The 61158-nt window shown below is 36.5% G+C and overlaps 2 protein-coding genes across 3 annotated transcripts in view; one reads left to right on the top strand and one right to left on the bottom strand.

The window, feature by feature from the left end:
* Nucleotides 1-5138: 5138 nt before the first annotated feature.
* On the bottom strand, nucleotides 5139-54586 carry LOC114479797 (sodium channel protein type 4 subunit alpha-like). The gene is made up of 27 exons (XM_028473658.1): nucleotides 54461-54586; nucleotides 46183-46489; nucleotides 43236-43354; nucleotides 42178-42267; nucleotides 41713-41841; nucleotides 40686-40777; nucleotides 40327-40569; nucleotides 39770-39833; nucleotides 35092-35233; nucleotides 33175-33372; nucleotides 32470-32655; nucleotides 32012-32387; nucleotides 31376-31480; nucleotides 30927-31165; nucleotides 27809-27982; nucleotides 27297-27653; nucleotides 21772-22182; nucleotides 17198-17315; nucleotides 16948-17102; nucleotides 15554-15727; nucleotides 10484-10606; nucleotides 9093-9365; nucleotides 8587-8640; nucleotides 8367-8504; nucleotides 8069-8173; nucleotides 7670-7940; nucleotides 5139-6634 (listed from the first exon to the last, which is right to left on the bottom strand). The coding sequence occupies exons 2-27, from the start codon at nucleotides 46447-46449 to the stop codon at nucleotides 5421-5423; spliced, it is 5817 nt and encodes a 1938-aa protein (XP_028329459.1). The 5' UTR covers nucleotides 46450-46489; nucleotides 54461-54586; the 3' UTR covers nucleotides 5139-5420.
* A 1517-nt stretch (nucleotides 54587-56103) lies between these two features.
* LOC114479090 (WD repeat-containing protein 48) overlaps nucleotides 56104-61158 on the top strand; it is a 12188-nt gene continuing 7133 nt past the window's right edge. The window contains exons 1-5 of one of the 2 annotated variants that reach the window (XM_028472550.1): nucleotides 56104-56218; nucleotides 59040-59180; nucleotides 60071-60146; nucleotides 60227-60439; nucleotides 60762-60850. In XM_028472550.1, coding sequence (XP_028328351.1) covers nucleotides 56171-56218; nucleotides 59040-59180; nucleotides 60071-60146; nucleotides 60227-60439; nucleotides 60762-60850 — 567 coding nt within the window. In that variant the 5' untranslated portion in view covers nucleotides 56104-56170. Of the gene's footprint in view, nucleotides 56219-59039; nucleotides 59181-60067; nucleotides 60147-60226; nucleotides 60440-60761; nucleotides 60851-61158 lie in introns of both variants that reach the window. The other variant, XM_028472549.1, reaches the window with a different exon arrangement.

Genomic DNA, 61158 nt, shown 5'->3' with positions numbered 1-61158 from the left:
GTGACCATTTGATATGGGAGGTTTAAATCTATGGAGGTAGATTTGTGTCTATATTATTCAATCCAAATAATAATAATAATAATCACTTCAAACAAAAGAAAAACCTTTTTCAGTCAAAAAAAAGTTTGTCAATCAAAGAAAAAAACAACTTTTCAAACAAAAAAAGGGTTAAAATGCGATTATTTGGGTCTCAATTATTATTTTTTTTCATTTGAACCTTTTTTTTTCTTTGATTGAAAATATTCATTTTTGATTGAAGTAAACTTTTTTTTTTGAAAAGGGATTTTTTTTATTTATTTATTTTTTATTGAAAAGTGTTTTTTTAGTCTACCACCAAATAGATCCAGGTTTGGTCCTTTGTTTGTGGGACAAGCATATTATCTCTCAGCATGCATAGTTTCTCTACAAGTTCAAATATGTCCAAAAACATGCCTTTATGGGTGCGGTTAATGGCTGTTTCTAAAGTAACCTGAGGAATAAGTGTGTACTTTTTGTCTGTCCTATTATCTGTGATTGAAAACTTGTTCTTGAATTATGGTTACACACACAACCTAATAAAGTCACATTTATGTAAGGCCTCCACTGTCTTCACAAAAAGGCAGTTTTTCCAGCTTGTGTGAATTTTGTTTTGTTTTTTTTTTCATTTCAATTTTTTTCCAATTTAAAAAACAAACAAACGGAAAATGAGGCTGATTGGGTCTCTTTATCAGTGTTGATTTGCTGCAAATAATAAATGAGGTGACATGCACACACATTATAGAGCACGTGCAGCCCTGGCTAGTTCTCAGGTATCAGAGCAGGTTAATTGTCAAAGTTAAGGTGGTTAAAGTGAAAGAAAACAAAAAACTGAGTTCACATGTAAAATAAAAAGGAGGAGAAGAAAAAGAAGCATTTTATAGCTCAAAATGCTAAATGTAGGACTACATTGTCATTGCATTCAATGTTCCTGAGGCTGTGTGAGGGATGTATAGTAGATGCCTGGGCCACCTGATGGTGGCAGTAAAGGTCTGTGAGCACCAAAAACAGATTTATTAGGGTAGAAATGGAATGAATGCTCACCAGGCCATCTGTGCAATTTTCACCACCATGACTAAGTAACTTTTTCATGTTGGCTTAACTTAGACTAAGTAAATCCTTCCAGTTCATGGCAAGTGACAGAGGAGGCACTGCACCAATCACCACCATCTCTCTCTGCTGCACTATATTTTAGATAGTAGCTACTTTTTGGTCAACAAGCCATTGTGTTTTCATTCTCATTCTCATGCATTATCAGTTTTTTTTTGGAAGTGCTCAACTTTACTTACTAACACCCAAAATGTTACATTAGCAGCCAAGAAAAAAAACAGCAAATGGTATTGTTTAAATGAAGTTGAATGGTAAAGGTGAGACGATGTATTGTGGAACAAGATATTGCAATATTAACGCATCACAAAATGTATCGTCAAGGGTACGAGTTGGTATCGCACCAGGGGGAAGGGAGATGGGTCAGAAAAAAAAAACTCCACACATTCCACAACAGGACAGATTGTTATGTTTTGTTTTCATTTTAAATATTCCAAATGAGTTGAAAAGGAGTAAGTACTGTATGTAAATATTTCCAGAGTTAAAGTCAAATAAAAACATGGTTACTCCATTTTTTGCTGTTTAGTTTCCAAAACTATCGTATCGTTATTGCGAGCCCATTATCGCCTATCGTATTGTATCGTCCCACTCCTCATGAATGGACTTTATTGTTTTGTTATGTATTACATTTGAATACACTTGTTTAGCAATAGAATAATCTGTTGCTTGACAAACTAAATGGCCAACCATCATCACTTTTTTTTAATTAGTAAAAGTGGGGCAAAGTATTAGCAATTTGAAGAATCTATAAGACGCTAGACCTGATTTAAAACCTAAAGGTCATGCAAGTAAAGCTAGCCTCTAAAATACACAATGTAACCTATGACATTGATTTAACTATATATATGTATGACACTCGTTTGACATGAAATCCATCAAACATCTTTTGCGTTAGTGTCTACATATAATATAGCACATGCGTAATGCAATGGGATGACATTACTGTGTCTTACTGCGTGCTGGTAATTAGACATAGTGCCTTTTTAATCTTTTTTTTTTTACATTTTTTTTCTCTCTCTCTGATAAAGCTTTAATCTCTGCCACATGTTCAAATGCTTAAAAATCAGATCAATTACCAAGGCACATTCATTCAAGTCACATTTTTCTGGCACTTCACTCGTACACCCAAATTAAATTCAGAGTGAGCATCTGCCTATCAGGAGGGATGGGGGCTGCTGGATGCGTTAATGCATTGAGTGCATTTGTGTACAGTAGTCATGAGAATGAGAGGAAAAAAAGGAGAGGAAGTGCGTGTGTGTGTCTGTGTGTAATTAAAACAAGTGATGTTTTTTTTTACATACAGATTATCCCTCTATCCCAGCTGGTTGCAGTTGGATTTGACCACCCCAACAACCAGGCAGAGGAAATCTCTTTGGGGATAAATCTAAATTGGCACCCTTGATATTGATTTATTTATTTTTTCCTAAATTGAAAACGTAAGAGAGCTTAACGATAAACTTCAAGTCACAATTAAAAAAAAAATATTTTGGTAGAAGGACTCAAAAAAGGTAGTCAGGATCGATTTCTTTAAAACAGAATATGCAAAAACAATGTTTATCATTACATTTTACTAGTTCTTATCAAAGCAAAGCTAAATTTCACCATTGTGTGACCAGTATAGTCCTATCTTAGGGCGGGAGCTGTGTCTCAGATATGGGAAGTATGTACATTTTTGGACGCATCATCAGTAGTGTTACGTTCCTTGAAATCAGGCGGTGTTTCAGCCTTTTTAACACTAGACACCCTCATCAAAGGTGGCCAGCTACAGGGTGGTCAAGCCTGAGCTTGAGTTCCATAACTGTTTACTACTCTCTCATATCTTCAGAGTTAAAGCATGGTTAATTTTTCCAACCACAATTTTTTTTTTTTGGTCTTTTCTTTCCTTTCTGTAAATAGCATATATATCTTATTGTTATTGCAAGCCCATTATCATTCATTGTAACTTATTGTGTACTGAGTGAATCGTTCCACCCCTATAGAGATCCAGTTTCAAATCTTGATTTTACAGCTACTGCATTATTGAATATTATAGCCATCATTCATTTGTGTGAAATTTGTATTTTCAAGTTTTCCAGTTATTCAGCATTCTTTCCCAGTTCAAAAACTTGTGCTAACCTGAATGTGCGATTTAGTCTGAGTGTGAGCCCTTCTGTGATTGGACTGGTGACATCTCAAAGGTGTACCCTGCAGCCTTCTGTCTCAAGGAACAGGAATAGTATTGAGTATCTTATTGACAAATGAAAGAAATAAAAAAAATGCCAACTAAAGTTCAGCTGGATGACCCACAAATATGGAAAAGTTTTATTACCATCAAATAAAACAATCCATGACATGTGTAACCTAAATGCAACACAGACAATCAGGTTATCAAGGACAGTATTTTATATAAAAAAATGAACACATTATATTGAAGTGATTTGATTGCGTCTTGTCACAGCCACCACCAGACACTGGAATGGCCTTTCGATATAAATAGTAACAAAAAAATAGGTACAAATTAGCTTTACATTTTTTGTACAGCTTTAAAGCTCCTTACACACGTAATTACAAAAATGAGCTTTCAGTGCATTCACGCTTTTCCCACCTGCATCGCTCACATCAAATGAAATGGTCTATAGAGATTCAGAGAAGTTTGTAGACGACAATCATAATCAGGCACATGACTAAGGGATTATTTTGCACACAGCCCTTCTTTGTAATTGACTCACAATTTAAACATCAAACAATGAACATGATAACCAAGAGAAGTGTTCAGAACCTGTAGCCCAGAAATCAAATATAAAGCCAAATTATTCTTCACTGTGAATTTTTGTCAAATTAAAAGGATTAGTGTGGAACACATTATCCAAATCACAGAACATTCCACTGCCAGCATCTTCAAAATGTAGGTTAGTTTTGGCTTTGGTTAAATATTACATTGTCAAACTTTGTTGTGTAATTAAAAACATATTGTTACATAAAAAAGGGGCAACAAAACATAATAAAACTTGTTGAAAACTAAGCAATTCTAACTTCAATTCATAAATTCTCTGATTCAGAAAGGCCCAGCCTAAGCCTGGAATACGTCATTATAGTGTTTATGAGCTCTGGAAACATATGTTTTTCAAAGACATTTTGTACAGGAAGAAAAGATATAGCCATTGTTCAGGGATTCAGTTATAATAAAAAATAAATAAATTAAAAAAAAAAACAGTGTCTCAGATTTTGTAACATTTGTTCGTATATACTGTCTTTTTTCATGTCCTTTTCCATTTCCATCTCAAAGGAACATTGAAATAAAATTCAACATGCATGAAAAAACAAACCAGAGACAGTTTGATAACAAACTTTCAAAAATAACACTGTCGTCAAGGTAAACGTCTGAATGTCAACTAAAGTTACAATGCAAAATTTATCTACTTTTGTTGGTTATTGTAATTTTTTTGAACAAAATACCTTCAGCCATTTTATTGTCCAAATAAAGTAAAGCAAAAATGTTTAAATGCAACCTAGCACATTGAGATGCCCAGTCTAAGAAATGTGTCAAACAATAAGTAATTATTGACTTTACAAAACCCAGTAGTTTTCTCTGCACTTTCTCCACACACCTACAAGCAAACAAACACTGTTTTATTTAATTATTCACTTTCTCCACACACATTCATAATTATATTTTTTTCTGTTTTGGTCCATGTACACCTTCTTATTCTTAGGTTAGTGTCTATAATACATGGATATGAAATACTTCTACCTGGGTCTTTGTTATTTCATGAAATACTCAGTTTCTCTCTTGGTAAATGTCTGATTATAAACTATTCTTACATGGAAAAAGCTAAAAATTTGATATAAGTTTCTCGTAAGATAAAGTTTACAACTGTCCTTATCTATAGAAATGTAACCCAACACAGAGCATTTTCAAAGATTACAGCATCCTTTATTTGTTCTCTACAGCCATAGAACAACTAATTCATGAGTATGAAGAATCTAAAATTTAAGCAATTTTACAATTCCTCTCTAAATTTTCCCATGTCTTGAAGAGATTAGGTTTGGGAACATTGCTTTGATGTGTATTAATTAATCCGACACATAATATTCACAATTTCCTTATGGAAATGCTGATATACCCATGATAAGATCTATATCTACCTGCTATCTTAAAAGTGGCAAATGGGCTTTTATGGTTAAACGGAAGCTGTGAGTTACTGTCATATATTGTGTGTTTTCTTGTTGTTATATGCATATGAATACAAAAATCTCTTTGACCATTTAAAGTTTCTAGACCACAGAAGCATTAGAGCATCCCTTCACATGATGGTGATTCAAAGAAATGTCTCCTGATAGTTGTCATCGGGCTCTCTAAACTCTGAATCTGGGATTACCGCAGAAAGACTTAGCGTAGCTGCTCGGGTCACGCTGTCATAGGACGGTGGGGATGAAAGCGGTGCGTCATCTGTGGTCTGTAGAAAGTCGAGCCCATAGTGCTGAATCATAGTTGCTATCAGCCCTTCTGTTTCTGGAGCATTCTCTACATCCACAAGAGTTTCATAGTTTATCTGTCTGTAAAGGAAGGACGCCTGTTTCATCTGCCGACGCACCAAATGTCTCCTAAAACTCCTTTGGATGATAACTGCAGACACCTCCTCCAGTTTGCGACGCAACGTGGAAGTGATCGGTTCATGGGAAATTTTAGAAGGATTGGTCACCATGAACTTCTCTTCCATTTGCTGCTTGAGGGTGTCCATCTCACCCGACTCTCCCAGAACTCGTTTAGTGAAGGCAAACAAGATATCCAGGCAGTGTATCTTGTCTCCACTGACCATGGGAAGGTCCATGGAGATTAGCTTGATCTTGTTGGGCTTTGCAATACGCAGCGGCTCAGACAGCGTGTCGGCAAAGCTCGAAAGCTTGGAAAACTCAATGAACTGCGTAGCCTCGAAATCAAACTTCTCCCAAACCTCGTAAAACATTTCAAAGTCGTCCTCACTCAGTGGCTCAGTGCTCTCTTCTGTTGCGACACTGAAGTTCTCCAAAATGATAGCTATGTACATATTTACTACAATGAGAAAAGAAATGATGATATAACTGACGAAGAAAGCTATGCCCACAGATGGATTGCCACAGTTCCCCCGGGTGTTGGTGCCTGTATTGATATAGTTAACGTCACACTCATCGGGGGAGCTGGCCATTATCGGGCTCAGGAGGTTGTCCCAACCGGCCGAGGTGCTGATCTGAAAAAGGCAGATCATACTATTCCCAAAGGTTTCAAAGTTGAACATGTCGTCAACCCCATCTTGTTTTTTCACATAGGCAAAGTTTGCCATACCAAAAATAGCGTAGATGAACATGACAAGGAAAAGTAGGAGGCCGATGTTGAACAGTGCTGGCATGGACATCATTAAGGCAAACAGTAAAGTCCTTATTCCTTTGGCAGCACGTATGAGTCGAAGTACACGTCCTATCCTTGCTAGTCGAATCACTCGAAACAGCGTCGGAGACACAAAATACTTCTCGATGATGTCGGCAAGAACGATACCTGAAATAAAAAGGGACAACTCAGACAAAAGTAGTCTTTACTAATCAAACAATATCACACCTCACCTTATTACATCATTTTACTAATCCATAATTCAATTAATAAATTAACTGTACAAAATTTTAAAGGGCTTCTTGTGTTTTGCTGACTAACAGTTACCGTTGGCATTTAAAGTTTTCTTCTTATTTCATGGCTAATACTAGCCCTGTTTCTGATTGAAACACAAGGAAACCCAATGTAAAAATTGTGATTATACCTTTAAAATTAAGCAGTGTTGGATTGGGATTACAGCAGATGGCTTAAGTCTTTAAATTCAATAAGGTTTGAGGCATGTTAAGGTACATGTGTGGCTTGTGGGCCAAAGTTCGGCCAACCAGATCATCTTGTCTAGCCCGCAGTAAAAAGTAAAAATTATAGTTATTTAATTACAACTTTAAATAAATAATAAATCTAAAAGTTTCTGTCTTTGTATTTGAACCAGCTATGGGTCCATCTTAGCATTTTTACCCTTTATTAGTAAAAAAAAAAAAAAGCGAGAAACGAAGCAAAAAAACTCCAAAAAACCAAATAAAAAATTGCTGATAGCAAAGCTTTCAGAACAGGACAGCTAAATGTTATGACAATCCTGCTAGGTGACAGTTAAAACTGTGACATTCAGAGACTGTTTGCAAGTAAATGAGCAAACATAGCTAACTAACATAGTTAGCATTCATAGCATAACCTACATAGCACAGTCTACATAGTAAACAAAGGGAACCAAGCAAACAGTGTTGGTTTATTCTGGTATCTTAGTTAAGGCAAAAATGAACTTAAAGTTTTCCAATAGGCTTCTTTAATTCTGAAAATCCAATAAAAACCAGACTTCCAACTGATCAGTTTCCAAACTAAAAAAAAGCGAATAAGAGCTGAAACATCTTCAAACAAAAACTCCAAGTACAATTGCCTCAATTAAGATACCAGAATCTACATGAGCTGGATTAACTGAGAACCAACACAGACATAGTGTTGGTTTCAGCCTGTATCGGAGACACTTACCCACTATAGACAAAATTATTACCACAAAATCGAAAATATTCCATGCAACTGTGAAAAAATAACAACGGAGGGCAAAAATCTTGATCAGGCATTCGGTGGTGAAGATGACTATAAAAGCCAGGTTGATCATGTTCAGGATGAACTCCATTTTCTGTGACTGCTCGTCTGTTTCCAACATCATAGTCACCATATTAACAATAATCAGCATCATGATCATGATGTCAAAGGCTTGCTTGGACACCAGATCAAAAAAGAAAGCTTGGAGGACATTCTGTCGATAAAGAAAACAAAACAATCAGACACGTTTCGCAAATAATAATCACACACTTACATGCTGGTAATTGTAAAAACAAAAAATGTTAAAAGCTTTAGAAATATCTTAGAAAGTTGTAAACATACCGCAGGTCTTGGTATGGGTTTTTGAGGTTTTTTAGAGCCCAACTTTTTCATAGCATTGTAGTACTTCTTCTGTTCTTCAGTCATGAAAATATCTTGTCCACCTAAGTATAAAACAAATACATGAAAAGTTATTATTGAGCAATTTAAAGCAAAGTCAATAAATGGTTGAAATAAATTGCTATTCACAAATGTTATTCCTCTTCGTTCTTTCTCTTAATAAAAACCCAAGTCATCCATCCAACACCAATGCTAATCCTATCAATGACCTCATGGCATTATAACAGATTTCAGGACTTATCTTTCTTTTCTGCTGGTTGAAATTGTCGATGATGACACCAATGAAGAGGTTGAGGGTGAAGAAAGAGCCGAATATGATGAACACCACAAAGTAGAGGTACATGTACAGGTTGATTTCTCTGATCGGTTGCTCCTCCACCTGTAGACAAAACATTTTGATTCGCTAAAAATTGTTTCTGTTGGAGATTCAAATCAAAAAGGAAATAAATCAGTGAACTTACTCCTCTGGAATCAACAGCTGCGTGCATTATTTCCATCCATCCTTTAAACGTAGCCTGTAACACAACACAACCGATTATTACTTGGACACAAGGCAAATGTATTTATATAGCGCATTTCATACACAAGGCAACTCAATGTGCTTTACATGATCAAAAAGCGCAACAGAAAACATAACAATATTAAAGTCGGCAAAAAAAAAAAAACATTTTAAATTATCAGTAAAATCAACATGACCAAAAATCACCCTCTCAATTGTAATTGGAAAAAATGCCAGTCATTGTAATCATACTTGAGTTGTAATTGAACATATATCATTGAAAATGTAATTGCAAGTGAAAAATTGTAGTTGACCCTAACCCTGCTACTACCCAAATAATAACCTTAATTACATTTATGCACAGTTATCTTGTTCTTGAAGAATGTCATTGATAAACACAGATAAATCCATTTAATCAGATTAGTCAAGACTAATGATTGAAAACAACCATGACAGAGAGGAACTCACCACTTGCAAAAGTGAAAGATAACCAAGCCCAACGTTGTCAAAGTTGACCTTGACTTTGGTCCAGTAGAACTGCGTATCATTCATGGAGAGGCAGTCGGACTTGTTGTTGACTAAAGAGACGCTGTGGATGAATCCGGTTCTGTTCACACACTTGCCAAACTTGCCAGCAAACAAGTTGACTCCCATGATGCTGAAGATGAGCCAGAAGATAAGACACACCAGCAGTACGTTCATGATGGAGGGAATGGCTCCGATAAGAGCGTTTACAACCACCTGGTAAAGAAGAAAGACATCTGTAAGTGTCTGATGCTTTCCAGATCTATGATATGTAGAATTATTCCCAGCATAATAGTCTCATAACCCTACTGATATTTAAAGTTTTATATTAATTTCACACTGATCAAACGTTGGTTATGTGGTTTAACTTAAAATCAGCCAGGTTGATTTTTTTTTTTTAGAATTTTCCACTTTTTGGGAAACCAAAGAAAAGTTCAACAAACGTTTGGTGTATGTATTGAATTATTGTCTCACAATAAAAAATAGGCTCGTTAAACAAAAGGATTTTGTGTGATGATGGAGCAGACAAATAATAAACTTAATATCAAGCACAAAAGGAATATGATTTAAACGTATTGTAGGCATTTCTAAAGGTGTTTCAGCTCGTGGTTGTGAACGTGTATGACTAAAAAACAAAAACAATAACATATACTGTAGCTTGCAAAGCTGTAGACATTTATATAATTCTCGAGACAAACGGAAGATTTAAAATAAAAAAAATAAAAAAATAACAGCATTAGTTTCTTTGGGTTTAATCTATTTATTTATTTATCTTTTGCTATTCTTTATGGTTATATCATACAACCCTGCCTCTTAACTAGAAGCCTGTGTGTTTGAAGCAACATCTTTTTTTGAATAAATAAAAAAAACACAGTCTAACGTAATGAAAGAAACAACGTTGATTCCCATGGTCGATTCAGGTTCCCCATTCAGTTAAAGTCACATTTATTTTCAATGTTTAATACAGATAGACTTTTGTTCATTTCATATGTATTTCTCTTCGCATTTAGAAAGCTAACAAAGTCAAACCAATGAAGCACTACCAACAGGGACCATATTGCTACTGTAGTATCAGTCGCCTCATGTATACTAGTGGTACTATATAAATAACAAAATATAGTACACGCAGAAGATACAAATAATAAACAAGAGAGTATAAAAAGGCCAGACAGGTGGGAGGAAATTGGAATACATACCCACACACACAAATGATCAGTGAGAACATGCAAATAAATGAGAAACAGTAATAATATCTGAAAGCATTTAGTCAAATACAACTTGACAGGATGAGGTTTGATTGTGAGATTTGAAAAGAACAAACCCATGTTGCTCACCCTCATGCCCTCAAATCTGGACAATGCTCTCAGAGGTCGCAGCGCTCGGAGAGTTCTCAAAGACTTAATGGCAGCAAAGTCGGAGTATCCAAAAGAATTTGCGACCAGGCTTATCAAGGACACCTGTACGGGTTAAAGATATTCACATTGACAGTGAGAAAAAGCCAGACGTAGGTCACTCACACTTACTATCCATGGGTTTAACCATCAGGATTCAAATAAAAAGCATCTGAAATACACTTTTTAAAACATTAAAATAATTAAAACCACATTTGATCACTTGTTATTTATAAAACTACGGTTAGGTTAGGATTAAACAGCTATATTCAGAGTTTTTTCTTTTTTTTTTGCCGTTTGGGGACATTCCACAGGTAGGAACACAAGCATTCTAGCCTTGAAGTTAAAATTTAGGTTTGATTAGTGAATCATAGTTGAACAAATTTTGATGTCCACTCTATTCTACATCCAAAAGAGACAAAACAAAATGGTATTCCACTGTTGAATGACCCACAGATGATGATTATAAAGGGGAATGACATCACTGACCTGATTTAAATGAGAGAAAGGAGAGGCTCATGCTGTGACTGATGAAGAAAAAACACAGACAAGTATGCACACATGGACAAATTGTATCCATGCATGCATACTCAGATATATATATGCATGTAATTATGTATATATAAAAAATAGAGTGAGTTTTATAAAGAATTTATATCTTTTTATGCCAAATGTATTTGTCAATTTGTGACCAAATAATCAATTTAGTTGTTTTTCTTTATAAAAATCTATTTAGAATGTGTTTATTCAAGTTATCTCAAGAAGATATATATATATATATATATATTTTTTTTTTTTTTTCGATTCTCATTGAAGAAAAATAAAGTTCTTGGCCCCATAAAGTATAGAGAAAAACAAATAACAAACAAAATAGTTTGATTAGAGAAATTAGAAATAAACATTGGTTATTTTTTTCTTTATAATTTCTTGAATCAACATCTAAACATTTATGCATTTATGATTTGAAATCATGAGCTTTTTAAAAATGAAAATAAAATAAAAAATATGATGCTTTCATGCATTGCATCAGATGGTTTTTCTTAAAGACAAGTGTCATGGGTGCGGTGCCTACTCAATGCTAAGTGACATCCAGGATTGCAACACTATCACCCAGATAATATACTGTATATGAGAGGTATATTCAAGCTTCTGCCTTATTAGCCAGAAATTACAAGTATAAGTTCACTTAAAGGGGACATATCATGCATTTAAATCCTTCCTTTTTACATATAAATCATACAGTTGTGGTCTATATAAAGCGGAACTGCAATGCTTGGGTCTGAATTCCTCATTATTATAGCTCCACAGGCCCCTTTTCTGATGTGCTTCTGAGAGCAACTCGTTTTGGTGCGGTCTCTTTAAATGCAAATGAGACACTTCATACTCCGCCCCCTCTCCAGGTTGCAGAGGTGACACTCGGTTCAACTCCACCCTGTTCGGCCATTTTTGTAGTTTGATAGAAGAGTACGATTATGTAGCGGCGCATAAACTTTTTATTCGTTATTTACAAAATGTCAACAACAGAAGACTTGTCCATCCAGCCTTACATGTTCCAGCCAGAGTCTGACCCGGCGGAGCGAGATGAAAATGAAGAAGATGAACCTGCAGAACCCTAACAAGTGAGCTAACACAAGCACCGAGCTAACGCTAGCACCAAGCTAACGTCACGAAATGCATTTTAATACAGTCTTTTCAAAGACAAAAACGGCAAAATGAAATGACTAATGAAAACTTTAGACTTAAATTAAATCACGTAGGCCATATCATCAAGGATCTAAAACGTGCACACAGCACTAACAATATGAAGAAGGTGCAACTGCTAAGCAACTGCTAATGCTAACAAAACAATGACAGGGACGTCTTATCATCACACTTTTTAGCGTTATTTACAGCTTACCAAAGTTCTCTGTTCGTCGTCTCCAAAGATAGAAGGAATTGAACCCTCAATCAGAAAAAGTCTTTCGGCAAATCCTTCTTTATACTGGTGGAGGTTGCAGAAGCAGTCATCCTTGAAGTGCTTCGCACACACAAAAATGACCTTACCCACAGATGTGGGTACATTTCTATAAAAAATAAAACTCAACCAGGCACTTTGAAAAGGTTCTGATGCTGGGAGACGGTGTAATGAAGCGTGTGGGTTACGACATCCAACAACCGAACATTTTGACTTATCCTCTCGTAACTTCGGCATCCTTGAGCGTGGACTACAAAATAAAAGCGAGAAATAAAAATGGCGGATTGCTCGAAGTGTTGGACCTGGAGTCGATGTCCTAATTTGGCAGTTCCGCTGCAAATACTGTGACGTTATTGCTCAAAAAACGTAATAGAGAATAGAAAAATCGAAACAGATTGAAAAATATGACCAAAACAGAATATAAAGATATCTACGGAGCACCTGAAGAGACTAATTTCAAATTTTCTGTACTTCTAAGCACTCTAAATATACAACAAAATGCATTTAAGGGCTAAAAAAGTGGATTTGGCATGATATGTCCCCTTTAAGGCACTCCATGGAAACAGAATAATGCTCATACATGTGCTGAATTTGACATGAACAAGCCCTGTTTGCACCCTTAGCTACCAGTACCTAGCTAAACATGGCTACTACATCCAGCAAAGTGGCCAAATGTTTTTCATTTAATACGTGGTTGGCTGTGGTTAGCCCTTTTTTATATACAAAATGTATCCTCAGTGCTGTTTCCCTATAGTTTCTCTGAAGCCTGTTAAAAAGGATCAAATAAGATAAGTTTTCCAACGATGCTACACTATCACCTAGCAAGTCACGTTACTTGCCGGCAGCTGTGCAGTCGTGAGACTTGGAAAAAGCCTAGATATTAAAATGTAAAAGTTCTCAGGTCCAGTATCTCAAAGAAGCCTAATGTTCTAACATCATGAGCAGAAACTCAATCTTCATACTTTCACAGCCTAGGGTTGCCAACCGTCCATTAAAGAACAGAATCATCTCAGATTTGAACTCAAAACTACACGTCTTTTTTTGAAATTATATCGATTTGATGACAATCAAAAATAGTCACTATGAAGAGAGTTCTATAATCTGCACGGTAATGTCAGAGTTATCGTATTGGAGAAAAACCCAGAGCCGACTGAAGTAAAGAGAGCAAAAAACAGTGTTTTTGATCAAAAAAAGAAAAGAAATATGAATAACAGCAGACAAAAATAGTTTTTAAATCCCACCGAGGATAGCTACAGTATTTCCCGACTATAATGTATATTTATATCACACAAATCTCAAATTGTGGATCGGGACCCAAAATTGGGTCGCGACTTATTTTCCGTGGGTCACAGTCCAAAATAGAAAGAAAAAATAAAACTGAAAAGCTTTTGCTGTTATTTTGACTTCTCTCTTCACATCTCTGGGAGCAGAAGCTCCGTTATAAAAATCAATAAGAATACATTGGTTTCCTATACTTCTTATATAGTTTTGTTTCTTTTTAAATAGCATTTTTTAATGATTATTTGGAATTTGGAGATTCAAAACTGCATTTTAGTTTATTGATTTATTTTATTTATTTTTTTCTTTGAATTTAGGAATATTAGTGTTGACTGTGATAATAGAGTGACTATTCCTTATATTCTGTAGCACAGGTGTGATAGTGTTTATTACCTCAGCTATAAACCGCTTTATTGTTTCATTTATTGGTATTGAAGTGAAGGTTTTTTGTCGACTAGATACTGTATCCCTCTTTCATGTTTCAGGGAGTTGGCAACCATATACTCTGTGGTAAGTGCATCCACGTTTGTCTTCTATAATTAAGACCAGTTTTGTGACAGAACAATAGATAGCATAGTGATGCACAGTAATAAATGCCATTATTAATATTTACTATACAATAATTCGGAATAGGCAATCCATGCTTTGTAAATGACATATATGAGAAAAATTAACACAAAAACTTAAAAAAAAAAAATCCTGAAATCTGAAAAACAGTATTTATTTGATTTTTCTTCTTAAGTATCGTACAGTGATAAACTCCAAACTAATCACTTGCTCAAGTTTTGACACGTTTTTATCACAGTAGCCTAAAACAGATCTTCTGTAGATAAGCCTCAGACCACATGGTGCTGCAAATGTTTTTGATATAAAAGCCAAAGTCCTGGGTTCACAGATTACAAATATCAGTTTTTTTTTTTTCTTAAAACGTTTGTTCACAATACTGCATTTTTGTATGCAGAACGGTGGCTTTTGATATCACAGCAGAAAGCACTGACAAGTGAAGAAACACACAAGCATTTGAGATGTGAATGCAAGTTTTCGACCCCCAAAGCTCATACTCACCCGCTACCTATGACTTACCCTAACAATAGAGCGGTCAGTGGCAATCTGTGTAATAGTGAGTAAAATCAGAGGAAGTCAAGTCAGGCCTCCAGCTGCAGGTCTATGGATGTTTGGAAGACTAAAAGGCTAAAGCGCTGCATAAATAATCTGTGTATCGTTTGATTTTTTTGGATATTGCATTTCAAAACCAAATAAAAAAATAAGTAAAAAAAAAACTCAAATAAGCGGTATGGCTAGTTTGTTTTACTGATTTAAAACCAAAAGATTATTATTATTATTATTATTATTTAAATCTGTGTATCGTTCGTTCTTTACAAAATGTGTTTCAAAACTAAATATAAGAATATAAATAAACAGTGTGGTTATTTTGTTTTACAATTTAAAAATAAAAGGGATATGTAGAAAAAACAAAAACCAGATAAGCAGCGTTTTTCTGTTTTAGAATCCAAATATTCATCGAGAAATCTTGTTCTGCTTGTGTGATATTTGGACACTTACAGGGAAATTCTTAGGCGAGAGCTACATTTTATTAGTAAGGCCATTGATATTTTCATTTCAAAATACGAATACACAAACCAAAACCTGCACTTAGCGAATTGTAAAAAGAAAGAACACAAGGTATTGACGATTGACCCGTAATCTTGTCCGTCTCAAATTTTTTCATGTTGTACAAAAAAAAAAAAAAAACATAATCTACCATAAAAATAATCACTTACATCCACAATAAGGAAGTCGAGCCAGCACCAGTAGTTGGTGAAGTACTTCTTGAAGCCGTACGCAATCCACTTGAGGAACATCTCCAGCACAAAGATGTAGGAGAAGACTTTGTCAGCATACTCCAGCACCACCTTAATGACTTTTCTCTTCTCTATGTAGATGTCTTCAAATGCCTGAAAAAAAAGTGCAAATGCATTTTTATTTCACTAAATGTGTCTTTGCTGAGTTTTTGTGTTATAGTCTTTGATATCCTCAATAAATACCATTGGTTTCTCAACCATTTAAACCAGGGGTTTCAAACTCATTTTAATTCAATACGGACCACTTTAAACTCATTTTGGTTGGGAAATTTTAACATCAATGTGCCCTAGTTTTTAATATCATCTTCACTTTAAAAATTCAGTAAAAATGTATATTAGTGAACACCTATTGACCATTAATTAGTTGCTTATTAGAATGCAAATTAGTAACATATTGACTCTTAATTTAGTCATTATTAAGTACTTATTAATGCCTTATTCTGCATGGTCTTATTATACAACCACTAAGCCATTAACTAAGAGTTTTCTGTCAATAACACCAGAATTAGTAGTAAGTAAGGAAGTTGTTGTATATGAATTATCAATATGATAGGGTTAACGTTAACCCTAATGCTGTTTGGACCGCAAGACGAAGGCAATGTAATAAGTACTTAATAATGACTACTTAAGAGCCAATATGTTACTAATGCTAGTAAGCAGCTAATTAAGGGTTAATGGGTGTTCCCTAATATAAAGCGTTAACAAAAATTCTCAATTTTATAAGCAATTTTTGTGTAACTTAACGGAATTTTTTGTGAGAAATTGCAAGATTTGGGGAAAAATTTAGACTTCTTTGATATAAGCAAAGGAAAACTACAAGCCCCTAAAAATATTTTTGAGTTTCATTATTTTTGTGAATTTAAGATGTCAACAACTGGATTATTTGGTAATTTACACAATAATTCATGTTTTCTCGTTTTTTTTTTTTTTTTACTGTCTCATGCGGGCCGAATTTGATGCTCTAAAGGGCCAGATTTGGCCCATGGGCCTGAAGTTTGGCACATGTGATTTAAACAATATTGCCATTTGTTTTAGTCGTCAGTGATGTGTATTTAAATAGGTTTGATGTGGCTGTGCTTTTATTCACTTTCACTTAGATTTGCCCAAATTGCAGTTGTATGAACTGACAGAAAGATTCCTATTTTTTAAAGTAATTCCTAACTATAGGAACGTTTACTGTGGCCCACAGCGTGGTAATGGTTGGGGATTCCTGGTATCTGTGAGCACCACCAAGTCTGATTTTTTAGAATTATTTTCAGGGGATGGTCTTTGTCCTCGTTTTTGCATGTAATAAAAAAGTCCTTAAGCCTCACCAGTGCTCCGCTACTGAGGAGGATCATGAAGATGATGAAGGTCTCAAACCAGCTGTGCTCTACAATCTGGTAACAGGTCTTTCTCAGCCTCCACCAGGCCTGGCCCAGTCCACGACTGGTGTCTACGCTGCAGCACTGACAGCGCCTGACGCAAACTGTAAATAGTGTTCATACATTTAAAATACATACATTAGAATCTGTTTTTTTTTTTCTTGGTTTTGGGTGTGTGTTCTCAGTTTTGTTTACTCACAATTAGGGAAGCACTCCTCTGGTTCCATGTTTTCTTCAGCCAGCTCGGAAAAGTTTTCTTCTTCCTCACCAGGCTTCCTCAGATCCACGGTGCTGCCTTCTGACAGGCTGATCTGCTCCTGAAGAGTAAAGGTTGTGCTATATTAAAACACCAGTAATCACATACTAAATATGAAAAACTCAATTTGGCAATATAACTCGTGATATTTAACTGCGCAATTATTGTATCGATCCAAAAAATGTCCAAATTTATCTATTTAATTATGTTTTTTTTTTTTAACGGAAAAAACATTTAATTGCGCTAACATATGTATAGCATGTAAATGCTCAGTCATTAAGTGTCAGTGGACGACATCAGACCTTAAACTATTTCACTCCTCATTGCATTTTAGCTTGGAAGTTTTTCAGAATCAGAATCTGTTGAAGAAGCAAAACTTTACTTTTTTTGAAAAAAAAAAATTTGAAAAATGTAATTTGACAGTTTGATAAACATACCACTTGTTTTTGATATTGGTACTGGAATTACAGTTTGTACCATTTACTTGTTCTCGCAAGTATGAAAAAAAAGTTGCGTTTATTACCATTTTGTACTTGTAAAGGTGAAATAGGAGTGTGACGATATCTCGATATACCGATATATCACAATATTTTTTCGCACGATCGATATCAATATGCTCTATATGCTCGCGCTAAGTATCAATTTTTTTTTTAATTTAAGATTTATTTTATTATTTTCAAAACCTTTTCTGCTTTTTCACTAAAATGTGCATATATTGTTTACTGGAATATTGCACTATAATGGTGTCACTGGTAAGAAAGACCCTATTTTTTTTGTTTACAGAAAGCACTATTGGAGATACTTATTCATTTACATTGGTATGTTGACACTTGTTTACAGAAATATTGCACTAAAATAGTGTCACTGTTTATAGGACACTTTTTCAATTTATTGTCTTTCAGAGAAATTGTATTTTTTCACCTAACCTTTTTTTTTCTTGTTATGTCATAGATTATCGTAGATTGTATCACGTATCGTATCGTGAGGTACCCAGAGGTTCCCACCCCTGAGGTGAAATGTGTAATTATTGATATCACGATATATCGTATTGTTTAGTATCGGGATATATTATATCATGGTTTCTGTGAGCCAGTGTCTGACGTTCACTGTTTTACCTTTCAATCTGTCCTGAGCCTTAGTGCAGGTTTGATGAGATTTGTGAGCTGTAACTGCAGCATATTTCACATAAGACAAAGGTACAGTTTCAAATAGAACAGCAGGAAGTTTAATCCAGCATTAAAGAGCATCCACATGGCGTAAAGACAAGATTTTCAGGATTACCAGGCTGAGCTTCCAGAGACGATGCAGTAACATTGTGTCATGTTGTATTTTGTTGAAAAAAAAAAAAATACATCGAGGACAGAACATCAGGTGTGATAAACACATGTGGTAATACGCAATCTGTGATGGTTTTTAAAGTGAATAGAAATGTTTCTCCACACTTGTCACCAGACTGGCTGAACTGATTACACAACACAATACACAATATGCACAACTGTAACATCACATTGCAGTCTCACCTCGAAGCTGATAGCCAGAGTTTCTAAGAAATCTATATTTATGTATCATTCTTTTGAAATGTGAAAAAACACCTAACTTGTCTTTTACTATGGTCTACTACCGGTGGTCATTCATATACAGTACGTCAATGTATATAAGTCCCGTCTTCGTCCTATAGACCCCTATACGAATGTATATCGCCCAGCCAATAGGCTTCGACTTCCTGTAGCAGAGACTGCACGGAAACAAGGCCACCTTTAAGTGTTTTATTAGTGAAAAACAATACTACACGTGTGTTGGTGTGTTAAACATTGTTATGTTCCGCTATGCACGTGCACAAAAGTAAAGGCGTGGCTTCTGGTAGATTGGCAGAGGCAGGGGGAGGAAGTGGAGCTGTTTAGGGAGGGACATTGAGACCTTTGCTTTTGAATTTTCTCTCTTTTTCTTTTCATCCTCCGGATATCAGTTTTAAAATGGTCTACCCTTCCCCATCCCTTCCATTGTCCCACCCTGACTCCCTCTTCCCTGTCCCTTTCCCCTCACCAAGGTGTAACTCTGCCCTCTCTTTTTATAGAAAAAAAGAAAGAAATTAAAGTGAATAGAAATAATTAATATTTAAATCAATGTAATTTTAAATAGACTGACTTAATTATTTCCAGCAAAATCAAAATATTTAGACTGTACTGGGACTTTATTAGGTGCATCTGTTGTACTGTACATTAAAGCAAAAGCTTGTTAATCAATTATGTGAAAACAATTCATTATATATGGTGTGGTGTCAGAGGGTAAACAAATTTTCTTTTTTCTTTTTTTTTTGATCTAATAGAAATGACAATTGTACACCCTGTAAAGAGGACTGACGGAACTTAAAATCAACAATATTTAATGTGGTGGTTTGTACCAATGAACTTTTAAGTTTAATTACCCTAAAATCTGTTGATTGACATGCATTTTTACTTACAACCATCTCTACAGTTCAGTTTGCTAGTGAGAAACTCAGGCTACAGTTTACACAGGGACAGAGACACCATCACTCCACAGCTGAGGAAAAATATCGCTTGGTATCAAAGTTTGAATTCCACTTAAGACACGTTAGGAAACGGATGTTTGGTCTGTGCTGCTATCTGTGGTTTAATGTTTGGCTAATGGAGTGTTTTTTAGACCTACATAGGAGGGGTCACTGTAATAGGAATAGAAATAACTTTATAAAATGTATCCTCCTCTTAACACTAAGCTGCCATTTAAAGCTGATGGTAGGCTGGAGGAGGTTATTTCTTTTCATGTTTCCCTGCTGCCTAAATCTGCACTGAACTAGTGCAGAAAGTTAAAAGAGGAACAAGAGAAAGCAATACTGCAGAACTGTCAGCTGAGCCTGGCCCTGCTATGGTCATTTTAATCTGCTCTGCAGCACATCTGGCCTGCTGTTGTCTTTCTGCCAAACAGGTCAAGAGCTGCGCATCACATCTTCCATCACAAAAAACCACCTGAAGGACTTCCCCTTTCCTCCATAGGATACTCCATAGCTTTCTAATCAATAACAGTGTATGGGAGGAAACTCTCTTCTAATCAAACCCCTATAGTTCAATGATTAGGTTCACACTGACCTTAAATTCTAAACTCTGGCCAGATTATTTTTTTCCCTTTTGACAAAGAGGGACACTTCATTGATCGCCATGTGTTCTACACACAGCAAACACTGCTCTAATCCCCTCATTTTGAAGTGGGTTCTTGTAAATTTAGGGATTAAAAAATGCATCCACCCAATCAAAGTCACTTGAGACAGTATCTGGTGATGGATAAAATAAGTAACTGCGGTATTATTGACACAAATGGACTTTGATCAATTATTTTGTATTGTCTCTGTACAAATAAGCTTCCAATCTGTATAAATACTTTGTTGTAGTCATGTGAGCTTTCGTATCGTTTCTACTGATTATGGTAATGGATAATTTTCAGTCTTATATACATCTAATATGAACACAAATCATGTTTTTATTTATCCAACCCTCTGATCTTCCCTCCTAGGAAACACGGCCACTATTGATGGTTAACAAATCCAGGATACGGTCACAGACAGATTCATAGAAACACACAATAATTACAATACTCTCACTGTATAACGTAATTATATAAAACAGTTGATCTATTAATAACCCTACATTAATACTTTATATGAATCAGAAACTCTGAAATGTGAATGAATCGACTTCATTGACTGCATTGACTTTATATCAGTACAGAGCGATCCTGCTAATGATAAATGTAGGATGTTACCTTTAATTGTGTAATAATTGATAATTGGATTTTATGAATGAATACAAATCAAAAGCTAATGTTAAATTGCAATTGTAATTTATTAATAGAATCATAATTTAATTTTTGCTTACATTGGCAAATATAGGTTGTGAGACAAAATGCATAAAAGGTGTTTGGTGACCTTGCTTTGTGCTGTAAATCAAATTATCTATAAACATTCTTACTATTTATAAAACATTAATTAAACCAATCATTTAAAATAAAAAAGATCACGCTTTTTTGGTTTAAATTAAGATAGCGTGGGAGGGGTTAAAGGAGCCTGTTTACACAAACAAAGCCGTCACCATAAACATCTCATCAAAGCCCATTCAAAAAAAAAAATCATGCACTCTAAGCAAGCACTGGGCTTCCTCTGAGGGCTTTGGGACAGAGAGGAGGAACTGGTCGACACACAAGCATGCCCGGTCTCTCTACCAACTACTTTCTTCTCTTTTGCTCACAATACGCAGAACGCAACACAAACACAGTCATGTGCACACTTGCTCAAGATATTGTAAGATCGTGCAGACTATGCAAGATAAAAAGGACACATAAATATGCAGGAAACTTCAAAGAGACGTGGAATGTCCGCTAGTGGCCGTTAGCCACTACAGGATTAAAGTTTTGCCCAAAAGCATGACAGTAAATACTTCTCAAAGGCCCTGCAGCAAAATACAAGACATGCATTTTGAAAAAAAAAAAAAAAATGCTCCATCACTCACGGGTTTGTTATCTTCATCCTCAGACTCCTCCGATATCTCGTCTTCTTCAGGGAACTCCACGTCGGACTCTCCAGGAGCGATGGGCACCACGATGGTCAGGTTTGGGTTGGTCATGTAACTGTCCTCTTCTGGTATGATGTACTTCTCTCCATAGAGACTGAATAATCCTCCATTGCTTTCCACGTGATTTCCAACCAATATTAGGGCTGGACTAGCTTCTTTGCCCTTCTGCTTACGTCCCTTCAGGTCATGACGGAAAAGGTTCATGACTTTGGTGACGAGCCAGCAGATCCCGAAGTGGATGCGAGCGATGGCGATCTGAATGTTATTCAAATCCCCGTCCTCTTCTGGGGCAGAGAGATTGTCAGAGCTGAAGGAGCTGAGCAGGAGAGCCAGAAAGAGATTGAGCACCTGTTGACAGATAGACAATATGTCAAGACTGAATGCAAACAATAACTTTCCATCAATTAATAAAAAATTAGACAGAAATGCTCTAAAAAACTAAATGCAGTCATGTAGTCAAATGTTCCAGGGGCAGGTAAGCATAAAAAGGGCGGGGCATATTGTTATGTGAGCTAATAAGGCTTGGTGAATCACAGAAAGATAATACCAGTTAAAAACACAACACACTTTTATCAACCAATGTGGCAACAGATTTAGCTATTTGAGAAATCAAGATATAAATTAATCTATATTTTCATCTGAAGGCTGAGACCTACAGAAGTGGATTGGGGCTTATTTTAAGTCAAAATATCAAGAATAAAATCGAAATGTCTAGATTAAAGTTGAAATTTTGAGAAAAGTTGAAATATAATGTTGAAATTAAGATCGAAAAGATGGGATTTAAGTCCACATTTTTTAAAATGAACACAATACTGTGATAAAAGTCAAAGGTCTGCTAATGAAGTCAAATCTACGGAAACTGACAAGGGCCAATTCACCATATGACAATAAACGGCAGATTGTTACAAAATGCAGTGTTTTTATGTTTTGATGAATGCATTAAACTATACTTTGAAGTTGAATTTCATGACAGAGATTCTGTTTTTTTTTAGCTCATAAACACAGCGCTGAAGCTCTTTAAGGACTTTGAAGAATAATTGCAAAAAAAAACTGAATCTGTTCAGAAGGAAAATCCAGTCAAGTTTGGAAGAGGTGAAGCATTCTGTGGCACTGTACAGAAACAGATTAGGGCCAGTTTTGATGGAGACTGTTGTTGTATATGGTAAATTGGCCCAAGTCAGCTTCCGTAGATTTTTACCACAAGGTTGTATTTGTATTTTGTATTTTGACTTTATTCTTGATTTGCCCAAAATCATTTTTGTCATCATTTCCATAATTTGCCTCCGTAGAAGCTAAATCATATCCTGCCATTAAAATTAATAAGTAGAAGTAGGAAAAATATGAGTAATGTATGGACATACTGTAATTAATAACTCTTGGATATAATTTTTTGGGGGGATTTAGTAATTATTAATATTGTTATCATGATTTGTCATTCTGTAGATTTCCTGTAGGTTTTTAGTTTAATATATGTTTTAGTCATTCCTTGTCTTGACTATTCTGTAAAAGACTTCTGCATTTAGGTAGATTTTTCAAAATTCAAATTTCATTTTGTACAAAAAACCCTTTCCTACGCCAGGCAATCCTACCATGACTTGTGTCCATGTAGGTCAGGATAAAGCAGTATAAACATACGCTGCACACATGTATGGCTTCTTATGTTTCTGTAACCCTCAAGTTTCAAAACATCCAGCTCCCGAGTAATCTGTCTAGTGGCTTAGAGAGCAGCAGCAGCACGGGACGCATCTGCAATGCATGTGTGTGTGGCTGCACTGGGTATTTGCTCACACTCGCTGTGTGCACAGTTGGTAAGGATGATCTTTAGCCACTGAGCCAGTCAGAGATGGGGAGCATGAGCAGATGATTAGTGATGAACGCCCTCCGACCTTCTCGCCCCTAAGTATTCTGGATAATCCCTTGGATAAACAGCTTTCCCACGATTCATGAGCAAAGAGACTTTCTGTCCATTACATTCCATAAGGAGCATCGCTGGGATGTGCTCTCTGCTGTTAACAAGGCAATAGACTCATTCAAAGTGTCAGCATCGAACAATAATGCATGAAGCAGGTGTTTTCTATGTAAGATGATCCCTTTTTCTGCATTTGTTCACATGAATCACATGTATATAAATGTATGTTAAAGTCAATGCTACAGTTATTTGTGATTAAACTCAACATCTGTCAATATTGTGTTCAAAATTTTACTAAGCTGTCTACAGTATTTTGTGAATCTTGATCAAGTGTCACCTGCTGCTATAATTTGCTGACCAAGGTTGTGTGCGTGCGTGTGTTACTTACTGTTTTCACCTTTTCTGTTTTGTTCAAAAATGAATTCTGAGCCATTTTCCAGCAGACTTTGCAATATTTATCAGATTGGTCCAATGATTCACAAAGCTATGTTTTCTACCCTCCACAACTACTTCCTGAAAAATGTCATTGTGTACCCCTTTGCACCCAGTTTTGGGATAGACCAACACCACCATGTACAGGATGAAGTGGGTACCGAAGATAAATAAGTAAGAATTTCAATTATTTCTGTTAACGTTTTAGTCCTTATTGGGTTAGGTAGTAAGGCAAGTTTTAGTATTTCTATTTTACATATGTTTTTTAAATCACTATTGATTTGAAAGGCTGTATTTTATGGGAAATTGACTTTAAAAAAAATCAATCATCCTTATTTAAAGGGCCAACCATGTTTTGTGAGGGGAAAAAGGGGCCCAAACAGCTCTTTTGACTGCAAAGGTTGCACACGGCTGATCCATTGAAAGATTAACAAACATTTCAGAGTTAAGAAGGTTTTGAAACATTTTGGCTCAGGCATGTTTCTAAGCACAGGATTACATTTTGGACATCTAGCATTTTAGTGGCAAGGGGAACAAAATCAGGGGCAAGTTGGGACCAGGTCTTTCAAGCTCATTTAAACACACTCATTTTTTTTTATGGCCTTTTATTTTATTCATTTAATTTTTTTTGTATTTAGGAAAGGCCAGTTTAAGTTTTTTTTTTTTATTCTGCAAAACATGGCAATCAACATAAGAGAAAATATGATTGTAGTGCAGAAAACTGATGTAAATAAATAAGATGTAAATGCAACTGACTGTTATGTGTTTGTACTCAATGTGAATATTAGTAAAAAATAAACAAATAAAGGGCAGAAGACTGTAAATAAAAAAAATGTTCTTTTTCTTCTAGTGAAGTTGAAACACTATGATATAACATGCGTTTATACAGATTGATTGGCGCTACAATCTAGAGTAGAGTAAAGTACGACTGACACTAAATCAAGCATGTGGATGCCAATGCTAGTTGCTTCCGGGATTTTTCCCTCTTGTTCCTATTCTCATTAATGTTATCTGATAGAAGACAGCTGGACAGCAAATCGCCATATGGGTGTTCTACTAAATATATGCATCCTTTGAGACAGCACAGAGCTACAGTACTGTATGTGTAACCAACAGTTGCTCTTAAACAGATTAACTCTTCTTCACATCGACAGCAATCTGCCATGCACCGAAAAAAACAAAAGTAATACCTGCAACAGCGTCTGCAACAACAGAGAGAGCATTTCCACCCCAGCTGATCCTTAGCACAGTACTTAGGCCAACGTTGTCCCACAAAGAGCTTTGGTCATTAGCAGTGGATAAAACATGTATGCGGTCGTGTTAAAGCTGCTCGAGCGCTGCGCTGGCATTGTGGTGGCTACACTTTGCATGACAACAGGACAGATAATGCATAAATATAACCCAAGAAGGACAACAGATGGTTTATATGGAGCACAGACATGATCTGTCTTTTAAGTCCACTAATGCTAATCTGCAAGAAACCAAACCTGAGAATATGATGCAAACAATTCCTACCACGGTGTGCCATTTAAAAACAATAAGATGAAAAATCACTTATTTAACAAAAAAACATGTGCGTAAACAGTTTACTTCAAGGATGCGCCATCCTACTAATATGCAATCAAACATCCTCACTCGTCCAACGTAATCCGTGATTACATGTGACATCATCTTTTGGATTTGACTTCACTTAACGTGGGTGGCATCGATGTGAATTTGTTTCCGTTGCACACATAAATGCACACTGTAGAGTGTGTAGTGTACAGTGAAAAATACAACTCAAGCCAGATTTTGGTCAAAAATACAGAATGTGTATATCTATCTATAAGCAAGGCAAGGCAAGGCAAATTTATTTGTATAGCGCATTTCATACTCAAGGCAACTCAATGTGCGTTACATGATAAAACATTCAATTGTTTAAAATCAATAACAACATTTAAAATCATCAGTAAAATCATCAACAAACACATGACATCAACAACATGACCAAAAATCTCCCTTTCAGTCATATGCAGTAGAGAAAAAAAGTGCCTTTAACTTTGATTTAAAAATGTTCACATTGGATGCTGACTTCAGCTCTACTGGCAGTTTGTTCCACTTCTTTGCAGCATAACAACTAAAAGCAGCATCACCATGTTTACTGTGAACTCTGGGTTCCACTATCTGACCTGTGTCCATAGATCTGAGAGACCTGCTGGGTTCATACCTGACTAACATGTCACTGATGTATTCTGAACCAAACCCATTCACAGATTTATACACCAGCAGCAGAACTTTAAAGTCTATTCTGAGGCTGACTGGGAGCCAGTGTAAAGACTTTAAAACTGGAGTAATGTGTTCTGACCTCTTTGTTCTGGTTAAGACCCGAGCTGCAGCGTTCTGAACCAGCTGTAGCTGTTTGATGCTCTTTTGGGGGATTCCTGTCAGAAGACCATTACAATAGTCCAGTCTGCTGGAGATAAAAGCATGGACCAGTTTCTCCTGATCTTTCTGAGTCATTAAACCTTTCACTCTGGAGATGTTCTTTAGGTGGTAGAAGCTGTTTTTGTGATAGATTTGATCTGACTGCTGAATGTAAGATCTGAGTCAATCAGAACACCAAGGTTTTTGACTTGGTCTTTAGCTTTAAAAGATTGATACTCAAGATAATTGCTGACAGCAGTCCTCTTTTCCTTGTTACCAAAGACAATCACCTCCATCTTGTCATGGTTTAGTTGAAGGAAGTTTTCACTCATCCAGCAGTTTACTTTTTCTAAACAGTCACACAACACTTCTATGGGACCATAGTCATCTGGGTTCAGTGATAGATATAGTTGTGTGTCATCTGCGTAGCTCTGATAATCAACCTTACAGTTCTGTAAAATTTGTCCTAAAGGAAGCATATCGAGGCAAAACAGAAGGGGTCCAAGAACAGAAAGAAAACTGATGTGTTTTGGAGCTAGTTTCTGTGGCGGAGTGATGCAATTGGATCCAAAACAAAGGTGGGCTTATATTAATGAAAAGTCAACAACAACAAAGTAAGAGATTTCATAAATGTATATATCAGTGAATAGGGTTTAGTTGAAATATGTTACAGATAATAACTGGCATAATCTTTAGATGTTTACATGAGAAAACTTACCACCAAATTCCCAATGACCATGACCAGCATGAAGACCAGGATGCAAAGGGGCTGTCCGGCTACTTCCATGCAGTCCCACATGGTCTCGATCCATTCGCCACACAACACCCGGAACACAATCAGGAAGGAGTGGAAGAAGTCCTTCATGTGCCAGCGAGGCAGCTGACAGTTAATAGAGATCTTACACACACAGTCCTGGTAGTTCTTGCCAAAAAGCTGCATGCCCACCACGGCAAAGATGAAGACGATGATGGCCAACACCAGTGTCAGGTTACCCAGGGCCCCCACTGAGTTGCCGATAATCTTGATGAGCGTGTTGAGGGTGGGCCAGGATTTTGCCAGCTTGAACACTCTTAACTAGAGGAGGGAACAGGAGGGAGACAAAATCTTCTTACTTCTTCAAAAAATCCATTCAAATCTGCATCGAGCTTATATGTTAACTTTTACTCATGGTGCTTGAGTTAATATTCTAAAAATCTATCATTTTCAATCACAAAAGACAAATCTGTTACCAGTCTAAAGGAGCGTAGGACAGACAGTCCCTCAACATTGGAGAGGCCCAGCTCCATTAGACTGAGGCAAACAATGATCCCATCAAAGATATTCCAGCCTTGTTGGAAGTAATAATAAGGATCCATGGCAATCAGCTTTAGCACCATCTCAGCTGTGAAGATCCCTGTGAACACCTGGAGAAACATAGATAATAAAAAGACATGTAACAACCTACTTTGTATTTGTTATTGCTAAAGAAATATTGATCTTTTTATTAGTATTTGGATTTGACAGAGTCTAATATGCAAGTGTATTTGCCTCCAATCTTAAACAAACTCCTGAGAGTGGAGGATTATCTGAATAAGAAAAGGCAATAATTCCACTCCAGCAGCTCTTCAGATGAAGAATGGTTTCATGAAGTTTCAGGATTTCAGGATGAGTCTTTCTTAACACTGAACGATTAACCTTAATCGCATCAATATTGAGGTTTTCACTGCTGGGATAACCTAACCTCAGATGCAGAGGTTTATTCTTCCTTCTCCATCATTTGACTTACTGTATATACAGTATACAGTATGTTCACCAATCAGAATTGCCAAGAACTGCCTTCCTGAGCTGCTGGCCAATCAGTGATGGTTACAGAACACACGCTTGTATGCGCTGCAGCGCGTCTCAGTTACCCCTCAGTTGACTGCGCTAACAACAACTACACTAGGGCCCTATAAAATCCACGTTAAAGGAATAGTGGACGGAATCGACCAATGAAAACGGACTCTATCTTTGAACGCGGAAATGGACAGAACCGGGTTAAAAACGCCGTCACCGTGAGGAAAAGACGTTTTTTTGAGGGGAAAAGTTTCTAGGGACCGCTTATTAGGTGCACCACCCAGCCCCCTCCCGTCCTGGCCGCTTCAAACACCATCCAAACCGCACTAAACACCGTCTAAACTGCCAAAAAATTACGCAAATCATCACTGACTACTAAATACCAAATCATCAGTGCCCGCTTAACTTTAACGTGTCTGTGAAACTCCGTCCGTTTCTCACGGAGCGCTGCAGCTTCAATCGGTTTTACCTGCTCAGAGTATTTGAACAACATCTCATCAGAACTATAGAAGATCTGTGGGAAAAGTTGTTCTGTTGTTGTGGACGAGACCATCGATACCAGGGATTGTAGAGTCTGAAACCTCGTCGGTTAATGATAACTTCTGATACTGTAAAATATTATGGCCCCCAGTGGTGAAATAACTCATACATCCTTGCGTCCATTTGTTTTTGTGTAATTATTACGATCTGGAATGATGTCATCAGGATAATTTAAATAAAGTTAATTTAAATTAAATATGTATCAAAACTTAATCAATAAACCTGCTCAATTTCAGCAAACCATTGCTCCCTGAGGGGGAATATGGTGACAATAATGCTGCTCTCATACATCTACATGAATAATGTAACATGAAGAATTAAAAAGGAGCAGTCAGAATAAGCCACGTCAGTACAACTTATATATACTTTTTAATTGTATCTTACTCATTTTAAATTACATTTCCTATTTTTGACTTTTTTATTTATTTGTATTTATTTTGTTTCCTAACATGAGTTAAAAAAAATATTATTTTTTTAAAAAATTGATTACTATTTCTCAATGAAAATTTGAAAAAAAAAACAAAACAAAAGAAAACCAAATTTGAAAAAAATAAAACGCATATGCATTTAAATGTATAAAATATTTTTAAAAATCGTGAATCGAATCGCAATATCTGTCAGAAAAATTGCAAATAGGTTTTTTGTCAAAATCGTGCAGCCCTAGTTTGAACTATGGGCGATTTTTAGGACTTGCTTATTAAAACAGACTAAATATTTTGTAGAGAAGTTAAAGTGTTTTTTCACCACATTTTTTTTGCCACACTTGAAACACAATGTATTTTTTATTTTTTTTTTTCTGTTTTTCTTATGTCATTTCTGTTGTATACAACATCAACCTGCCGGGGACTACAGATGAAAACTATCCCGTGGCTACCATCTGACCATTAATGTGCATTGTCCCTTGTCACAAATAAATAAATAAATAGGCTACGCTGAATTACAGTTGTTCATGATTAAGTTTCACTCGTGAGTCTGATCTGGAGGCTGTCACAGCGACATGAATGAGCACACAAACCAACAGTCTTATAATCTAAGGCACTAATCCTCTGTTGTGTCACTAAATTAGAACCAGCTTTCTACATGCTATCGCGTTATTGTTTGGTGAACTTGTTCAGAGAAATTAAAAAGTAAGTGAATATCATCTTAAAAATTCAAACTGGATCCACTCAGCAATATTTTATTAACTCATAATTATTTCCACTTGCTTACTACTAATCCCACTACGCAAACATTCATAACAATAATGCTATGGTATTTAAAGTAAGTCATTAATTATTGATGTCATGTTATAATTATTTGTATAATACGACACCTATTATAATATGACTTCATTACCGAATTGTTTGAGGCTAAATTGAAAAAAAGCTCTATCTTTTGTCTTGCATTTAAACCTAAAAAGCAGACGAACTTTTTTAAAGGTGTACAAAAAAAACAAAAAAAAAAATTATATATATATATATATATAAAATGCATCAATTTTTAACAGATTTTTCTTTATTTTTGGGTTAGTTTAAGTATATTTTCTTATTAAAGGATTATAATTTTTGCATTGAGCTTTTAGAATGTTCTGTTATTACTGCTAATAAAAGGAATTCATATAATTTAAGGACACTACTCATTTCATTATTCTTTTATTCTTTCTTTTTGTAAATTATTATTTGGAAGGCCTGCATTAAAACATTTCTGTCAATCCAAACATTAACTCAGTCATGTTTTTTTTTTTTGTTTTGTTTTTTATTAATGTGGTACAAAAAAATACACCAACCCTAGCAGACATAGTATCTACAATTTTATCTTTCCTTCCCTGACTCCCATTTCCTCTCTAAGAGATAACCTGATTCATCATGGTAATAAAAAGAAAAGGCCACGAACAAGAAATCTGTACCTCTTCTCGCTAAAAATATTAGGCTAAATGGGTAAAAAGTTGACCCCAGCCATCACTCCTCTCTGCTTCACAGTGCTGGTCACACACTTCACTAAATGCCTACTTACCAGATTGCCTATTGAAAGCATTGTGTTGAATTCCTCAGTCATGGGGTAATGCTCCAGGGCCATGAACAGAGTGTTGAGCACAATGCATATGGTGATCCCCAGATCCAGGAAAGGATCCATCACCATGAGCTTCACCCAGTCCTTCAACATCAGCCACCAGGGGCAGCAGTCCCATATCAGATACTTCTTGGCAAACGTATACCAGCAGGGATGGCACTTCTGCCTCGACTCCTCCAGCTCTGTTAATTAAAAAAAGAAAAAAAAAAACCTTTAAAAGGTGAATCATTTAGTTTCTGTGCAAATTCGAAACTGAAATTACTGAGGAATGTCTAATCTGGTTTTACTCAAGAGTAAAACCCAATACAACATTTCAAAGAGTGACTAATGGACAGTTCTGAGTGGGGCATGGCTTTTTTTCTGGAATGTTATGTGAGTTAAAATGGTCGCACCCTCCATGGCATCACTTAGAAAGCTGACAGAGCTAAGGCCTCTTTTCCTTTGCACTGGAGCAGGTTCTGCAACTGTTAGGGAAGGTTGGACTGGAGGTCTCGAAGCTGCGTCCTCTAGAAGCTTCTGCTGGACATAAAATATCTAAAAATTTAAATCAAATAAAAGACAATTTATTAGTTTATTTCTGCAATCGAGCAGTGTTTCTCAAATTGGGGTACGAGAGAGAGAGAGAGAGAGAGAGAGAGAGAGGGGAAAATTAATTAATGAAAACATAAAAAACAAGAGGTTTTATAATGTTTTTAGTTAAAAATCTTCATTAGAAAATACAAAAGTCAGTCTTGGTCCCACACCAGGTGGGAGATGAGCAGAAATGATAAACAATAGAAATAAATCTATTCAAGAGTCACTAAATACAGTTTCATTCCACTTATTCACAACTGAAATTCTTTCAAATGCATCACTCATTCATTCCATCATTATGCTTGATAGTTGTTTTTTACAGTATTCTGAGCAAAATCTCGTAATCGGACAAAGGGGGTACTTGGATTCAGAAATAAGAGAAAGGTGGTACTTGAGCCAAAATACTTTGAGAACCACTGCAATGCAATAGAGTAAAGTGGAGTTTTAAGGATGACCTACATTCACTTGGTCTTCTCTGACTCTCTCCATGCTCTGGGCCAGTAAAGACGCTTGCAAACCCAACGTAGTTCCTCCATTTTGATCCAAGGAGATGTTGAGGCGACCGTTAAAGTTGTGATTGGGGGTGAAGACTTGGGAGCAGTGGCTCCTCACACTCCCCGTTCTCCTCTTCCAGTGTGTTGCTGTTGAATTGGCGCGACTCCTGAACACGTCCCCATGAATGCTGAACTCGTCATCTCCGAAGTCGGCCTCTGAGTTGAGGCGAGCTCGGAAAGTGCTGAAGATGCTGACTTGGCTTCCTCTCCTGGTGCTGAGGGGGTGGGAGGAGAGTGTGGCCAGCAGGGGGTGAACAGGCATGGGAGACAAAGGAGGCTGCAATGACAACAGTGACATGTTAGCTTCTCTGGAATACGCCGTCAATGACGACCCAAAGCTTTTCTGGTAAGTCCTGTACCATCGACTCATCCAGGGGATCCAACATCTGATCGGCAGCTTCTGCTGATGTTTCCCCTGACAGTGTCCTGTGAGACCTTATTCTTCTACTGCTGCTGCGTCGTATACTTCCCACTTTTAGACGAAACGGTGACAGCTCCGGAGATAGCACCGAGTCCGTCTCCTGTGCTTGTCTTTTTGCTGCCAACTACACCCAGAAGATTTTTTGGTAACACTTTACTTGAAGTTTTTATACGTTACGCAGTCATTATCTGTCATTAGCATGAATAAGGGGTCATGAAGGCTGTAATTAAGCTGTCATTAAGTGTCTTTCGCTAAATTATGACACCTTTGGAGCTATGTTGGCATTTTTGGGTTAGGTGGAGGGATCTAGAGGGTTAGGGTTCAGGGTTAGGGTTCAGGGAAACAAACGACACTTAATGACAGCCTTCATGACTTATTCATGTTAAGTTGAGATTTCGTTTATTCAGACAAGGTTTTTCATAAAATGTCTATCTCCTGACATGTTTCAACTGCCAGTCTTCTTCAGAAGTTCAAAAAGAAGAAAAAAAAATGAATCTCGTTCAAACACCTACACCTTATTCATGCAAATGACAGGTGTCATGTTATACTGATGACAGCGTAATGTCAGCCTTACCGAGTTGTTTTTTTTTTTTTTTAAAGCAAAGACTGAAGTTAAACTCATGACCATCGTTAGTGCACCTACTCTTTGTTCTCTTCGAAGGTGCTCCATCGCCAGCTGAAACTCCCTCTCCTTCTGCCAGGCCTCGGCTATGGTGGCCTGATTCTGCTCCTCGTAGGCCATGGCTACAACAGCCAGGATCAGGTTAACCAGGTAGAAAGAGCCCAGGAAGATTACCAGCACAAAGAAAACCATGTAGGTTTTCCCTGCCGAGCGTAAAGTCTGAAGGAGAAGTCGCCTCAAAATCAGTAAATGTGAACAACAGCCTGGACATTAAAATAAACGTTTAAACAGAAGCTGAAACATTCAACATTCAACCATTGTTTTAGTTTAAAATGTTTTATTTTGCAATACATTTTGAACTAAAATGTATAGTCTGCAATAAGAGAGCTAGCAAAATTTCAAAAAAGCACATCCTTTAAGCTCCCCCCCCCTTGTCAGTGCTCCATCCAAAGCCACGCCCCCACAAACTTGAACGTGCATCTGACAGGACAGTGAAGAGCCGACTAAGCCATTTCCACACAGGAGGAGGCAGGGAATGAGGGGGCGTTGGCAGGATGAGTTAGAAGGCATCTGATTGGTTCTTTCCACTCAAACCAAATGGCAGACATTGGTCAGAGTTTTTACAGAATTCCAGCTTCTACAGAGGTTTGATTCTTTTCGTTTCTTTTACTGAATACATAACGTATTGGGCGCGCGGTGGTTTAGTGGTTAGCTCGTCTGCCTCACAGCAAGAAGGTCCTGGGGTGGACACTTTTTGTGTGGAGTTTGCATGTTCTCCCCGTGCTGCGTGGGTTTCCTGTGGGTACTCCGGCTTCCTCCCACAATCTAAAAACATGACTGTTAGGTTGATTGGAGTCTCTAAATTGCTCGCAGGAGTGAATCTGAGTACGAGTGGTTGTCTGTGTACCCTGCAATGGAGTGGCGCCCTGTCCAGGGTGTACCCCGCCTATCACCCAGTGTGAGCCGGAGATAGGCACCGGCAGACCCCCTGCGACCCTGATTAACAGGAACAAGCGGGTCTGAAAATGGATGGATGGATAATGTATTGACTATCCTCAGGATCGAAGGACCATGTTTCTGAACAGGATTGAAAACTATTCTAAAGGATACATTAGGATTTGAAGTGCAGGTGATGATAAAGCATAATATTGTATTTTGAAAGCAACAGGTAAAATCAATATTTACTAATGGTGCAGTTGTTCTTAATGCCTCAACATCACCTAGGGAGAGGCAGATTAAAAATGTAATTCAATTAAACTTTATTAATATAGTGACAATTACAACAACTCATCTCAAGGCGCTCGTCTTTAAACATACTGTGTGTTATTAGCTAATGTTACATCTCTGTGGTGCACTGCAGTGTGAGTATGAATAGGCGCCATAAAAGTGCACAACTTTGAGAACCACAGTAATACATATCTAAAATACTGTCTGATTACACAGTGACGGCAGTCTTTATATGCATTAATTTACATTTAGGGGTCACATCATAATGCTCTAATTAGCAACCTAATTACATTTAACTTTAAATTATTCTACTCATAATTTAAGAGCAATGATTTACAATAGGAGTATATATGCATAAACATTGTGCTTTAAACATCAAAAAGTGCACTTTGATCTTAAGTGAGCCACAGATTATATGCATGTATGCATGTAAAGTTTATCTAAGACACTATCCAAGCAATAAGTGGCAGTCACTTAAATTTCCTTAATTTTGTGTGCATATTTTTATTTAAATTTGGGGAAATGTCAAATAATTTAAGAATCGAGCAGGATCCTGCTAACGTATTGAGATAAGAAATGACATCTTGTGATATAAGCATGGGAACACTGTGAGCCCTGGCAAATGTAGCTTAAATAGCATTTTTTTTTTATTGGAAATCAAAAATGTATCACTGATTGTAAAACAAATTGTGTGTATACGAAGACCTTCACCTGGTGAAAGAGTTTTTCCCAGTAGTCCTGTGTCATGAGTCTAAAAAGTGCCAGAAAAGCCCAGCCAAAAGTGTCAAAACTGGTGTAGCCGTAGTTTGGATTTCTCCCTATTTTTAAGCAGTCAAATCCCTCCGGGCACTTCCTGTAAGAAAGAGAAAAAAAAAAAAGAAGAGTTAGAAATCAATGAGTAATTGACAGTAAAGGCCAAGCAGAACTGAATGAAAAGGACCTGTGTCAGTTAAAGTCACGTTAGCGTGTCGTTGGGCTACTTTTCCACAGTTAATAACATCCCCAGATTCTAGTAAGCACACACACTGTTATTATCACCATTATTCCAAAAGAAGAGGGCATTTGAAATACGTTTCATGCACTAGGCCGCTCTGACATGCACTGCAGCGAAAGGGATTACGTTGATCCAGATGGATATCAAACTGCGGTTCAAAAAATTCCAGCTCTATCTTCATTGTCAGCATAGTGGCATTACAGCAAATATTTAAGTCCAGCAGCTGACAACAAGCTGGACTGCCATGTCAATCTAAGTGGGGAATAATTTCGTAATGGCTGGCAAACAGCTGCACAGAGGAGATCTGCTGCAGAAACAGCTGCAGATCCCAGTGAGCAGTCAGCTAAACGGCAGCGTTCGCTCGCTAATATCCAGCAGTGTTGGGGGGGGGGGGGGGGTCTGCGTGGGACCAGTCGTGGACCAGGGTCAGGCTGTTCCCACACAGCTCTGCCCAGCCATAATCTGCACACCAATGAGGTAAAACCATGAACCAACAGATTCAGCTATTTCTTATCACTAACAATGACAACCACACCTTTAGCCATTAAAGTATGTTTATAATAGTTTTTACATGATGCGCAGTGGGTTTATACAGTCTGTCCCTACATTGGTTGTCGTCTCATGATGAACAGATAATCTGGACGGATTAATGACATGTAAATCACAAAGGGTTCAAAATGTGTGTGTTCTACAGATTGAAGAACTTATTAAAGCCACCAATTAGCTAAAAAAATAAATATTCTCAGCACCTCACTGATGAGCAGAAATAAAAATAAATATTGTAGACCTTTATGTGGTTTAAAGGGGCCCTGTTGTTCTACAATAAAAAACTTGTAATACATATGTATTATTTTGAGCTTGCTTGTCTTATTTTTGAATACATAATGCAAAATTACAATAATGCATCATTACAGAGGGACATCGGTGCTTGTTTTAATGTTCTACATATTTGAAAAAAGGTTGGGAGGGTGGGAGAGTATGCTTATTTAATGCAAACCCTTCTCCATGAATAAATCAATGCTCCTCATTTCTTAATCCTATAAGCGTATATTCCACCAGCAATATATCGCATTCATTTGTAAGTAATAAAAAATAATAAAAGATCAAGGCTGTGTGCGAAATGGCGTACTAACGTACTACTCATACTAAGTGTGACGTCAAAATTAGGACGTAGTGCGTTCACATTAGATAGTATGGAAAGATTGAGTATGCAAGAAATACCCAGATGTATATTATACTGGGTAACTTTTTAAGTGTGCATGGTACCACTCAACTGCCCCATGATGCATTGCGAGCGGAATGTGAAGTCAACCTGGGACCGGCTTCAATAGAAAGTTTTGTCAGTAGCACAGTGGGCGGTCTCCGAAAATCTCAGAAATGTCGAGTGGAAATGTGTATACGCAGGTTTTATGGATCGAATGACCACATGTTGATATTCTACTTGGTCACTTTGTCGCTTAAAATGCTTTCAGAACTTTCAAAGGTGGAGAATGAACAGAGATATTTAGCCTCAGTGTGCTTTAGGTTTTTGTCATTGTAGGTTCAAAATGCATCTTGGGAAACTTGGAAGTATACTTCATCCTAATCATACATAGTATATAGTAGACGGTATATACTCATTGAGTTTGTAGTGTATAGTATGGAGGTTGCCACTTTGAAAAAAAATTAAATAACAATAATAATAACAATAAAAACACCAATTTCTCTGTACCTTTAATTAAAATGTTTCATGTTCCACATCCAAACCATTCCACAGACTGAAACACAGAAACTCTTCCTTGTTGTATAAAAATAATTTAAATTTCCTCCTGAAGTTATGCGTTGCTTCTTCTTTTCCTGAAACATTTGTTGGATATTTCCTGACAGTTGATTGTTAATCATGGTTCTGCAAGTGGCAACACTATGAAAAGCATCTTTTTTTTTTATGTCTTCAGCAGTGGAGTGAAGGACAATCATTACAGCTATTGATACACACTGTTGTTATTCCATAGTGGCTTTATGCAGAGATAAGCACATCCCAGAACTCTAGGTGGTCATGCAAGAAACAGGCCATTTATAAAAAAACATGTTCATATCAATCATCCCGGCGGAATACGTCATTTGAAAATGCACGGATGTACAGTATGCATGCATATGTGCCTAGTGGTGTCTGTAAACACGGAGCAGTGTGTGTGTGTGTGTGTGTGTGTCTGTGTGGCATCATAATGTATCCAAAGCTTTAATTTGGAAATCTACTCAGGGATTACTTGTTGGAATACACTCAAAAGATTAAGCATCCTCTATGTTTTACGTCCTCCATCCTGACCCGCTTAATATCTTGCCTATCTCTACAGGCAGCCTGAGAAAGTTGCAGCTAAATGTGCCAGAAGTTCAAAGGCGGTCAAACCATGTGTTAAATACGATACTTTAAATAAATAATAATAATGAAAACACAAAAATATTTAGACTGTGTGAACAAAACAGCATTAAACCATATTCCCAATTTGTACTGCTCTTATTTTGAGTGTAGTCTTGAGAATCTTTCAAAACACATAATAAAGAAATAAACTCATTATCGCATTATCATCAAAGACGCAACATTAGAAAACGCTCAGTGCAGTTGCAGTGAGCACTATAAATGACTAAACAGACAACAGACAACACGTTTATGTGCAGTGTGTGCAACTGGGACAGCTGGACAGGTCATTACTGACCTACTACTTAAGGAACTTTAATTACATAATGTATTTCCCAAATGCCCTTATGCCCTAGCTTACTCCATTTCAACACAGACTGACACCAATTCTACTTGGAAGTGTTAAAATCCTGAGCTTAGAGGCAACAATACACAATGACAACAATAACTACAGTCACTGCGTGGTACAATTACGCCTTCAAATATCCACGTTCAATTACAACTCATTTACGATGACGGTGAGTGGCAATTCTTCCAAATATTATTTTTTTATCGGAAAGTCAATTACAATAACATTCTCAATTACTAAAGTTCAATTACAATTAAAGACAATAACTGTGCCTTTAATAAAAATTAAAAAAAAAAAACTAAAAAAAAACATAACCTTCCTTTTTTATTAGCTTTCTGGTAGCATATCTTATGTCTTAAATCAGCTGTAAAATACACAAAAAAATATTATCAATCATTCAATTTGTTTCTCATCTCTTGGTTACCTTGTTAGGCATCCTAATCAATTAAAATATTGGTATTAATATTTTTGGTGAAGGTCTTTTTTTCTGCTAGTATACCCATTGATTTATTTATTTTTTTTTAAATGGTAAAATAATCCTTAAACAGGTCATGGGAAAAGTTGATACGAAGCATATTTATATAATTGTTAACTATGTATGTGTAAGCCATAGATCTATAACATGGTTCTACAGGTTTGTGTTTCATTCAATTGTAATTTACAGTTTTACAGTCATTTCCAATTACAATTACAAAAGTCAATAAAAGCTGCAAGCAGCGTTGAAAGGGCCCGCGCAACCACGCGCACGTCGGGACTCTCTACAGTGATGATGTCAGAATTCTACAGAATTTCGTCGTCAGTCCAAGCTGGGAGTCAATACGATTTTCAAGGGGGCGCTATTGAGTCATTTTGCATTCACATGTGCATTTCCCCCAAAATATAACATTTTTCGCCAGTCCTAATGTGCGTGCAAATTTTCACGAGTTTTTGAACGTGTTTAGGCCCTCAAAAATGCGATCACTTCCTCTATAAGAAAAATAAAAATAAAAATGAAGTGCACGGACCATTGTGCTCTGGCCCTAATTATCTGAATTCAATTGCAATTCAGTTATGCGATTTCATTATAATTGACCTCAACCCTGCTGCATGGCAATAGTTACGGGCAAAAAATATAAAAAAGTCAGATAAAAACCTGTCCATCCAACCATCCATCCATCTACTACTACTTTCTGTTGCAAACACTTTTTCACTGGAGTTTTATACGGTATGTACAGTTTCAGTACCAACCGTACCTGTTCCTAAGAACTATGCACAATCTGCAGACGCTTTTAATCTCGTCACCATTTTTTTTATTTGCTATTATCTATTTTTTCTTCTATTATTAACAGGAGCCCGTAATGGAGGCCATTTGTAGAAGCTGCAGGATTTCAGCTCACACAGATGGGTATTTAGTTCACTATAACCCTTGAACTAGGCCTGGCATGGGCAAAGTCATCCTGTTGTGCTTGTTTCTAAAGCATTTGGATTTACAGGATTATTCGGTGTGCAGGCTGAGTAGCAATATTTGGATGAATTCACCGTGTCTTTTGATTGGTCAGAACGTCTGTCACTCTAAGTGGAGAATAACTTGGACACAATATGCTGCCGATGAGCTAATGCACTGTTTGAAGCCCATCCAAAGAGGCTCTTATAAGAAACGTTTCTTTCTTACCCTGCATCACTTCCATATCCACAGATTAAGGCATCCTTTGCTCCTTCAACTTTGTAGAAATTTTCTAAGAAAACAGGGGAAAAAAACAAGCCAAAATCTGTTCTCCTTTGATGCGATACTGCATGAGATGGATGTCCCAATTCAACTTTTTCATTTCCGATATGATACCAATATTGTAGCCTTGCGTATCGGCTGATACCGATATCGATCCGATATTAGCATGAATCATACACACTTTTATTACTTTTTTTTCCTTTAATAAAATTTTTTAAAAAAATACTTATTTTGTAGCGTGGAATGTTAGAAAAGGCTTGATCAAGTGAAGTTAATCACACAATTAACAATAGTCCGCAACAGTAGGTATGAGAAAAACTGACCCTATGGTTTCATACATTTTAACCTTCAACATAATGTCTACAGTATTCTACAATTGAATAAAAAACAGAAATTTTAATCCGATAGTCGATATTCGTTTTCAGGCTGATATCGGACCGATATCCAGTATTGATATCGGATCGGGACACCCCTACAGCATGAGTTGTTTTTTATAAATCAACCTTCACTGCTGATGAAGTCTTCAGTGGAGATCCAGGTTTTGTTGTTGCAAATGAAGGACGAGTTGAGGCTGTAGGAGGAGTTTACACAGTGTGCAAAGCTGCGTACACACTTTTGACGCAGGAGACCCATGAAAAGTTGCAAACCGATGAGGGCGAAAACACTGAGACAGAAGACGGTCAGGATCATTACGTCTGCCAGCTTCCTCACAGACTGGATCAGGGCCCCCACAATGGTTTTAAGACCTTAAAGCACGGGGAGAGAGTAGGTAGATTTTATTCTAAACATTTTGCTACGTATAAAAGCAAAGGAGAAAACAAAAAAATAAGTAGTTGCTTATTTGAATGATTTTTTTTTTTACCTGGAATAACGGAAATGGTTTTCAAGGCTCGCAATACTCTGAAGGTTCTTAATGCAGAGACGTTTCCAAGGTCAACAAATTCTGTCACATATCTGTCATTTGATGCAAAGAAAAAGTCATTTCAAGTAAATTCTGCTGTAAATGGAGATATAAATAAATTACACATTTATTATATAACGCTGTAAACCACTAGAGCATTGTATGTTTTATCTTTTATTCTTTAGGAAACCCTGAACACTACCAGCAAAGTGTGTCAGTGTCTTACTTGGTGACACTATGAGGATATTTGAATGGATATTGATCTAGTTTTCTCGGCTAAAAAAGATGTTGTTTTCAATTATTTCACATCACTTTTTTTAATTTTATCATTCAATCATATTGTCTTTTTCCCTTGCTTGTATGAACTCTAAAGCATCCATTTCTCTGAATCAAAGCTGAAACTGTAGAGTTCAGTGGTTCCCAACCTTGTTTGGGTCATGACCGCATTTTTATATAAAAAATTTCTGGTGACCCTAAAGGCTTTTTTTTTTTTAAATCAAGTTTGTTATACTGAATAACAAATACAGAGGTTTGCCAGCTCTGATATTTTTGTACTGCACATTATTATTATTAACTAGATTTATATTTGACAAAGTGAAAGTATAGAATAGAGTTGTTTTTTGTGTTTTATATTGTAAAAAAAAAACAAAAAAAAAAACATTTTCAAAATTTCAAAAATAAAGATTTAATCAATAATTTTTTTATCAATCACTAGACATTCAAGGTGATCCCATTTAAACTCCAGGTGACCCCATCTGAGGTCCCGACCCCAAAGTTGAAAAACACTGGTATAGTTAGAATACAGTTGATCACTGTTCTGCATGAGCATAAAAACAATTACTGCATATATGATGAATCAATCCAGAGCTGTAATAATTGATCAATGGAATTTGTGTTTAATCTCCATAATGACATCAAAACCCACAGAATTCTGGGTATTCAAATATTACCACTATCTGCATAATTAATCACTATGAGACTGACTTACGCCATGACAATGACGGTGAAGTCCAGCCAGTTCCAGGGGTCCCTCAAGAAGGTGAACGACGTTACACAGAATCCTCTCGCTAACATCTTTATCAGCGACTCAAATGTGTAAATGCCAGTGAACATATATCTGGAAATATCAAAGAAAGTATTAAAGAACATCACAAAAACAAATCCTTACTGTTAGTTTCATTAATGAGCAGCACAAGACCTTTATTATTATTATTATTTTATTATTATTGTTTTCATTGCAGACCACATGCTTTTTCTTTTTTTTTTTTTTTACTCCATGCAAATGTAGTGCATGCTCAATACCACATGCATCATAAGAATACTTACATTTCAATTGAATCTTCACTTGACACTGATTGATCAGATCAATAAACCCAAGTAGAATCTCTCATTAGATAATATGGAGTGTTATACATTAGGGTCACATAGCACACAGAACAGTGGGTTTACTTACTCCAGGTACTTGGTCCATGTTGGTGGGTCGGACATGGCCATGAAGAAGCAGTTGGTCAGGATGGTGAACATTATAAAGTAGCTAAACATCGTGGGGTACTGTTAAGGAATGTTTATGAAAACCTGTTTAATAAGCCAACAGTAATGACAATAAAGCTGACAAAATGTTTTTTGATCCTATGAACTATTTCCATTAGAGTAAACCTGCACAGTGAGCTGGCAGCATTGCAGCCACGCTTAATGCAGATTACAAAAAAAATGCAAGTCGACATCGCTGTACATTCAATCAAAGGATTAATGATCTCTGCTGACGGATGAAACCGTGACATCAGATCTGATGAGATGGCTATTAGCGTGAAAGTATTTCAGTTCACAAATAGTTAAAGACTAATCACTACTTAATCAGTACCTAAACTTTTATTGAACTGCTTCATTATGAATTTCCAGGACCGGCACAATGTCCTAATCTCACACAGTCGCCACAACTACTAGATCATTTTAAACTTTATTTTTTAAAGTATAAAACTACTTTATAATCAATATGGTGCACTTTTAAATAAAATACAAAAAATCCTTGCATGAAAAGAAGCAATGGTTTGTCTGAGAACTAATAGGCAACCATCACATGACGCAAAATCTCCTTGCTCTTATTTCATTTCAGGGATTAAAAGGGGGATATGAAGGGATTTGTTTTGCGATGCCAGAGAGGACAGTTACAAAGCTGTTTCAAAAAAGGGACTATGGAAAAATCCAATAGCAATCCACATGGGGGAAATCGGTAAATATTAGCAATTGGCTTATCTGTCAGTGCAGCATTTAAGGGGCAAATGATGGACTTTTGACTATAGAGACCATTGAGGATTTTCTACAAACACTGCAACTGCCAATGCACAACAGCAACATCTGACTTTTAAAAAAAAAAAAATCAATTTGGGTAATTATATCAAAAAATATCATTTTTATCATTAAAAAACATAAATATAGAAACACATATGAAGCACTGACAAACAATAACTCCAGGAGTAAACACACAGCGAGTGAGCACTTGAAAAAGGATATGCATGCACTAGAATTCTTATAGCTATTAATCTAATGAGGTGAAAAGGACTAAATATGTAGAGCGCAGGTGTGGCACTGAATCTGAAGATGGCCTTTCCTTTGTTAAGTACTATAAAAGTCTGCAGGGAAAAACAGAGAGAAAACAATACACAGAAATGTTAAATCATGCAACCAGTACACAAGAAAAAAAGAAATCATAACAAACTTTAAAGAGTTACTAAAACCTGAGGTTTTGGCTGACGTGCATCTAGGCTGACATTTAAAAAAGAATTGGCGAGTAAAGACACGCCCAGTCACTCCCAACTACCTACTTACTACTCACTGTACTTCTCTAATCTCAATAATCTCAATCCAACCGACTCGCCAAAGATTGTAGAGTCGACAGGTGCTAGTTTTCATATGTGGGGCGGGGCCTACATTTGTGGTTCTTGACGAAAGCTTCCTCCGAAACGTCCAATAGCAAAATTTGATTGTAATAGTCGGGTTTCAACCCACAGAGGGCAGTCACTCTTAGATTTTTACAACAAAATGTGCAAAATTTAAATGAAATACATTGATTAAAAAGTAAAGATTTGAACAAGAATCAATCAACCACACTACTTCATACCCATATATCATAGCTGTCAAAGCCAACGTGTTTTTATCAAGTTAATGCATTATCTTATTAACGCAGACAAACAAAATGTACGTTTTAAAAGCAATTTTCATCTTTTTTGTATTTTTTATTTTTTAAGGGATCCGTGATGCATCGGCAATCAGTTCATACCGTTGCAGGCTTGGTGCCATCCTAAATTATGATGCATTATAGGAAGTGGAGGCATTTGAATGGCATTGAAGTTCTGCGTCCAGGGTGTGTCATGAAGGCTGTCATTAAGTGTTCTTCGTTACTCTAATCCTCAGTCCGTAATGACCTGGGTTGGGAACCGGAGGGTTGCCCGTTCAAGTCACGGTGCAGACAGTTATTCTTGGAGCTGGAAGGGTGCAAGCAAGGCACCAAACCCCAACGCGGTACCATAATGACAGTAGAAGGTACAACCTGCAGCTGTTCCTACTGCCTTGTAGGTTCATAAGGGAGCATGAAAGGCTAAGAGAGTAAATAAACCCTAACAGAAAATCAGGAGGCCGTCGATGGGGAAAATAAACCCAAGCCAACGACTGTCAGCCCCTGCAACATTGTTGATTTCAAATGTATCGACCCTGTCTTTCCTTTGGAATAAATCAATTAAGTCTAGAGTGGTTAGGTGCAAATTGGGCATGGCACTTTCACTATATATCTATATATTCATAATGACAGATAATGACAGTGTAATATCAGCCTTATTTATAAAACTTCAACTAAAGTGTTACCCAAAGTTGTCACCTGAAAGGAGGTAACAACACAGACAAGTGTCTAAAGCAGTCACAGAAGGAGGGGGCATGATAAATATTGAGAACTGAGTCACTTAAGTGAAACTTAAAACATAGTAAGTACACTTGTCACAGATAGAACAAGAAATATGATGCAGCAGAGAGACTTCTACCTTTTGAGCATGTTCTCTGCACCATACATATTCTGTCCCTACTTAGCTAAACGCATGCTCTGCTGTTAACTGGTTAAAAACACAAAGATCATGCTTGATCATGTTGTTATGACTACACGAAGATAGTTAGTTTTACAATGTCCTAGCAGTGGCTACAAATGACTTTGTTTGATTCCAATTCAGATTTCAATATTCATTTAAAAAAAGCACTTTAAACAGATACTGAACCTTAACCAATTCACAATACACAAAGTTTTAACAAAAATCATGCAATTAATTGGAATTTAAAATTTTAATCTAAATAGCACTACCAAATTATTTTGTTTCGAGTGGAAAAGAAGTGGTTTTGGAGTTTAGTTACTTTTTAAAACAAGATTTTCCACAATATTGTTGCTGCCTTTTAAAAAAAACAAAAACAAAAGTCAATCCCAGCTTTAATTTTTGTTTAATACTAGTTTTTTTTAAAATTTTTATTCTGTTACCAATGCACCTGTTCTGCACACTTAGCCTCTGACGTCCACAGAGGTAATGGTGGTCACTCCAAAATAGGCTCTAAACCTTTCTCCAACAGATGTTGCATTTTTAAAAATATCTTAGTCTATGGATAATCCTCCCTTCAAATAAATGAGACTCTGAGAATGGCTGCCACATCCTTTTTTTTCATCTCATCATATGCAGCACATTAGTAGCCACCTGCTCCATCAACCTCACCAAAACAAAACGCACTAATCCTATTCCTGCGCGAGCAGGGGATATATAGAGAAGCTGATACATGGACCACATGTCAGCGAGTGGCTTCATAGCTTCTTAAACTCATGGGGAATAAAATGACCACGATTACCCATAATGCCTGATTGATCAGAGGTTCATTTATCATGGAGAACAGTCATAATAATTACATTTCCTGTAGTGAAAATGTGTATAACAAGAAACGTTAACCTTCTGGCTAACTCTGACTTTTGTTATAGCAACCATTAGCTTTACAGTCCGCCATTGTTACAGAAACTATAGGAACACTGTTGCCTAGCAACAGCAAACAGGAATCAACGAAAGTGCATCATATCCTGTCCAAAATGGCAGCTCTCCATAGTTTAATGCCAGAAGATACGAAGTCCCTCTAAAAAGTAATTTTAATGTGTCTTTTTTTAATAAAAAGGTGCACATATTTTGTTTATTGGTCATAGATTAAACACATTTTTTGTCATACACATTTTTACTACAGGTACCCATTAAAACTGCTATAAGTGCTCAAAACGTGACAATTGGCTTGACTTATTTAAATAACAAAAAGTGAAAAGTGGACATTTAGATAACTTTTTAAACATATCACACAACAAACCTATTGTTGACTGTGCTTATTTGTTGCAAACTGAGCCATGAACAGTTGTGTAGTCACACAAAAATCTCTGTCCAACCTCAGCTCTCACCTTCTGGTTCTTGTAGTAGAACGGATCAATGTCTTCCAGCGGCTTCCCGATAAGCTCTGTTGGGATGTCACCATAGATGCGCGGCAGCTGCTTTCCTGCCTCCAGGTCGGCCCTGGGTTTGGAAAGCTCTGCGTTTCTTTGAGCCTCTTCGCAATCCTTGGCATTCGTGGCCGGCCCCTCCGCAATCCGCTGCTCCAGGGCAGCCAAGGATTCACGAGTGAATGGCCGCAAGCCATCAGGACCCGTTGGTAACAGCATGGCTGCCATCTTTTCATCCTGATCGTCCTGTACTAGAATTTACTTACAGCTGCAGGTGGGAGAGTGGAGGGAGAAACACAACAACTGTAAATGGTTACAGATCAAACCAGTCAATGTAACGCACAGACAAAGATTCTCTATCAAGGAATTGGTGAGGTTTGAACAGTAACGAGTTTAGGTGGTTCAGTATCTAGAACAGTGTTTCCCAAACTTTATTGCCCCATGTACCCCATAGCCTTTATTTCTTAGGGTGTGTACCCCTTAGCTCATCTTATACATTATTTATGTTTGCAGGCTCGTCTAAACTCTTTTCTGTTTCTCGTCCAACAATAAACTTGAATTTAAGCCTTTTTATTCATTTATTTCTGATGTTTTTCCTCATTTTAGAATTTGAACTTCATCCTTGGTGTATAAGAGTTGTGGCACAAATTATTATTGATGGGCCCCCTGGCGCCCTCGTGGCACATATAATGGCCCCATTCATGTATTGGTACGTGTCCATGATTCAGTACCACCACCTCGGGGCCCTAATTGAATTGTGCGAGGCATAATCGTAATCTACGTTGAATTACATTTGAAATTATATATCACACGACTATGTGCCCATAAATTTGGAAATTACCGGAAATGGGGGGTGGCCCCTGGGTCCCATTTAAAAAAAAAGGGCTCCGAGCGTCTCATCATATTCATTCATAGAGTATTCATACCAAACTGCATTCCGATCTAACGATAACTAACGGAGGAGTAGTCATTTGAAAAATGGGGCCCCCTGGTGCCCCTGTGACATGTACGTGCCAATGATTCATACCGTCATAATATTTGTCTTGCAAATAAATGAGAAATTGAGTTTTTTTTTTTTTTTTTTGTGGCCCCAAATCAAAAATCGGACTCCAATTGTGGATGCGTACACATTCATAGATTATAACTACCAATTTTCAGCCCAATCCATTCACGAATAACAGAGTAACGATTTTAACTAGTGTACACAACAACAACAACAAAGTGAGTGGCGTTTTGAGTCCGGTAGCCCAGCCTATAAAGATATATGTTAAAAATAAACTGACTGTGGACCACCTGAGAGGTGTTCAAGTCCCCCTAGGGCTACACATACCCCAGGTTGGGAAGCACTGATCTAGAACAAACAAGGCAGGTGACAAATTGGCAAAGACTGGCCAAGAGAAACCAAGCTGTGTGAAAATGTGCAGCATGAACTTAAGTTCACGTGGCTTTTTTTCAATATGTATTTCATGCAACAATTCGGTGGAGACCAAAACAGTAATGGAGTAAATGTTACAACAATTGCACCAAGGTCATATTCAATTTAAAAGGAAAGGGGGAGATAGTCTGACATTGCTATTTAAGGTGGTTCAGGATTAAAATATGTCAGAGACAAACACATTAACAATATTAGGAGTTGTTTTTTTAACACGAGATTAAATAGACTATTGAATTTGCGTGTACTTTTCCTGCTGGGTTTTCTCCAGGTTCACCCTGAATTTCCATTATCTAAACTGCATGCATGGTCATGAAATAATAAATAACCTCTTCGTCATATTTGTGCTTAATTGTCTGTGTTGGTTAACCTGAGCTGCAGCTCTTTACTATCCATAATTAGTTAGGAGCTAACTAATTATGGATACCTAACTAAAGCAGGTATCCACAACAATAAGTCAACGGCTTAATAACCACCCAGACTTAAATTCAACACTTTTATATTTAAATTTGTATCATTAAAATTAAAAAAATTATGGAAAATATTAATAATAATAATTCACACAAGGCCATACAGTGAAAATGAACTACATATGTGGCCACAGCTGTATTATGGTAGTCAGACTGACTGCTACTAAAAGAGAAAATATAAATTAATTTTGCATGAATAAATTATCTTTAACAGCTCTTGTGGTCGAAGCCCCGCCCCCTCAGTAACATAGAGAGCAAACAGAGACTGCAATGTAACTTGTTCAGTCAGATAAAGTTGCTTAAACCCCCATGAAGTTGTAGAAATAGTAACACTTGGCTCTATCTGTAGTATGCTTTGTGTAATACTGCATAAACAAGTCCCTGAAGATGTAGTGAGGACTGAGCGTTAACTGGTTGTGTGCAGAAGTAGGTCATTACTTAAAGGGCCCAGGTTACGCTAAATCGACTTTTCTGTGCTTTAAACATAATAAAAGTGCTACTAGGGCTTCATACACATGCCCAAAGTGTTTTTTTCATTGATTCCCTCAATCGTTAGTTAGAGGGTGATTTGCTCCTTTCTTACTGCAGGGCGAGCACAAACACCTCACTCCAATTTGATGACAAATTTGGCGCGGCTTCTCCAGCTCAGTGCCGCTCCAGGAAGCTCTCTGCCATGATTGACATGTAAACAGACACGCCCCACAAAGGTGAGCATTTCAGCGTCCTTCGCGCAGTGCTAGGTATGTATTTTCTACAGTCTATGTATGTACCCACGCTCTGTCTCGTGTTTATAAAGCAGAATGAGCTCGGAGTGGGTGGAAGTCAGTGTCCCGTCTATAGACACGCCCACTCATGAATATGCATAAGTAGGCCGCAAATCAGCCTGTTTGTGTAGAGTTGCACAGAAGGTGACTTTTCAGAGACTAAAACTCTGGAAAACAGGCGAGTTTGGGAAAATAAACCCCAAATACTATGTTTTGGGGGTTCTTAGAACAAATAGAGATGGGTGAAACACAGCATGGGACCTTTAAAAAGGACACCAGTTAACCCAAAACAGCAGTAAACCTCTACCTGCTAATCTGGTTTCCCTGCAAAACTACCCACCAAGATGTTAAACATCACCCTGTCATGTAAAGCAAACTTTAAAAGTGAAAACTAAATCTGAAATATTTGACAGTGAAAAGCTAACATTCCGATTCATCGCTGAAAAGTAGACGGAGACAAATCCAAACGCACACTTAGATACATTTGAATCATCAAAGCTCTTTTAGCCTCTCTCTATCCTAAAACACATTGTAGTTCCATCACACTGTGGATTTAAGTCAAAAGCTGGATTACCACTGTCGTTATTGGTGGGAAGAAGGAAGTGAACAGATATAAACTCTTTACTCTCAGCATGGACTGATGGATCCATGTTAAACTACAATAGCTATATATTATATATACAGTTGGAAGCTTGAACAAAGTTTTTAGGACATCACATGATGAGTATTTTAATTAAACTGCTGTAGCAGCATACATTAAATTAGTTACAAGTAGGGGTGTCCGATATCAGCCTGAAAACGAATATTGGATATCGGATTCAAATTTCCAATTTTTTATTTTCATTTTTTTTTATTTTGTTCAAATAATACTGTAGATATTATTTTGAAGGTTAAAATTCATTCAATAATTCAATAATAAATGGATCTGTTTTTCTCATACCTACTGTTGCTGACTATTGTTCTCTGTTGGAGTGACGTCACTTGATCAAGCCTTTTCTAACATTTCCACACTACAAAATAAGTAATAAAAGTATGCACGATTCGTGCTGATATCGTATCGGATCCATATCGGTATTGGATCAGAAGTGAAAAACATCCCTAGTGGAAAGGTAAACTAAACTAAATTAGCATATCAAAAATAATTCACAATGTGTATCGTGCAGGCAGGCAAAACTGGTTGATAACCAATCAATCTAGAATAAATAATGATCATCGTGCACATTGACTTTCCACATTAAGGCTTCATGCATCTAAAAATGTACTATGTGTCAGTACAATGTTTGAGGCAGCATCTATGTAATATATGTGGAATTATTTACATAGTGATATAAAGGCTTTTCAGTTTAAGAGAATGTACAAAAAGAGACTCATAAGTCAATATGATAATGGTAATTAGAGTGTTATTTGTTTTCCTAGTTTGGTGCTGAAAGTAGGTGTGTAAATTGTTAATGTATTATTCATTTCATTTATTTTGAAATAATGTAATGTAATTATCTCAGTCAAACTTGGCAGACCAATTATTTAATATTTTTGATTGAGTAAGAGGCAGGCGATATAATATTTTTTCCTCCTCCCTGCTACTTTCTAGACATGGAATGTAATGAAGTTGAATAGTTAATGTGGAAAAAATTGTGATTTTTACCACGACAAAATGAAAACAAAATGAAATGAAATATAAGTTGATGGTAAATAGAAATATTTAACCTGACACAGCACCCACTTATGCATCCATCCATTCAAATAATCTGTTTGTATTTTTGGTCTTCAAGGATCATTGTATCCTATTTTTGATCTTGTTAAGAAATCCAGACATGCTTCAGTCAGACAGACCTTGATTTGGTTCTACACTAAACAGTTCATTCTTTGAACTGCACAAGAACAAAATAGAAATTTCAAGGGAACCAATTTTAGCATCTTAGGACGTCCTTCAATATCGTCACACTTTTTTTTTTTACTTGAAACTCCTTTTCGTTGATATCTAAAGTAAAGTAATAAGTTAAAACAAAGCATACTTTCTTTCTTTGTGTACGCTGACAAAGTCACTGCCCTGAGTTGAACAATCAGACAGTTTGAGGCTCAGGAGTAAATATTAAAACCCAAAACACCAAAATAAATGCGACCAAAAATTCACCCTCAGCTGGAGACAGGGTCACAGATTTTAATAACTGAAAAAGCTTTCCAGGGAGGGGATTATTTTTCTCTTTAAACAAAAAAAAAAAAAAAAAAAAAAACACAATTGTATTCCTTTCATTGTGACTAAGCTGGGTGAGTTTTCCCCATTTCCTCCTGTCCTGAAATGCATTGATCCCTTCACACATCCAGCCAGACGTTATTTATCTGCTTTCACTTGATCTGCTTATTTGGGTCCAGGTTGATCTCAGATCAGCTCATCTCGTATACTGATTGCCTATTTGCTAAAAAAATAAAGAGTTTACGGTCCATTAAGAGCGTAGAAGAGTGGAAAAAACTGGTTGTGATAGTTCTAGCACTACACAACAGGCTCTGATAATAATAAAATAACAGTTACAGCCTTTAAAAAAAAAAAACAAAAAAACATTCAATGATTTGCACAACGGTAGCTGAGAGTGAGACAGAGATAAGAACATCACTTTAGTTGAATTAGATTTAATTTCCATTACAGCCAGATGTGTTATGGTCATCTACTCTGGACATAATTAAGATAATTAGATCGACAGAAAAGCTTGCACAAGCTCCCTTCCCACACACGCACACACACGCTTGCTAGTAGTGGTGACTGCACTCGCAATTAGGGGTGTGAAAGAGAAAAAAAAATTCACAATAAATCGCAATTTTTTGGGTGCTGATTTTAAAATTGATTTTTTTTTTTAAATATTTAATAAATATTTTTGTGTATTTGTGCAATATTTCAGTGGTGGTTACAATGCTTTCAATGTGTTGCAATAGTTACCTGATGCACTTCATTTTATGATGGCAGTGTGTAATGCCTGCAATATTTATGTATGCACAGGCATTTTATTTTCATATAATCTGCATTTTATTTTTTTCAGTAAAAATGTGCAAAAACACTAATAATAAATAATAAATAGGATGTTTTGAAGCAAATATTTTTGACTCAGTGAATGAGCAATATCTTTTCATGAACATATACAGCAACTTGATTTTTCATCTCTACGTTCAATTTAGAGATAACTGGGTAGAATATCACGATATTTCGCGATAATATCGTATCGTTACCCATCCTTGCCAATACTCACCCCTACTCGTAATTAAATTTGTTGTGTCACAAAAATAAAACATAACAACCATCAAAAATAGTTTTAGTACTGCTCAGGACAATAAAATAGTAATGTTAAAGTACAGCTTTATGATTCTATTATGTTGTTTTATTTAGACCACATTTCTTCTGTTGACGCAGCCATTGATAAAGAAAAAGGCCCATATCTTGCTTGATAGCATATAGCTAATTGATCATGCTAACGCTATTTCAGTGGCGCTATGATACAGCAAATTAGGTTGTGTTCGAAATGGCACACTCCGCACTATACACTACAAACTCAATGAGTATATACTGTCTATGTCTACTATATACTATAAGTATGGTTAGGATGATGAATTACCGTTCCCACTGAAGTATACTTTCAAGTTTCCCAAGATGCATTTCAAACCTACAAAGACAAAAACTTGAAGCACACTCAGGCTAATATATCTCGGTTCATTCTCCACCTTTGAAAGTTCTGAAACCATTTTAAACAAGAAATGGACCAAGTAGAATATCAACATGTGGTCATTGGATTTCATTGCATTTCATTCCGACATTTCGGTGTGCTACTGACAAAACTTCCGGTTAACTGTAAAACAAGAGTCCTCTTTATAAAAGCGATAAAAAAAAACTAATGAAAGACAAGACGAGAGGCTTTTGTTTTGAAAAGAGGATGTTTGATTTTTAGCCTGACGGCAGCCCCCGGGGTGATTTTGAATTCCACTCGCAATGCATCATGGGGCAGTTGAGTGTGACTAGTGTGCCAACCGTGCATACTTAAAAAATGTCCCGATATAGTACACATCTGGGTTTTTCTTTTCATAGTCCCTAATGTGAACGCACTACATACCAATATTGACGTCAAACTTAGTATGAGTACTACGTTGGTATGCCACTTCGAACACGGCCGAAGTCTTTAATTTGTGCAATGCATTGTGGGATCTGGAAAAAAGTGCATTTGAAACTTGTTTACCTGCTCTTTAACCTGAATAACATGAGTATGGTCTGAGAGGCTCAGCAATCCCTTCCGAGATGAGCAGGTACAGAACATAAAAGGATAAATTGGTGTGTTTTTAAATAGTGTTTAAGTAAGTGCAGCTGAAGTTTTAAAAATGGGCTAGACTATCTATGTATACTGTGATTTTACTTTAAAATCCAGGGGTTTTTTTTTCTGACTGGACGAGTTTTTGAGTTGTTGTTGATTTTTGTTTTGTTTTTTGTCTTTTTTCATCTTACAGACTGTAGATGTCACTAAGTTATTTCCAATGACAGCTGATTGGTTGATTTCACATTTCTCTTATGGAATAAAACTTAAAATCAGAATCAATTTGAAAAATTCAGCTAAAAAAAACTTTCATGATGATTGACAGAGCAGATGTTCAAACTCAAGTCACAAAAACACAACATTTTATTAAAATATTTACTTATACATATTTTATTTCAATGTATTATGAACAGAAATCAACGTCGTCAAGTTATTGGGGTTGTTATCTGTGTGGAAGCTAAATCTGTAGTCATTATTATTACTGGTTTTTGACTGTTATGTTGTTTACAGACTGTTGTCCTGTAAATTGTATGAGCCGCGTGTTTAAAATAAATGTGGAGGGAACATCAAAATTATTGTAAATAGAAAGAAAATAAACAACTTAATGTATTGACCTTGCTCAAAGTCAAAGTGTGTGTGTTTTAATGTTGTCACTGTGTCAGGGTCAGTGTCTGTGACCCTCAGGTTCATATTATGATCATCACTATTTCCACAGGCTAAACTGATGTCCTACTTCTTTAGCAGAAACCTTTCAATGTAATTGAAGCAGACGTAGTTATAGAAGGTATAGACTAACACTGTAACCGTTGGGATTTTATTTCAGGGTTTGCAGAAGTGAACTAAAAGCATTTTTAATGAAATAATTAACTTTAAAAATGTGTTTTTTCAGGCATTAAGAAACAAAGTGTTTTATGAAAGCTATTAATGGTTATAAGAATGTTCATAAAAAGATGTATGGCCTAATAATGTGGGTTTGGATGGATCTAATTTTTAATCCGTTTCTCTCATGCAACTTCACTGCTCTGGTCCTTTTCTTTTCACATCAGGCTGGACTGTGTTTGACCTGAAGTCAGTTTAAAATCCGTGATTAAATGAGTCACTCGCCACATTTAAGTAGGTCAAGTCATTCCTAGGAAAACACAAGTAACCACAGCACCCAGAAAAAGCTATTTAATTTAGTGTTTAGCTCGAATCATTTCCTTAAAAACGTGCAAAAAAGACAAAAAAAATTAAAAATAAATATTGATCTATTTAACTAATTATTCTTTCTACGCATAGGCTACTTACATATGAAACTTTGAGGTTTACAGCATAGTTTCCAAAGTTGAGTTCTTCCAGTTTGAGATGAAGGAACAACCAAAGCCTTCCAGTAATATCCATCTTCTACTCAGGGTTGGTTCGGCTCCATCGTTGCGTAACCAGATTCCATCCAAACCAAACGCGCGTTCATCAAAAAAAAAATTAAAAAAAAATAAAAATGAAAAAAATCACCAAAATCCAAAGTTTTAACACCGACAGTTTACAGTGGGTCAGCCCTTGTTGGCCATGTTGGAAACGGATTCATCCAGTCCATCTGTGATACTGGTCCGCACTGCTGATGTCACTCACGGTTTAGATTTAGCAGAGGATGCTGCGCAGCGGTGCGCCTCAATCCGCTCTTAAGCAAGGCAGCCAGGGGTGGGGACGGTGGATGGTGCAACGCCAGGGTCATTTCTACATTTTTCTGCAGAGCCTCTTAAAACACAGACTTAACCGCATATTTAATCGCTTTTACATTCCATTAACTATGTGTATGTAGTTTTCCTTTAATTTTTAAAACCTGTGTGGCCAGTGATTTGCTTTGGAGAGATAAAGAGGCATTAAAAATTAAAAAAAAGGAGGAAAATCAACGACGTGAAAACAAGTTAAACAGACCATACAACAATGGAGGGCATCAATGAAAAGCTTTGCACAAATGAAAGGACACCATTTCATTTTCCAAAAAGTCAGTTCGCCGTTTTCCAATGGGGTTATACAAACATTAAAGAGAAAATCACCCCCTCCAGTGGTCAATTATAGACACCTATAGTTCTCTAACATGCTGCATTAATGGAGGGAAATTCATGTGCTCGATATCCCCAGTTCTGCATGTGTTGACATTCTTGTTGACAAGTTGGTACTGGTGTCATGTGCTGAGTTTGCATTGTACCGAGATTTGCACATGTGCACTACTGGAAAATGAATTTTTGCTAAAAATAAATAAATAATTAAAAAAAATTAATAATAATTGTTTTTTTTTTGTTTGTTTTTTTGTGAACGGATATGTTTTTATTTGTTTATTGGATTGAGTTAGGGTTGTTAATCTCAGTATAGAAGTAAAAAAAAAACAAAAAAAAAAACAATATTTTATTAATAACTGATTAAAACATTAAAATAGTGTTATTTGTTTTAATGTTGTTGATGCATGTTCATGTGGAATTGCTGAGGTTTTTTTTCTCAAGAAATTTTATATTTTGATAAGCGCTACGAGATTACTATTGTTGCAATTGGCACCATATAAATAAAGTTGAATTAAATTGAATTTGTTCCAACAGGTATAGACCCATTGGAGACAATAAGGTCTCATTTACAAGACAGACCTGTTTAATCATTTAAAAACATATAACATTTAAGAGTTACTGACAGACATGTTAAGTGCAGCAAAAATCCTTACAAAGTACATTTTCTTAAATGTCCGAAGGATAATATAATAAATAGAATATCACAGTATGACAAAAAAATTAAAATAAATTAAGAAAATAAAGTTCATGATTAACTTACATGTGCCTTTACTAGCATCAGACTGTCCTCAAATAACGTAGTAGGAACATATTTGTTACTGACGGACAGAAATAGCAGAAAAGAAGAAGAAAAAGAAGAAGAAGTCGTAGAACACTACATTTCCCATAAGCCTTGTGTTACATGCGTTTTCTTCTTCTCCGGATATAGCATCACATGAATTGACTGTCAACATGCAAGATGGCCACGCATCACAGGCAAAATGCAGCGGGGCGCAGGAAAGTGCAGGTGAATTAACAGAGATCCATTGTCGATAAAATTATGGCAGCGGCAGCATTTGCATCATGGACTCTAATGTTGACTTTAAAAAAACTTGAATAACGAGATAAAGCCGGTGCAAAGCCGCGAGCGGCTGTTCTTTACAATGACAACTGTCGGCTAAGTAAACTAGCTTAGCTCTGCGTAAGCGTCTAGCTTTAACCGCTAATAGTTGTATCTCAGTAAATACACGCTGTTTTATTAAAAAAGATTAAAGTCCATGTGAGACACGGTGTAGAAACCCCGGTATAGCTGTACTGACTGAAAATGTAGTAATTGGCTGCATTTATTTTATCGCAAACGCCGTTAGCGGCATGCTAAGCTACAGTGTTTTGGGCTGTGTCTATTTGCTGGAGAGACATATGTGTCCCGGTGCTTGTGTTGTACCGCCCCGTCATTACGGAGCTACTAATGATTAATATTCCAATGTATGCATTTCATGCGAGTGCGTTTGGTGTTGTCTTTATGTTTTATTTGTTAAAACTGACCATTATAACAAGGGTGATCATTACCATAGCGCGAAAAAGGAGGACATTTTTCAAGACATACCAAAGCTAGGATAAATAATAACAAACCCATAACAAAATATGAGTCTGAGAGAAAGGAGAGTTGAGTCACATTGTTTGTAAAATACATCAGTTTTAGTTTTACTGTATGGTGTCATACAGCTCAGTTAGAATCAGTCACTGTTTCGGGTACAATATTATAAAGTGATAATATAATCTGCTTTGCGGAAATTTTTGATCCCCAATGTATATATTACACTGTATTAATAGACAATATAATTTTAATGGAGGTCACTGTTGTTAGCTCAGTTAGTCTGTGCCACTATAGTGGAGCTTTTGAAATAGAGCCTGATTTCATTCAGCTATCACCGATTAGTCGATATTGGTCAATAGTGCTGTCGATTAATCGGTCACATTATAATATCATGACGTACTCGTGATTTATTCACTTCTTTTGCTGCGTGAAAATTCTCTCATGCCGTGCTTTTGACATTATAAGCTGCCACTTTTAAATCTATAGTAATAATTACCAAATCAAAGTGTCTATTCATACGGACACGTATCCATAGACACTGGGACTTTTGACACGTACATGGACATTTTCCAGACCTTTTCTAGATAAGCGTAATGTGCCTGTGCGTATTCACTGTGTCAGGATGGCTGAGTGGTCTAAGCACCTGATTCAAGAATTCTCCCTTCCGCTGCTGTGGGTTCGAATCCCGCTTTTCATTTTAACATATTTAACATGGCAAATTCCACCTTTAGAAATACATATATGAAAAATATTAACATTTTAGGGTATTTCCTGGGTTAGGGTTACGGTTAAAAATACATATACGAAAAAAATAAACATTTTAGGGTGTTTAGGTTAAGGGTTAGTGATGGGGTTATGGTTAGGGCTAAAATAAAAGGGTTAGCAGGGTAGCTAAAAATAAAATGAGCTAAAATAAAACTGACGGTACTTTAAGTCACATGGTGCACCTATCGCGTCACCTGAAATGGCCAATGAGGGGGGTGCTCCTTATGGATAGAGAGGGAGGCAATTGATATGTTTCCGTACGAATAGCCACGGCCTTACGAAATGACAACACTGTACTTGTTTAATGTTTGCCTTGTTTGATTTAGCCATGTTAACCTTTTGAGAGTTCAACAACTTTGTTTTTTAATGTATTTATTTTTTCACATTGTATTCTGGAAAAACAGTTTGCCTTTTCTTATTTATCAGTAGCTTAGGTGACTTTATGTTGGCAGTTTTATACTAATTAAAGTTCTTCAATTTTGTAGTGTTTTGCTTCTTTGTCTTGAAACATTATTTTGGTTTTTATAAGAATTTATGTTAATGTGCAGAATAAATCTTATGTATATCAGTGTTCTTATTTCATATATCGGCTGATAAATCGGATATCGGCTTTTTAATCCCCTCCCCCAATATTGGTATGAGCATTGGCCCAAAAATGTGGCTCTAATAACTAGGCCTGTCACAATAAATGCTACATCGACTTATCGTGCAATAACTCATGGATAAAACTATATATTTTAGGGGTCAATATTTATCGGCTGTACTTTTTTTTTTTTTTTTTTTTTTTTTAGCAAAAGTGGAGAGATTTTTGCTATTTTCTTTGTAATATGATGAAGTCACTTCTTAATTACTTAATTTTATTTTCAGCGCAGGCCTTTTAGTGAAATGGATTAATCAAAAATTGCTTCATGGCAGTGGCTTTCAAACTTTTTAGTCAGGGACCCCCAAGATATGCATGGAATTTATTGTATTGTTGTTTTTTGAGTCATTTATTGTGTTATTTGACCTAATTTTATTTATATGAACGTGTCTTGTGACAAATAATTGAAATACCAGGAAAAGCGTTTTTTTTTTTTATTATTGAACTATTGTTTATCGCATTATTTTTCTGAAGCAATATATCACCCATCAAAATGTTTTATCGTGACAGGCCAATGAATAACAAACATTTTAATCTTATTAACAGAGCATTAAATGAACTATTTAATAAGTCAAGGATTTCTTTCGAAAGCGATGTATAATATGAGCGTTTAGGGGACTTACTCAGAATCTCACATTGATGGCCTAGGTTGGATTTGAACTGGTGACCCTCTGATTACAAGCCCACTTCTTTAACCATTACACCACCACCGCCTTTTCTGCGTATTCAATTTTTTCCATTGAACAACATGTCAGTGTCTGCACTGCCAGCTTGAGCTGGTAATTCCACCCATGAACCGTGGAAAACCACAGTCCAGCCTCACCAGTCAATCTCTGCACGTTTCAGGTCTCTTATGTCATCAGAGACGAGGTGGAGAAATACAACCGCAACGGAGTCAACGCTCTCCAGCTTGACCCGGCACTCAACCGACTCTTCACAGCTGGGAGGGACTCCATCATCCGGATATGGAGCGTCTACCAGCACAAAGTACAACTCCTGCTCTACCACTACCGCACTACTGCCATAACCTAAATACTGCTTTAGACAACAGAAATAAGAAATTAATACCAAATGCTGTTGAAGGAATGCAGGCATGTCTTCACATACAAGACCCTGTTGTTCTGGATTAATATCCTTCAATCGGCCAATTTATAGAAAAAACAGATTAGATTAGTTACTTGTACTTTTTCAACCTTGGGGTCGTGACCCCATGTGGGGTCGCCTGGAATTAAAATGGGGTTGCCTGAAATGTCTTGTAATAATTGGTAACAAAAAACTAACCTTTACTGTTTAAAATTATATATTAAAATTTAGTAAATCATCACTTTTAAATGAACATATCGCACACAATAATCATCAAACAACTGTATTCTATACTTAAAAATGCTTTACAAAGGAAGCACACATTACATTTTTCAATACTATATTAGTGTGCAGCTGCATTACTGATTTTAATGTTTTCCAATTGAATATTTTTTGGTTATTCTTTACCCTTATTTTAATCTAAGATTAAATGTTTATCTTGAATACACAAGTCTTTCTAAATATATTGTTGTATGTTATCAGAAAAATCCATGGTGGTCCACAGCTTGTAAAGTGCTAATCAGTCACCAAGAATGTCTAGGATTTCCTTGCTAAGATTAAAAGATGAAACTGTTCTGTGTGTAGTTTGCATGTTCTCTCTCTGTGTACCATGTTGTTCTGCACTGTCAGATAACATCTATAGTCAATGGTCAAGGGTTAGCAAAAATGTTGCAGCAGCTTGGACTGGATTCTCCATTCCATACATCATAGTTTCAGTTTATGTTACCAAAAAAATGAAAAAATACATTTGTTTTTGTATTTCCAACTTAATTTTTGTTCTACTCTGATAGCAGGACCCTTACATTGCCTCGATGGAGCATCACACAGACTGGGTTAATGACATCGTCCTTTGTTGCAACGGAAAAACATGTGAGTTTGGGGATTAACGAGATGTTCCAACTTTAACATTTACATGATGCTCCTCTGACTGATGCACTTCTGTCTTTTAGTAATATCAGCCTCGTCAGATACCACAGTCAAAGTATGGAACGCACACAAAGGCTTTTGTATGTCTACGTTACGAACTCATAAGGACTACGTGAAAGCTTTGGCTTATGCTAAAGACAAGGAGCTGGTAGCGTCCGCGGGTCTGGATCGACAGATCTTTCTATGGGACGTGAACACACTAACAGCACTCACTGCTTCCAACAACACAGTAACCAGTAAGTAATGGTACAGTTATGTAATAGCACCGCCCAGTTATACCACAGACTCCCATGATGGACATGGCTTTATTTTTGGATTTGAGAGAAAATTCCATGTTTCTGGAATACATATGACCTGTACACTACAGTGTCTGCTGTGCTCTACACAATTTAAATGATTGAAAATACAACTCCAGAATTTGCTGAGTCAGAGAATGACTAACCTACCAAAAAAAAATAATTCAACAAAAATGAAGTTTTATTTGTTTTTTGTTTTTGTTTTAATTGGCTGCAGCTGATGTTTTTTTTCTGGCATGTCATTGTAATTTGCGCCCAACAGCCTCATCACTCAGTGGGAACAAGGACTCAATCTACAGCCTGGCCATGAACCAAATGGGCACGGTCATTGTTTCTGGTTCCACAGAAAAGGTTTGTTTTATTTATTCTAGCACACAAGCATGTTTTTAATGCTGATACATGTTTATTGTTATAAAGGACTTACACAAAATGTTTTTTCTGTTTTTTAAAGACCTGAACGGCTCAGACGTTTCATGTTACATATATGAGTTTGTTTGTTGTATAGATTAAAAATTTTTGCAATTTCATAATAAAAGTAAAAGAAATAAACAAAATAACAGGATAAAAAAATTTAAATACATTTTTATAATTGTTTGTAAGGAAAATGTTTTAAATGCCATTAAAACAGGGGTGTCAAACTCATTTTAGTTCAAGGACCA

The sequence above is a fragment of the Gouania willdenowi genome, chromosome 17, assembly GCF_900634775.1.
Source record: "Gouania willdenowi chromosome 17, fGouWil2.1, whole genome shotgun sequence".
NCBI lineage: Eukaryota > Metazoa > Chordata > Actinopteri > Blenniiformes > Gobiesocidae > Gouania > Gouania willdenowi.
Note: the sequence above shows the minus strand (reverse complement) of the source record. Positions and strands in the feature narration are given on the sequence as shown.

Coding starts and splice junctions, on each gene's coding strand:
- LOC114479797 (XM_028473658.1), bottom strand. CDS start 46,449: ATGGCAGCCATGCTGTTACCAACGGGTCCTGATGGCTTGCGGCCATTC. Junction 35,234..39,769: donor GGATATGGAAGTGATGCAGG/GTAAGAAAGAAA, acceptor TCTTTCTTACAG/GAAGTGCCCGGAGGGATTTG. Junction 17,103..17,197: donor AGAGGAGTGCTTCCCTAATT/GTGAGTAAACAA, acceptor CACTATTTACAG/TTTGCGTCAGGCGCTGTCAG.